The 72,089-nt window shown below is 38.0% G+C and overlaps 2 protein-coding genes across 2 annotated transcripts; both read right to left on the bottom strand.

The window, feature by feature from the left end:
• Window positions 1-41,682: 41,682 nt before the first annotated feature.
• LOC141648768 (uncharacterized) lies at window positions 41,683-42,150 on the bottom strand. The gene is made up of 2 exons (XM_074457484.1): window positions 42,025-42,150; window positions 41,683-41,928 (listed from the first exon to the last, which is right to left on the bottom strand). Exons 1-2 carry the CDS (start codon window positions 42,148-42,150, stop codon window positions 41,683-41,685), a joined length of 372 nt encoding a protein of 123 aa, XP_074313585.1.
• Window positions 42,151-55,836: 13,686 nt separating this feature from the next.
• Window positions 55,837-63,694, bottom strand: LOC141647331 (putative beta-glucosidase 41). Its single transcript, XM_074455469.1, has 13 exons — window positions 63,472-63,694; window positions 63,294-63,360; window positions 63,052-63,110; window positions 58,886-58,961; window positions 58,693-58,764; window positions 58,464-58,551; window positions 57,989-58,244; window positions 57,781-57,896; window positions 57,469-57,692; window positions 57,358-57,389; window positions 57,170-57,272; window positions 56,517-56,619; window positions 55,837-56,395 (listed from the first exon to the last, which is right to left on the bottom strand). The coding sequence occupies exons 1-13, from the start codon at window positions 63,613-63,615 to the stop codon at window positions 56,197-56,199; spliced, it is 1,539 nt and encodes a 512-aa protein (XP_074311570.1). The 5' UTR covers window positions 63,616-63,694; the 3' UTR covers window positions 55,837-56,196.
• Between the last annotated feature and the right edge of the window lie 8,395 nt (window positions 63,695-72,089).

The raw sequence follows: 72,089 nt of genomic DNA, 5'->3' as shown, positions 1-72,089 counted from the left end.
AGACCATTTTCAAAGAGAGAAGAAAAAAAGATGAAAAAAAAAATGAAAAGAAGAAAAAAGAAAAAAAACGACAAAGAAAAAAAGGAAAAAAGAAGAAGAAAAGAAAAAGAAATGTCTGAATGTTGATCGAATTTCAAAGGCGACGCCAAAATGGTCAGGTAGTGCCATCAGCAGTCATCTATACCCCTAAGTCCTTCCCGAGGCATTTATGAGGGAATAGTTAGGGATTCTGAGAATCAGTTAGCTTGTGTTAGTAAACCCAAGCCTTTAGGATCCAGACATGGAAATTTGAACCCACATCGAGTTCCAACCCATTTGTACTCGGGTTTCATCAAGCCTGAGACACCATTTCCAACCACGTTATAAGCCATAGCCCTTAGCCTTAGCACTACAAAACGAACCTTCAGAATGATAGTTTACCTTGCAAACTTATTTTTACCAAGCTCCACATCCCAAAGAACCACAACCTTTTGTACCAACCCTAGACACGGGATTTAACAGTACCTTACCGGCTAGAATGGGATACAGCAATGATACCTTAGGTGAAACCTTCGATTGTGTACACACGAAAAACAATGCCAGTTTTATGCACCTTGATCGAACTACGTCGGATTTGATTTCGCTCCACGCGAATACGTAGGCAGTCCTTCTGAACAAGGGATTCAATCCACTCATCAACCAAGTGGTCATCTTGTCGGTTTCTTACGGGTCTTAACCAAGTCCAAATGAAGCCACCTTTGTTTGAGTCGGTCTTAGCACTCGATGTAGGCTAGGATGAGGATATAGGTTCGGATGAATAGTATCGAGTCTCAGAATGAGCTTTATCTAACGGTTTAGGCAAAGATGCTGAGTCATATAGATGTGGGTTTGTGTTGGAAACAGAAAATATGAAAAACCCGCTGAAAAGAAAGAAGGCGTGGAAGAAAAAATAGTAAAAGCCCGCTGAAAAGAAAGAAGGCGGTGGCAAGAAATGATGAAACTCGCTGAAAAGAAAGGAGGCGAGGAGAAGAGTGACAGAATGTTCCCAACAAAAGTCATGTGTGATGTCTAAGTGTTCTCATAAAATCAGTCTGTGTTTAGTGTCTGGGCGAAGCCAACGTTGTTGCTCCGTGAGTTTAATCAACCTTGTCAATGCCAAGTGATATTGATTCCCGTGTGCCCTCGGGAGCACGCCCATGCCATACGATATCTCTGTCTCAAGTCCGATGGCCTTATGATTCCCATTTGCCATATTTTGGCGCCAGAATGGCCAATTTACCTTTCTACCCCCAACAAGTCAATAATTGAATTAAAACTCGTGCACACTTACGGTTTTATTTTCCTTTTTTGTTTTACGGTAGCGGGCTACGCCCACGTTATTTACGGGTCATACAGAGTGTCTGAGTCATATTTCATGCTCACCCATCAAGGTTCGATTTCAAAAAAAAATTTCAAAATTTCAAAATTCCAAAAACTTTTTGCGAATTGTGGATAGATTAAGTGGTGGACACTTTGTGGGTCGATGATCCAATCCTTCATTCAAAATTCAATTTTTGAAGGGCCGATGGCCCAACATTCCAAGTGATGTCAATTTCAAACTTCGGGTCGAGGGCCCAATTATTCAAAATTTTCAAATTCAATTTTCGGGTCGATGACCCAATCTTTTAAATGATCCAATTTCAAGGTCGATGATCCAAATATGCTTATGTGATAATTATTGCTCGTACATTTTTTGTGCTTCAAATATAGCAGGATATGCTTCAACTGGGGGCTCTAAAGTCTTCGACTTTAGAGCCATCACAAACTGGGGGCTCTGAAGCCGTTGGCTTCAGAGACCATTATCAAGATGTAAAGGATGACATCCACCAAGAATTCAATTCAATTACAAGAGTATGAAATGGAGGAATTTTGGACAAACGCCAGCAGATGATAAAGTTAGGGCAAGTGTCAGCAGTGGCCGAACTACGACGCGGGTTTGATTCCGTCAGAAACGGATACCTAGGCGCCTAAGGATAAGGCTCAATCCACCATATATGCAATTTATGGGTCGATGACCAACGATGATAATTCGACGCAACATGAAGCAAGAGTTAATCCCCAACGAAGTTTCAGGTATGATCTCTTATTATGGCTGGCGAGCTTATATACGCAAGTCTAATGGACTATAAACGACCCGCAGAATCCTCAGGTCGAAAGGGACCTGGGGTGTACTTTGACTTTCACCTTGTCCAAGCCTCAGTCAAAGTGGGGGCTCTGTAGATACCCGTATCCGTCGATATTGGAATCTATAGAGAACCCGACAAACACCCGATGATGATAGGACACATGTATTCTTTAGTTGTCATTGTCATTATTTGGAGCTCGTTTTACGATGTAGAATGGGCGTCGTCGATGAAGTATTTTATTAATTTAAATGATATTTAAATTAATGTTTTTTTAAGTGGATTCATTTATTAATTTAAATGATATTTAATTTAAAGCTTTTTTAGAATTTATTTTCTCAAGTTTATTTTATTGAAAATAAATAAATAATTGATTTGAAAAATCATTTTATAAGTATATTTGATTTGAAAAGTCATTTATTTTAATGTGTTAATCGATTTGAAAAATCGATTTAAAAATCGAAAAAACTCGTTTTAAACACGTGTTTTGGAGCTCGATTATAGCTCGGTTTTTGAGCCCGTTTTCTTTACGAGTTGGCACGAATCTCGAGTACACTAACCAACCTAAGCCTCTACCCATCCAAACTGATGCGTGTCTAAAATATGATGTTTCACACTCTTTTCTACACGCATTTCAGAGCTCAAATGTGCAATATATGCCTATATTTCCCTATTTTCCTCTACTTTCGTGTTTTTGTACTTTATTGCAGAAATGTGAAGAATTGAGCGGAAATCGAGCCAAATCCGCCCCCGAGTAATCTGCATTGCAAATGACGTAAAGGAATTACTTAAGAAACGAGCTTGGTGCGCAATCCAAGGCCCGAAAGACAAGTCCACGAGTTAAAAGAAGTCAAGTAATAGCTTAGCCAGTCGACCGACCAACCTAGTCAGTCGATCGACCAAGGCTCGGTTTCCAGAAGCTACTGTTGCTGAGGAGCAGTCGATCGACCAACATATTTAGTCGATCGACCAGATTTCGATTCCAGACGAGATTTAGAAAGCCCGTGAAGTTTAGGTTTTAGAAAGAAGTTGTTGCGTTGATTGCTATATAACGTAACACCAACATCTAGTTTTGGGATCGAATAATATATTAGAGAATACATTAAGTTTCACATCACAACAGTTTAGTTTATTTTTAGCGAGTTAGGGTTTTGGGTTATCGACTTTAACATTGGATTTCTGCCTTTGCTCTTAATCTTTCCTCCTTAATCTCGGTATTGACTCTGCCCTAATTTCAGTTTTATTGTTTTATTTCCATTGTTAGTATAGAATTGATAGTTAGTGTTCCCAAGCCAATTATCGTTTCATCATCATTGCTATTTATTTTAAGTATGAATTCCGTAATTGTCATGAGTTTGATTGTTGTTTTTACCTTCATCATGAGTAGCTAAACCTCTAGTGCTAGGATGTAGGCGATTTGTGGCATAGGCGGCATTAGATTAGACACGGCCTGAACCCGCGTGTCAGTCGATCGACTGACCTTGTTGGTCGATCGACTGACCTTATAAGGTTATCCCTCGTTTTAATTGTCTTTAATCTTGTATTTAACAAATCGAATGCATGCGACCAGTTAGATACCTATTTTATGACTGTCCCATTAGATCGAAAGATAGGGAAAGTTATTTGACCATCAATTAATTCGACTAAACTGTGCTAAGATCGAAAGATAGGTATAGTTTAGACCATTAGTCACTTTTCAGGACGAAAGTTAGCATTAGTGACATTAGGGACCTATAGCGAGATCGAGAGATGCTATTTGTTAGGAGTGGACCGAGAGGACCTCTTATTTCCCGCCTTACCTGTGTTTGATTCAGACCGACTTAGTTTGCTGCCGCCGAAGCTATAATGACCCGACCATCCTAGTACCCTTCTTTTATCTGTTTAAATCATATCTTTAGTTTATTTTCCTTTTATTGTTTTAGCTATAGAACAATTCAAATCAACCCCCATATTAGTTACCTCGGATCAACATTAATCAACTAGAATTTACAACTGCCTCCTTGTGGATCGACCCTGTTACCACTAGCCTAGGTTAGTCTTAATAGGAGTTTATAAATTTTATCTTTGGTACTCACAACGACGGGTATCAAATTTTGGCGCCGTTGCCGGGGAGGCAATAGTCCTAATTTTAGTTGTTTTATTTTCAGTCTTTCTTAGTTTAAGGGACTTTTGTTCCTTAAACTTTTCTTATATTCTTGTTGTAGTTTCATCTTATGCGCAGGTCACAGGGTGGAGAATTATTACCATTTGACTCTGAGATAGAGAAATCTTTGCGCGGGTTGAGACGAGCACGAAGGATATTGTCGACAGAGGAAGAGCTGAGTACTCTGTCAAGCTATCTCGAGCACGATCTGTTTGAGGAAGACCAACAGTCTTCACCCACCTCTTCAGCCGAAACAGTTATTTTCCCAGAAATTCCAGTCATGGCCGAGGAGGCAAGTATAGCTAGTTTTTCTGAGCCGACAGCCGACAACTTATACAAGGGGTTCGAATTACCGGGAGATGCCAGAAAATTCGAACCAAAGCCTGCCTACATCACTATGGTTGAGAGAAATCAGTTTGGGGGAGCTGCAAACGAAGATGCAGCTAAGCACATGGAGACCTTCATAGACTACTGCTGCTCCATTCCCCCACCAAATGGCGTGACCCAGGACCAGATCAAGGAGACAATGTTCATCTTCTCCCTTCGCGATGCTGCAAGGGAATGGTATAGAGATCTGGACCGAGCCGCTCAGGAGATCACTGATTGGAATACATTGGCATTGGCGTTCTACAAGAAGTACTTCTCTGCTTCAAGAACGATCGCTATTAGAGCCCAAATCACGGGTTTTAAACAAGGGCCAGATGAAAATTTCCATGAGGCATGGGTCCGATTCAAGAAGTTGGTACGAACCATACCGCACCATGGGTTTGCTAAGTGGAGTTTGTGCAATCATTTCTACAATGGGTTGTACGATGATCAGAGGGCCATTTTGGATGCTGCTGCCAATGGAAGATTCGCTGAAAATTTGGGAGCAACCAAAGGGTGGAAGATCATTGACGATCTAGCTACCCACAAGGCCGAGTATAGAAATTCGAGGGGAAACCAGAGGAGAGCTGCTGAATCCTCTTCTGTTGCTGCGCTTGAGGCTCTCACCGCAAGATTCGACAAGTATGAGCTAGGGGGAGCTTCTAAAGGTGGGATATACCAAGTTAATGCCGTGTCAGACGGTCCCTTCGTCTGTGAAAGGTGTGGAGTTGAGGGCCATGTCTCGAAAAATTGCCCTAGCCCCTTTGAATCTTGTGCTGCCTTTCAACACTATAGGCAGACAAACACCTACTACGAGCCACCGCATCCGAACTTGAGTTGGAGGAGCCAAAATGTTCAAAATCCAACCCAACACCCGCAGCAGCAACAACCATATGTGCCGCCTCATCAAAAGCAACTGCAATACCAAAAGCCTCCTTATGTGCCGCAGCAGCAACAAACGCAAAATTCTGAGTTTTCTGAGCTTAAGAATCTGTTGCTAAAGGAGTCCCAAGCAAGAGAAGCCGGGATGAAGCTACTTGAGAGCCAAATTGCTCAACTGGCTAGTAAAAGCAACACTCGAGCTCCCGGACACCTACCCACTCAACCCGAACAAAAGGAGACCTTAAATGCCATCACCTTGAGGAGCGGGTCCACCCTTGATGGTCCTGCCATGGTTGAGGATGCTGTCGAGAAAGATGAGCCAGAAACAAGCCAAGAGAAAGCTTCAACGAACAATTCAAAGAAAAAGACGTCTGCTAGGAAAATCAGTCGATCGACTGATATAACTAGTCGATCGACTGAATTACGGGTTCCGGAGCTTCGAATCAGGCATACCATACCGATCGATCGACTGAGGAGGTTGGTCGATCGACCAATATCGCTGCTGATATTGAGGAATCTCGTCCTTTAATGCCAAATAATCTACGAGACCACTTGTTCCGGGGTACCACGATCCCGAAAATTTTAGGGGCAGACCCGAGTGCTGATGGGTCAGTCCCGGCTCCGAAGTTCGATCCAATGACGGTCAATGGGTCTCATTTGAGACGGTCTGAGGAGGGATCTAGCTTCAACAAAGAGAAGGTGACGGACTTTCAGCCTAAGTCCAAGGATACCGGCACACGCGATTTAGAAGAGAGGGCTAAGGTGCTCCTTACAGCCCCATATCCGGAGAGACTCGTGCCGACCAAAGAACAGGTATCTTTCAATAAGTTTGAGAAAGTTATCCGTAGTTTGAATGTGCAAGTCCCCTTCCTTGAGTTAGTTAACCAAGTACCCGCATACACTAAATTTATGAAACAACTGTTGTCCAAAAAGCGGTCACTTGAAACAGTGCATACTGTCGCACTCACCAAGGAGTCTTGTTCTTATCTATCTCACACTGCGCCCCTTAAGTTAGAGGACCCGGGCAGCTTTTCTGTCCCTTGCAAAATAGGTACCTTCTCAATTGAGAAGGCATTGTGTGACTTAGGGGCCAGTATAAGTGTCATGCCCTTGAGTTTAGCTAGGAAACTCAAGTTGACCCGGTTTGCTATCACAGAGATGACAGTTCAGATGGCTGACCGATCTGCAGTCGAGCCCATAGGAGTCCTAGAGGACATACCCGTCCAGATAGGGAAGTTTTTCTTCCCTGTTGACTTTGTTGTCCTTGATATGCCTGAGGATGACCATATTCCCATCATCTTAGGTAGACCATTTCTGCACACTGCTGGTGCAGTTATTGACGTCGGTTTAGGAACCTTGACCTTCAAGGTTGGGAAACACTCTATCATTTTTGCCCAACCTGCTAAAAAGAAGGACGCCATGTGGCCGGTTACTTGTAATACGGTCTCTGAAAAGAGATCGTACTTTGTGCTTCCTGAATCGCCTGTCCCTATTACTATTGTTTGTATTAACCCCTCCGCCCCGCATTGGGAGCAAGAAGGAGGAAGAATTTTATTTTAGATAATGCGGAGCTGGTTTGGGGAAGGGAGAGCCGTTGGATATTCCATCTGCGACAAAGCCTATCGTTCAAAGAGGAGGTCTTGGATGCCTAAGCTATGGGACTGATGAGGAAGTGGAAGATGAGCCAGCCAAGGTGAGATGGGCTGATCTTGATTCCGACGATTCCGAGGGAGCCCTTGATTGGGGAGATGACGAAGCTGATCAGCTGAGTTCTCCGGCTGTCAAAGCTAAGAAGGGTGCAACTGATAATATGAGCACCATTGAGGCTACCTCTAGTAGCCAGAAGCCAACGAAGTGGGCCATACCGTGGTCCTTTTTGATCAACTATTAGTTGATCAAGTTCGTTATAAACTTCATTTTATTGCTTTCGAACTATTTTTATTGCTTTTGTGTGCGCGAAAACTTCGCTTTTATTTCGTTTGCTTAGGATTTTCAAGTGTTTTAGACTTCGTTCTGGGTTTTGCGCAATTTTGGCGCGTGCTATTGTGTATTTGCAGGTATTTAGAGCTTATTAGCTCAAATCATTGAGCAATTACGAAGAAATAAGACACTGCAGTAGTGTATTCAGTCGATCGACTGGCACCATTGGTCGATCGACTGAATGGCGGGTTACAGGAGCTACTGTTCACAACCACCTGGTCGATCGACTGCCTCTTTAGGTCGATCGACCACTGCTGCTGCTATATGCGTTCACGACCTCTCCCCTGCTGTGTTTGGTCGATATGCGGACCTAAGGGAGTTTTCTACTCCACTTTATTTTCCGTCGAACTATCTATTTCTTCTTTTGTCTCATTAGTGCGCAATTTCTACGCTTCAAAATTGTTTTCTTCGGTCTTATGCGTGGTTTTTTCTGTCTTTCAGGCACTCTTGTTGGTAGCACTGCTGGCTACCGAAACCTCCTAGCTCACGCTGGTTTGGGGAGGTTTCCCTTTTGCTGCGCTTAAAGTCTTGTGAGTTCCCAAGTCTTTACTTTCTGTCATTGTGTTTTTATTTCCCTTTTCTCGCAAATTCCCATTTCTCTTTGCTTTCATTATATGATTTTGCACAATGGGGACATTGTGCGATTTGGTTTGGGGAAGGGTTTTGCGTCGCACTTCATTCATTTGTTTGCATTCACGTTTAAATTTCAGTTTGCATCGTTTATTTCGTTTTCATCATATATAAAAAAAAAAAAAAATTCAAAAAAAAATTGAAAAATTTCCAAAAATTTCAAAAAAATGCATGTTTATTTTAGCATATAGGTCGAGTCGGAACGGTAGTATTTCAATGATGACATTGCATTTGCAGCTGTTTATGCCTAAGCCTTGCTAATTGACATGTTATTAGTAGAATCATAAATGCTTATCTACGAGTTTTCGTTAAATTATTTGCTGAACTTGAGACTTGACTTTGATTTTTGGCAAACTACATCATATTTCTGAGAATTAGAGCCTATAACTGGTGACATTCATGACCGGTTTATTTAGGAATGTGAGTAGTACTCCTTATGAGACATGTTTCCTTAATTTGCATGAATATGAATTTGATCTACTTAATACCTGTGTGCATTCGGTTTGTGGTTAGTTGACACATGTGGTAGAGGTTTCCTTTTCTCATTTTACCCATAAGCTTCACTATGCCAAAAAAATATCCTTTTTGTCCTATTTACTACATCCTACACATAGCCTGCCCCTGTCAAGCTAGTAGTCTGGTTTTTGGGATTGTTACTCGTTTTTGGTAGCATATGCTCTGTTGAGACGATAGTTGGGAAATGAAATGAAAGAAAAAGGAAAGAAAGAAACAAGAGAAAAACGAAATGAAAAAAAATGATGATTCAAAAAAGAAAAGAGGTTCTGTACTGTTCAAATGGGTCGATCGACTGCCCAATATAGTCGATCGACTGAAGTTCGAAGAGAAAAAAGGAAAAAAAAAGTCAATTCGCATAATTTAATCCTTATCTTTTGGCGATTTTTGCTCCCATGTTTCATTTATATCATATGGGGAGTTTATTGATTTAGTATTTTGGAAATTTGTGAGTTTTGTGCTTGCTATAGCACCGTTCATTCGTTTATGAGAAAGGAGTTGGATGTTGCCATTTGGTTCCGTTTTGGTACTAGCTTGATCACCTGTACCTCCACTTTACCATAAAATGTTTTGCCTCTTCTTACCCATACCTCACATATCCCATTTATACCTCGGCATGTGTCATCGGTCATCTGTTTGGTTGGAATGCATATGTACGGTCATAGAGGTCTTCTTCATATTTTATTGCTGGCATGTCCTCATAGGTCGTAGTTAGGTGAGAGTCTTTACAAAATTAATTCTTTCTATCTTACAAATATATCACCTGTGCTTAATTGAGTGATTTGAGCGACCCGCGAGAGTCCAATTTGATAAGTCTCTACAACAATTGCTTCAAAGACCTTTTAACGACTTTATAATTCGTTTGCATGATTCACATTACTAATTGATTGTTGGTTGTGCATTAAATTGGTTTGGGCCCTACAGTTTGCATTTCGCTCGCGAGATTGAACTCGTTCCATTAGGTCATTTGATCGAGTCTAGTTCTTGCTTGGGGACAAGCAAGGTTTGGTTTGGGGAGATTTGATGCGTGTCTAAAATATGATGTTTCACACTCTTTTCTACACGCATTTCGTAGCTCAAATGTGCAATATATGCCTATATTTGCCTATTTTCCTCTACTTTCGTGTTTTTGTACTTTATTGCAGAAATGTGAAGAATTGAGCGGAAATCGAGCCAAATCCGCCCCCGAGTAATCTGCATTGCAAATGACGTAAAGGAATTACTTAAGAAACGAGCTTGGTGCGCAATCCAAGGCCCGAAAGACAAGTCCACGAGTTAAAAGAAGTCAAGTAAAAGCTTAGCCAGTCGACCGACCAACCTAGTCAGTCGATCGACTAAGGCTCGGTTTCCAGAAGCTACTTGTTCTTTGAGGAGCGATCGATCGACCAAAGATATTTAGTCGATCGACCAGATTTCGATTCCAGACGAGATTTAGAAAGCCCGTGAAGTTTAGGTTTTAGAAAGAAGTTGTTGCGTTGATTGCTATATAACGTAACACCAACATCTAGTTTTGGGATCGAATAATATATTAGAGAATACATTAAGTTTCACATCACAACAGTTTAGTTTATTTTTAGCGAGTTAGGGTTTTGGGTTATCGACTTTAACATTGGATTTCTGCCTTTGCTCTTAATCTTTCCTCCTTAATCTCGGTATTGACTCTGCCCTAATTTCAGTTTTATTGTTTTATTTCCATTGTTAGTATAGAATTGATAGTTAGTGTTCCCAAGCCAATTATCGTTTCATCATCATTGCTATTTATTTTAAGTATGAATTCCGTAATTGTCATGAGTTTGATTGTTGTTTTTACCTTCATCATGAGTAGCTAAACCTCTAGTGCTAGGATGTAGGCGATTTGTGGCATAGGCGGCATTAGATTAGACACGGCCTGAACCAGCGTGTCGATCGATCGACCGACCTTGTTGGTCGATCGACCCGACCTTGTAAGGTTATCCCTCGTTTTAATTGTCTTTAATCTTGTATTTAACAAATCGAATGCATGCGACCAGTTAGATACCTATTTTATGACTGTCCCATTAGATCGAAAGATAGGGAAAGTTATTTGACCATCAATTAATTCGACTAAACTGTGCTAAGATCGAAAGATAGGTATAGTTTAGACCATTAGTCACTTTTCAGGACGAAAGTTAGCATTAGTGACATTAGGGACCTATAGCGAGATCGAGAGATGCTATTTGTTAGGAGTGGACCGAGAGGACCTCTTATTTCCCGCCTTACCTGTGTTTGATTCAGACCGACTTAGTTTCTTTGCCGAAGCTATAATGACCCGACCATCCTAGTACCCTTCTTTTATCTGTTTAAATCATATCTTTAGTTTATTTTCCTTTTATTGTTTTAGATATAGAACAATTCAAATCAACCCCCATATTAGTTACCTCAGACTGAACATTAATCAACTAGAATTTACAACTGCCTCCTTGTGGATCGACCCTGTTACCACTAGCCTAGGTTAGTCTTAATAGGAGTTTATAAATTTTATCTTTGGTACTCACAACGACGGGTATCACAAACCACGTCCAAACCCACCATGAAACCCCTCCACAAAACCCGTCTCCAACACTCCAAAACAGGCCCCAAACAACACGACACAAACATCCCCCTGTTTTCGTTCAGCTCAAACCCGCTCCAAACACCACCAAAACCCGTGCCCATTAACCCTAACCCATACCCTAGTATCCTACCCATATTACCTTACCTTACCCACCAAGAAAACCCGTCACAAAGCCTCTCAAACCCTCACAAAAGCTGCTGGACAGCAGCTATGCGTGAATGAGCCCGTCTGCCTCTCCCCCCTTTTACCCTACTTTAACTCCTTATAAATACCACCCCTTCACCATACATTCATTCCTCTAAGTTCTCCATACATACTACCGTCACTTACAAGCTTTAAACTCCAGAAACAAACCCTAATTGCCTCTCAAAAACCCTCGACAAAACCGACTTACAAACTGAGAATCAGTTTGTGTGTCTTCTGAAAAACCGTTCGTTTTCCCTTCAAACCTCCATAAAAATTCGAGTTTCTTGTTCCTAATTAACCACACAACATCCATCTACACATTAGACAAAGATTTACGAGCCAAATTTCCGTTGAGAGTACACGAATTCCCTCGAAAAACAGAGTGTTATACACTCTGTTTTCGCGGCTTTTTCCTGTCTGTCCAGTTCTGTTTGTGCTCGTTTTTCGTGCCCAATAACTCAAAACGAGCAGGGATTATTTTAATATATCTGTTCTCCTCTCTTTCTAGTTTTCAAAACATCTTTTAAATCGAATTTTCACCGTGAAACGAGAGAGAAATCGCAGTTTGAAAGTTGCTGTCCAGATTTACAAAAAACGTGTTGTTTGCTTTGTTCCTTCGTCGACGACGGCCTCTCAAGATAAAATCTACGATCGATTACAACCCAAGACGGTGTCAACGATACATGTAGGTTGAGGGTGCATCAAATCCTCCTCTTCTCCCTTTTATTTCGTTCTTTTTATGTTTGTTTTTTATCGTTTCGTTTTGTTTGTTTATCGTTTTTGTTTATCGATCGTTCTCATTAACTATGAAACTAGTTTAGTCCGAGTATGAGTTAAAGTACCACCATGAACACCCGCGTTGACTTGAGATGGGAAAGAAACCGCTACATCAGTCGGTCGTACACCCCCGTCTCATTTACATATCCTTGTGTTCAAGGTAGGGCATTAATAAAACGAATTCTAACTTCGCTCTTCGCTTTTGACCCCTCTTTTGTTTCGTGTGATTCGACCTACCCCTGGACCATTCACATGTTAGTTCGACCTCTGATTGTTAACATATAACTCGTTTAGATGACATTAGATCAATTTAATAACCTAATTAGACACTTTAGGGTACATCGGCATAGCTTTAAAAATCAACTGACGATTCTGTAACTTAATTGAATGCATCTCTCTCTTTCACCTAATTTCTCGTTAGTATAAGAGTGCGTGATTAGCACCTTCTTATTAACACTCGATGAGTTTAAATTAATTAGTAAACTTGACCTAATTTGACCCCTTTAGGCCGTGTAGAATGCGCGTCTGCAAGGTATCTTTCCAAATCGATCAACGTCGTTTCTAACTTGTTTTCTAGCCCGCTTTCGAACTTGTTTCGCAATCAATTGATCTAACTAATGAACCTGACCTAGGACCTAGGGTTGGACGTGGCTTTAGGCCGTGAGGCTTGGCCGTGTCCTTTGGTCTTTCTTGTTTCGTTTGTTTTACATCGTTCGTTCTTTATTTGCTTTGTCGCTTGTAATTTATCGTTTGTTATCGAGTTGTAATCTTCAAGTTAGCTTTCCTTTATCGAGTCAAAACTTCTTCCAAAAACCCTTAGTCTTGTTTGGTTAGATGGTTGTGCCCCAATGCATGTAAGAGCGTAGTAAATCGCATGTTGTTTAAAGCAACATGGCCCGATTTATGCTAATGCACTTTTGGTGCGTGGCCCAATGTCTAATTCGATAAGATTAAGTGAAAGCACACATTACGAGGAGTGACCCAAGGCCGTGAGTCATGTAAGCCGTGGGCCACCCCTTTGTGCACGTTTTCCTAGGCCGAATGGCCGTGTAATGTGTCGTGTACGGTTTTGTGTATAGCGTTGTATTTTAGATCGAGTTGTATCTTCAATTTATTGTTGTGTCGGCATGAAATGCCTGGGTTGTAATAGGATAGATCACAACGGCTCCCCCATTCCCCTTAAGCCTTGTTTGTTTCGTTTTATGTATTATTAGATCAATCAACCCACATGCTAAATTACAACTTTGACAAAGTTAGTTTAGTTGCATCTAAATCGACATAGAAACTTCACATGTTAGGGTTTTAAAAACGATGTTTGCATATCATATATCGTAGTAGCTATGACCTTGTTTGAAATCCGATATTTGACTTAGTAGAGGCCGTTATTGACGGGCGGGGTTAGGTGTCCTTATGGGCTTCCTAACACGTACCCTCACCCCTTACTCAAGATCTATGGTTTGTGGATCCGTCTAAATACCATTGGATTACGAGAGTCATTCAAATCGAGTGATATAGGGTACAAGTCTTTATCTTTAATCACTCGTAGTCGATTGGCTTTATGCTTTTCGATGAAAAGTGTAAAGTTGACTTGAACGGTTCCAAGTTCCCAAAAAACTTGGTGGCGACTCTAATTTGTCTTAATTCGATTCGAAAGAACCTCGAGTCGATTATGCCTAGTGTGGATCCCGAGGACGCAGTTCCCGAGGGCCTTGTCCACACTCCCGAATCAAACCGCTGAAATATTACTCGTCAGACCGGATACTCGGCTGAGTATCCTCTACTCGGTCGAGTATTCAGCATACTCGGCCGACTGTTCCTCGGCAGTAGGCAAACAGACTACACGACACACACTACTCGACCGAGTAGGCCATACTCGGTCGAGTACCAGGCTATAAAATCCGTAGTATTACAACTTTCGGGTCCATTTCTGCAATAAAGGCAAAACAAACCAAAGTAGCTAATTCGGGACATTTTGCAATACATAACAATACAAAAAGGGATAGAAATGCATGCAATAAAAGGCTAAAAAGACTATACAAATTGCACGTATCATTGGACTCTCTATAATCGCTCGAAAAAAATTTCTTTTATTAATATAGATAGATATTGATGGGATTGAGAGAAGGAAATAGAGAGGATCCTAATCTAGAAAATAGAACCATGTGTGTTATTTAGAGCTGATCATATGGCCCAAGCCTGCTAGCCCTACCCGGCCCAGCCTGCTTTTTTCCCAGGCTTGGGCCTCGATTTTAGGCCCGAATAGCCAATGGCTTGAAGCCCATGGCCCGATTCAATATAATATGGCCGGGTTTGGGCCGTCGTTATGCCCAAATTTTGGCCCGGCCCGACCCGAACATTGCAAAATTTACGAATATGTAAAATTTAAGAATGTTAATAAGCATTTAGTAAAATAATTAACCAATCAATTGTTGTATTGTAAATAAGCCGTAGTCACTTGTTTACATATATTAGTTTCATAAGGCTTAGTATTTTCCTTTACTAGTATTTAAATGATAAAAAATGAGCTAATGATTTTGTATCACACTATTGCCGATAAATTCTTTACCATTATCGGCATGCTAAGTCAATGTTTTTTAGCCTAAAGAACAACAAATATCAAATCAATTACAACACTACAACAACATACAGTAAGCACCGCACTAAAATATATTATTACACTACTAAAAATTCCGCATTTAGTTTGTATGAGTCACCTCTATCAGTAGGTTCATAAAAGGTACATTAGGTTACTACTTAATTGACAGTACTCGAAAAAATCACAGAATTCTATACGAAAATTTTGATAACAAATACACAAAGTATTTAACTTCATAATGGGGATTTCTAAACTTATTTCAAGAGAAAAAAATAAAATTTAGCCCGAATTGGCTCGAAAGCCCGCTTTAACCCCGGACGGGCCAGGTTTGGGTCGATGAAATAGGCCCGCATTTGTAGCCCGGCCCGCACATTTGGGCTTAGTTTGCCCGAACTCTGATTGCTTACGACTCATGCCCATTATTTTTTGCTTAAGGAGCCCATTATTTTTTTTTAAAAATATTAATTCTTTTATAAAATGTTTTTACAGAGTGTGAGGTTAAGACGGTGAAGGGCTAATTGTGTATTTTTAGGTTTTTTATTAGGCGGGTCAAATTAAATAGGTTTTTTAGATTGTAGTTGGTAAAGGTCTAGTATATTTGGGTCGTGCTAATTTTGCTCGAACTCTGATTGCTTACGACTTACGCCCATTAATTTTCGCTTAAGGAGCCCAGTTTTTTTAAAAATATTAATTCTTTTATAAAAACGTTTTTACATAGGCATTAATAAAAAACCATGTATGACTTTACATTATTAACCTCATAAAACTTCCATTACTTAACATGGTTAAGTGATAAGAACATCAATGTAGTTTGTGGTTAGTTTTACAATGACTTATTGTAAGATATTTTATAAGAAACTTACTCTTTTTTTATAAAAAAAAAAATAGAGTGGGCCTAAATACACTATCAAAATGTCATGGGACACTCTCTTTATGTTTCATATGACTGATTTTCCCTTTAACTTCCAACCTCTCGAATGCAGTTATTATAATAAAATCAGGGGTATTTTCGTCCATTACTTATAATTGGAGTATCCCAGGAGATTTTGTGAATGTTATTATTTGCACCCAAAATTTATTAGAATGTATATGTGTATCATATGAGCATAAGATTATCGCCTTAAATCGGGTTATACGGGATAAGCCATAATATAAGTAAGGTTATAAATGTTAGATAAAACTAATTTTTTAAGTGTATTTGTAATTTATAAGTACTACAATTAATTATTTTTTAGTTAGATTATATAAATATTGAAATGTATAAGTTTGGAATAAAATGTTAAATGAGGAGTGAAATGATTCCTCTAAAAAAAGAAAATGAAATGAGACGGGTAAGTGTGTTCGTTTAGCGAGAATATCAATTTTGTCTCGAAAAGCGTGCTCGAAAATTTAGGAAACATGAAATTTGGTAATTAGACGGAATTACCAAAATAAGAACCTATAGGAATAGGAAATTATGGCCAAAATAAATTAGGAAAGATTCAAAGCTGAAAATCACGGAACTTAGCCTGGGGAAGAGGCGCAGCAAGAGCTGCGACTCTTCGAAGAGGCGCAGCAGGTGCTGCGCCACTTCCCCAGATGGTCAGACCTGACGGAAATTAGGAAACAACTTTTAGTATAAATAGAGACGTCGGGGAAGCTTTTATTCTCATAATTCCTCCATCTTTCTCCCGTCTATCTTCTAAAAACTCCCATATATTCTAAAAAAATCAAAATTATGGATGCCTTCGAAAACCGTCTCAAGGAGTGGACAAATGAGTTCACAAGTGTGGAAAAATATGACATGGGTGCATTTAATTTGGTGAAATTGCGGTAGATCTCAACCTCCTTTATTGTTCAAAATAAGATTTCGGGATATATTTTGCCGAAAGATGAAAAGATTAAAATTTTGGAATAGAAATATCCGGAATATTCCAGAACATTCCGACTCGGCATTTTAAACGGTTTATTATAAAATGAAGACGGTTTTTGACCCGGACTCCAAATGAACTCTAATTAATGTCAAAACGACCGTAACGGCGCGCAGATGACGACCAAGGGGTAGACACAAGTATTTGAGCTATCACTTGATGATAAACTTACGAACTGTCATAAATCGTTCCGTGTACTAAACATGCGGCCCAATCATCACCGAGTGGTTTGTGGGAGGAGCAGAAATGAGGTATCCTCACCAACACAAAATCATCCTTGGTTCTACATACCATGTCGGATTTTAACCCGAGTACGATGATGAACGTTGACTAATTACAAACAAATGAACTTTAAACAATTAGTTCATAGTCAGTTTCAAAACTATTCATGTCAAGCTTGCAAAACCAAACCCGACATCGAATATTGTCAAAACAATGACGATTATTCAAGTCTCGTTCTTCAAATTAACACAAAAGTGGCCTAAACGGCCTTTTAAAATCAAGACGGGTTTAAACACCCACTTTTCAATACATTTTACGAATTTTTTCAATGGTCAGAAGACGTATTCCATCGTCTGTTGACCCGCGCCTAAACAGGCCACTTATTTTTCCATTTTCAAACCAGAGCAGACCCACTTGCATCGCCAACAGGCTCGCGCCTATACTGGCTGCCTGATGCGAGTTCTGTTCCCCTTCCAGTATTTGTCTAGGACGATCCCGACTTCGGTTAACCCGAATACAGGACGGATCAGATGACAAATCTGCCCATTTTACATTATATTTGCAAAACGCCTTACTGAGACAAATGGATCACGTTATGCGCCATAAACCTAACTCGGTAAATGGATGTTTAATTTCCGTCTTGCATGCAAACCAACATTAAATCCAACTCGACATCAAATACTTGATACTTGGATTAAAAAAACCGACATAGAAAGCTCACATGTTAGGTTTAAACAAGTGGATGCACATTCATGCATTTACCCGTTTTATCAACTTTTGCATTTAACCAACCAAGATCGATCAGTAGAGGTCGCTACCGTGGGCGGGATTGGGTGTCCGATTAAAGGGCTTCCCAATACGTACCTTCACCTCTTACTCAGAAACTTTGGATAGTGGACGACCTTATCCAGGGCGTACGAGAGTCATTCTAGAGATATGATGCTAAAGAGGGACGATTCCTTATCTTTAGTACTTATGTCAAACAACGCCTTTTGCCTTGGTTGACTTAGGTATAAAGTGGATTCGAACAGGTTCCAAGCATCCCACAAATTCTTGGTAGCGACTCCGAACATCTCTTGCATCGTTTCAAGCCCCTTGCCGAGACGACACCGACCGATCTAAAACGTTCCGGTCGAAAGCATCTTTACACCGCCGAGCATGGCTTTCAAAAAGACTGCTGCCGTGTCCATAGATCGGCTGGGCATTCGCAGGTGGGCCATGTCCACACTAGGTCATTATAATAATGACACATTTCGAATGGTTGGGCACCCTTCTTTGGCTTGGTAATGGTAGTCCCACTAGCCACTTCCTCTTCAATTATAAACTTGGGTTCCTTGCCCTTCCTTGCTCTCCTTTTAAACTCCCCATTACTCCTTTTAGTTTTAAGGATACTCTTCATTAAACTCCCACTCAACTCTTCATTACCCCTTGTTTCATTAAATAAGGAAGCTATAGAAGTAATGATGTCATCTTCATGAGATTCAGTATTTGAGGGCACAATTATTGGAGTGGGAGAAGTTGAAGTTGTGAGGTAGCAAAGATTCCCATCTTCACCAATGCTAAAGCGTAATTCTCTAGTAGAATTGTGATCGTTGATGGAGCATTTTTCATCAAATGATTTAAGTCAAGTACCAATGGTAATAGGTGAAGGAGAATTAGATGAATCCATTGCGATAAATAACTACAAAAGGAGATGAAGGAAATAATTAACATTTATCATTTTACTTGCAAACATTTTAACAAGGTTTAATATTATGCATTTATATAATGACCTCGCACCTAAATTATATAAATGATTCCGAGATCCATCTTTACACAGACATGGGCACGGGAAACCGATATATCCCATACTTGCATAAATTTGATGAATTAACTCTTTAATTGATTCTACCTTAGAACTCTCGGTCGATGAATTTCATAAATTCCATATCTAGCCCCGGAACATAAGACTAGTCTTTATATCCCGTTGAGTCCAACCAAATTTTGCGTGTTATAACGTTTTATTACCCCCACTTACCCAATGAAAAATGAAAGTTCCTTGGGAAACCGAATCTACCCCAAATGTTAAAGGGATTCGTGAGTCCTACTATTTGGTAAGGTTAATCTCAATTTTAAATATGTGAGAGGTCTTGTCGATTTATTATCTATCATCTTTAAGTGAACTAAGTCGATGAATACTAGATAATTATAATTGACAATAGTCGAAAAGACGATTAAATATGCATGTGAAGTTATGGCGATTTGGCAATGCATGCAAACATATAAAGCAAGCAAATAAAATAAAGAAAATTTTCTAGTATGACCTTTCCTAAAATAGAAAATCTTATATTCTATTACAAATTCGGAAACCAACTCCTTTGGTGCCTTAAATCTTCATGTGACACGCCTCCCAAGGACAAACACCGTCTTGATCGGAACTCCTTTCCGAATGGCACCGTCTTTTGGAACCACTGGAATAAAAAAAAAATTAAATAATAAAATACATAGCAAATCCTATTATAAATATGTAATAAAAGAATTACATCTATTAAATTACAAAAAGGTGATGCGAGATCACAATTAATTACAACCAAACCGATATTCCCTTATATTACGGGTAATATCGATTAAAACTAAGGCCATACTAAGATAAAATTACATAATTCAAAATTATATTTAAGAAATAAGACATTCATCAATGAAATATGCAGCATTATAATATGTATCTAACATGCCAAGTTATATGCCAAATCGCCCTATTTAAACTTATATCGTAAATATAATCCAGTTTTATGGATATTCACGATTTTTAACTTATTAAATTCGCAAAATAATACTAAAATAAAATTTTAGTCCAAGTTAATTACCCTAACCTTTTAGGACTCAAAAATTAATCATCACGCAACTTTCGACGATAATTCAACTCGATTTATCATTTATGCACATAATTGACCTTAAAATCATAACTTGTATGAAATAAATCCAAATTAAATTACAATAATTTCAAAATTTGAATTTTAAATTTTTGAACATTCTGGAATATTTCCATGACACTCATAATGTCAAAAAACAAGGTTAAAATTTTCGAATTTATTTTGAGAAAAATGTAGTTAGGATTTATTGGGTTTTTCAAATAAAACATCTAAAGTATATGAAAATTAATCTAATAAATGTTCTAACTTTAGCTATGATATGTGGGATATAAATGAAACCTAAAATAATTTTCTCAAGCCATGTAATTCGTTTTAGCTATTTTTGCTAAAATAGTCACTATTTATGTCATTTTTACACTAAAATTCATAAATCATGTAAAATGAATCGTGTTCATCTCAAATTTTACATACAGTAAGTAAAGAGTGCACATGACAACATATTAAAATTTCATGGCCTGTTTTGAAGTTAAACTATTTTTAAACATTTTACCTCCATTTAGTCCATTTTTATCATATAAAAATCATACATCATGCAAAATAAATCAAATTTATAAGAAATTTTACATACAATAAGTAAAATATGCATGGGAGGTCATATAAAAATTTCAAGGTCAGAAACTAAGTCTAACTAGTTTTAGCATTTTAAATACCATTTTACTCATTAAAATGTAATAAAATTACTAAAAATCATTAAAATGAGCAAAAATAACCATAAATCATCAAAATGACCTAAATATATTTTAGGAAAATAATATACAACATGCAAAAAATTTCGTGACTTTCTTTTATAAATCACAAAATATCTAGTTTTATATGTTTTACATTTAACTCGGAAAAACTATAAACCGATTATGCATGCATCGACCTATGCTCTAATACCACTTGAAAGGATTCTTAAAACCCTTTAATTAAACTTAATTAATTATATATCTTGTTGCATGCAAAACACAAGATGAAATAAGGAAGAATTAGGTTCCTTACATTGTAGGTAAGGCACGAAAAAAGGGCACAAGTGAGGACTCCTTCCTCCACTTGTTCCTGAGCTACAATGTATATGGATGATTGTCCAAAATCTCAAAGTAGAGATTCTCCTCTTAGTTGCACCAAGGTTATCCCTTAATACTAACTAAATTACTAACCAGGTAATATAATTAGTATCCTTATATTAAATCTAATAACAATGATATTACTACTATAGTAATGTAGAAAGATTTATTAAATATTTTACTTGAACAATTTATTTTAGATCTAAACCTATTTTAGAGAGAAAATAGAGAAGGAGAGAAAGTAGAGAAAAGATAAGATGAATGAGTGGAAAAATAAGAAAACCAATTTTCTCATTTTGTTAGGGTGTGCCAGTTTAGAGGGCCTTCCAAGACCCAATGCGTGTCCATTAATTTGTCTTATCAATGCCCCCTAGGTTAGTGGTCTAGGATTAGGGTATTATCATTATGTTTTAACAATTAAAATAATTAACCAATAACCCTAATCACCCTACCCCAAATCGGCACCCTTAAGGAAAAATATGTCCATTTTAACTTTGTATTTTGTCAAATGTGTCATGGTAGGTAATATGTCACATACCATGCCCTAGTGAAATATAATGCATATTTAACTAATTAAATATCATTTTGTATCAAATAATTACATTTAACAAATTAACTATTAATTCATAATTACAAGTGTATAAAATAGGTCATGCTAATATAATTCACAACATTTTGTAATTATATTTAACTAATTATTCTCATCTCTATTGTTTCATAAACATTAATGCATTTTAGTAATATAACATTTAATTACTAAAATTAAATCTTATTTAATCATATTACAGTAAGATATAAAACTCCTACTCAAAATATAAATTGTTCAACTATAAGGAATTAATTAATCTGTATCAATATACGATTAATTAAATTATCTATTAAGAGAGTCGTCCTTTAGGTGTAACCTTAAGGGATCAACTGATCACCACCGTCAAACGACGGTAATGTCAAACTTTAGTCAGCCAATCATTACCGATTAATATTGATCCGTTGACATATATAAATGAATCATCCCTATGCGTATTCTTATCATGAGTTTCAATAATGTGATCGCACTATTGTTGAGGACACATACTCCAACACTATAAGGGTGTATCCATGATAGTTGGGAAGGTTGATCTTCCAGTGGATTTGTTAGAATTTCCTATGGATGCTTTTGAGATGATAGTTGGTATGGATTGGTTGGGTAAGTACAAAGCTAGAATAGATTGTCACTAAAAGAAAGTCTCTTTGAGAGGTCCTAAGGGAGTTAGTGTGTCTTATCGTGGGTTTGTTGTCAAACCCAAAGTCACTGTGACTGTAGCGGTGGCGATGAACTCTTATTTGAGGAAGAGGTGTCCTTTGATTCTATGCCATGTAAAAGATCATAGTATGGTTGGGCCGACAGCTGATGAGATACCGGTGGTGGGGGAGTTTCCAGATGTTTTTCTAGAGGAGATACCAGGTTTGCCACTGAAGAGGAATATAAATTTCAGTGTGGAGTTGAAACCAGGGACGAGACCAATCTCTAAGGCTCCGTACCGCATGGGTCCTAAAGAGTTAGCCGAGCTGAAGAAGCAGTTGGATGTTTTGATAGGTAAGAGATACATTAGATCTAGTGTATCGTCGTGGGGAGCGCCAGTTCTGTTTGTGAAGAAGAAAGATGGGAGCTTGTGGTTGTATATAGACTACCGGGAGTTGAACAGTGTTACAGTGAAGAACAAGTATCCATTGTCAAGGATAGATGATCTGTTTGATCAGTTGAGTGGGGCAGGAGTCTTCTCGAAGATTGATTTGAGATCAGGTTACCATCAGGTGAGGATTTGGGATGAAGACATCTTTTCGATCGAGGTATGGTCACTATGAGTACGTGGTGATGCCGTTTGGTTTGTCTAATGCACCAACAGTGTTTATGGATTTGTTGAACTGGGTCTTCAGTCAGTTTTTGGATCAGTTTGTGGTGGTGTTCATAGACGATATCTTAGTCTACTCCAAGCCTAAGGAGGAGCATGAGGAGAACTTGAGATTGATGTTGCAAACTTTGTGCGACAATCAGCTTTATGCAAAATTGTCTAAGTGTGAGTTCTGGCTCGAGGAAGTTGTCTTTCTAGGGCATGTGATTTCTAAAGAGGGTGTACCTGTGGATCCTACAAAGATAGAGGCGGTGTCTAAGTGGGAAATACCGAAGAATGTGGCAGAGATCAAGAGTTTCTTGGGGTTGGCTGGGTACTATCGTCGGTTCGTGAAAGACTTTTCTAAGATCGCCAGACCTATGACAGGATTGATGAGAAAAGAGAACAGGTTTTGATGGGATGAAAGTTGTGAGACGTCGTTCCAAACATTAAAGGAGCGTTTGAACACAACTCCAGTCTTAGCTTTACCTGAAGGGTGTGAGAACTTTGAAGTGTATACAGATGCTTCAAAGAACGGGTTGGGTTGTGTGTTGATACAGAACGGGAAAATAATTGTCTATGCTTCTAGGCAATTGAAGCCTTATAAGGAGAACTATCCGACACAGGATCTAGAGTTGGGCAGTTATGTTTGCTCTCAAGATTTGGAAGCACTATCTTTATGGAGTGACCTTTAAGGTGTTCTCAAATCACAAGAGTCTAAAGTACATCTTTACTCAAAAGGAGCTGAATATGAGACAGAAGAGGTGGATGAAGCTTATAGGGGACTATGACATGGATATTATATACCATGAAGGGAAAGCAAACGTGGTTGCTGATGCGTTGAGCAGGAAGAGTGTGCATTTTCTATGCACAACTATGTCTTTAATGAGGTTGAGAGAAGAGGTGGGTAAGATGGGGATACATGTGATACAAAAAGGAGATGCTAGAGAAGACTTGACAGTGGAGCCGGATATTTATGATGATATTCGCAGGAAGCAGGCTCATGATTCTAAGATTCAAGAGTGGAGAGCTGGAGTAGAGAAAGGGACAGTGTCTCGGTTCTCTATTCATTCAGATGGGAGTGTTCGGTTTGATGGGAGATGGTGTGTGCCTAGAGATGAAGAGTTGAAAAATATAATCATGACAGAGGCTCATTGCATACCCTATTCAGTACATCGGGGTGGTGACAAGTTGTATAGAGATTTGAAGAAGACTTTCAGGTGGCCTGGGAAGAAAAGAGAAACAGCTGAGTTCGTGGCTCGATGTTTGACATGTCAGAGGATTAAGGGAGAGCAGTGACAACCACAAGGTAAGATTCAGTCTCTTGAGGTACCTGAGTGAAAAGGGGAGTCTACCTCCATGGATTTTATAGTGGGTTTACCGAGGAGCCAGCAAGGTAATAACATGATATGGGTGATCGTTGACCGTTTGCCTAAGTCAGCTCACTTTATTCCAATGAAAGATACATGGAGTAAGGTTCAGTTGGCTAATGGGTACTGGAAGCATGTGGTTAGGTTACATCGAGTTCCAAAGGACATTGTGTCAGATCGAGATGCGAGGTTTATTTGCTGGCTTTGGCAAGAGTTGTACATAATGATGGGAACTACCTTGAAATGAGTACGACATTTCATCTTGCAACAGATTGAAAGATGGAGAGAACTTTTAAGACTTTGGAGGATATGTTGAGAGCTTGTGTGATGGAGTTTGGTGGTAGTTGGGAAGATAGGTTGGATCTGATCGAGTTTTTCTTACAACAACGGCTACCATACGAGTATTGGGATGACACCGTTTGAGGCTTTGTATGGGAGGAGGTGTAGGAGTCCGATTTGATGGGATGATAGAGCTGAGGCAATGGTTTTAGGACCACAGATGGTACAAGAGATGATAGACAAAGTGAAAGTGATTAGGCAAAAGATGAAAGTGGCCCAGGATCGACAAAGGAGCTATGCAGACTTACATCGTCGTGACATTGAGTTTTAGGTAGGGGATAAGGTTCTTTTGAATGTGTCACCTATGCATAGGGTTATGCGGTTTGGTAATAAAGGGAAGTTGAGTCAAAAGTTCATCGGACCATATGAGATTTTGGATCGTGTGGGAGAGGTTGCTTACCGGTTAGCGTTACCGACAGCTTTGGATCATGAACTTAATGTGTTCCATGTGTCTCAGTTATGGAAGTATGTGGGTGATCCTTCCCATGTGTTACGGTGGATAACATCGAGTTGGATGAATCCTTGTCTTATCTTGAGGTGCCAAAACAGATTCTTGATCGCAAGGTTCGAAAAACTAGGTCCGGGGAAATGATGTTACTCAAGGTTCTATGGTCTAATCACGAGGCTGATGAAGCAACTTGGGAGGCGGAAGAGGCTATGAGGGAGTGGTATCCGTCTATTTTTATCAGGTATGTGTGGTTACGGGGACGTAACCGTGTTTTGTTAGGGGGGTAGGAGATGATCGCATAAGGTTTTGGCATGGTTTTATGTTGATTTTTGTACAGTTAGTGGATGTTTTGAGTTAGTATGAGTTGTGGTTGGGGTTTTGTTTTAAATTTTTGTTGCGTTATTGTGTCGTGGTTGAGTTAGTATGTTTTTTTTAGTATGGGTTTGAACTTCGGGGACGAAGTTTATTTTTAAGGAGGGAAGACTGTAATACTACAGTTTTCTGTACTGTTGGGTACTCTATCGAGTAAGGCTTACTCTGTCGAGTAAGTGAATTTTGGTTATGAAATAGTGTACTGTCTGATGGGTACTCAATCGAGTAGGGGTCACTCGATCGAGTAGGGGGCACTCGATCGAGTAAGTCATTGTGGATTTGGGGATTCAGATTATCCACGGGTTTGAAACTCGTTTGGAGTCGCCACCAAATTTATGGAAATTTGGGAACCATAAATGAGATTTTAGTTCGTTGTCGAAAGTACGTGATGGGAAGTTCGTTAATAAAACACCCACTCCCGCCTCCTGCAATAACGACCTCTACTAAGGACTACAATGGCTAATTGGACAAGACCATGGTTCGTTGTAAGAGAATGCAAACACCATTTTGAACCTAACATGTGAGCTTGGTTTCTAATCGTTTAATGCATCTAATCTACTTTGTCCAAGTGATTTAGCATGTGAGATTGATTTTAATTATACTGACAAGCATTCACAAACATGGCTTAGATGGGAATGGGGGAGCAGTTGGGGAACTAGCTATTACAACCCAGATGATTCTCGTCGACTCGATTTGCAAACAATTGAATTAAAGATACAACTCGATCTAAATACAATTGGTAGAACACGACATTTGACTCACGACTGACATGCCTATCTAGGCGCCTCGAAAACCGTGCCAATGATAAGGCCACGGCTCGCATAGGTCTTCGTCCTTAGCCTTATTATTGTTTGTTGCGCTCACTTCGATTTAATTGATTAAATACTTCAATTTAACCAATTAAAACAAAGGTTTTGTAAAATAATTTCGACTCAAAATAAAGGACTAACTAGACCCATATTTTAAAGTACAAATTAAAGTGCTTTGAATTAAATTACAATTATTACAACGATTAAATAACAATGACAATTTAAATAAAACCGCAATAATTAAAATGAGACGAAAAAATAAACCAACGATGGCACGAAGGCCGAGGCATCCACGACTTAGGAGGGATGGTCAAAGGGGTGGTCAACGTTGACTATTCTAGTCATCGAGTGCAATGAATCGGATGCTAAGCATGCGCAATTCAACTAGCGAGAAATCATCATAGAAAAGATGAATTCATTAAATTCTTTAAAGAAGTTCATTTTAAATCCTATGTCAGGTTTTGTATGACCTATGAATGTCTAATTCATTTAATATGCATTCTAAATATTAATTGGTCAAGTTTGAGATTTAACAATTAATAAACGATACAAATAAACATACATGCATCATAATCAATTAAACATGCGATTTGAATCTAATTATTTCATAATTAAAATTAAATATAAACATGTGAAACAAATCAATTACTTCGTAATTAAAACATTAAACATGTGAGATCGAATTAAACTAACTAAAATTTCATTTTAATTGATTTAAGACATGTTTCGTCGTACAATCAACAAACAATTCATTAAACATGTTAATTATTCTAACTAAATATGTTATCGTCATAAATTGAAAAACAAGCATGTGATTGATATACTATCTATTCTAAACAGCAATTAATCCTTCATAAACATCATAATTATGAAACATTAACTAATGAAACGATAATTAAATGACGATAAAAAAAACGAGATAAAAGGGCCACATGGCTGTGACATACACGAGCGCGTGAAAGAGAGAAAGAGAGACCAAATTTTGTGCACCCTCAACTTACATGTAGACTTGGACACTACTCGGGATCTCGTATGCAAGCTTTGCTATGAAGGCGCGTCTTCGACGATGGTAAAACAAATTGATTTGAAAACAATTTCGAAAAAAGAAAACAATTTCTTTTTAAAGATGCACTTGGTGCGACGATCTTTGACTGACGATTGTGACTTCGTTTCTTAACCAAAATTCGTTCCGAAAGATGTTATGGATGAAGGAAATGTAGATTCATATACATGTTAACATACTCTTATATGTCTAAATAATTTGTCATAAAATTAATTACGGATTTTATGCATGCAAACAAAATAACAAAGAGAAGAAATCATGTTCTTACAATGGGTATTTCGGTTTAATAGGGCACAAAAGAAATCTCCTTTTCTTTTGTTCTTGAGCTTTCCTTATGGATGAACAAGATCTAAGTATAAGATCTCTCCCTAAGCTTTATACCCAAGGCTTTCTCTTAATCTAATTAATATTATTTGATCTAGTATAATATTAATCTTATAGAAAAATTGAACCAAAATGCTTGTTTTGGGTTCTCAAAAACCGGTTGAGAGAGAGAGATTTTTAGAGGATTTTATCTTTCTAAAACTTAATACTTCTAGAAGTGTAATGTCTTGAATGAATAATGCACTCTTGCATGTAGTGTATGTTAAAAATTAAAAGACAAAAACACTTTGCCCTTTTTCTTTTTTCAACCGTGTAAGAGGAGAGGAGAGGGGAAGAGAAAGACCCAATGCATGCATTAGTTTGCCTTCACAAGGTAAATAGGGTTGCATGCCTACTCTCCTAATATAATCATTATGTTTACCACTAATTGTAAACACAATATTAATCCTAATCCTCCTCCAAATTTTCGGCACATTTGTATAATATGGATTCCATATTATTTTGTCAATTGTCAATATGTCACATGTTACATGTCACATAAATTTGTTATGTATTTTTAACATATTAAAAATCAACGTATTGTCAAAATACGTCACATACAAAAAATCGACTTAGTAATATCATAATTACTAGTACCAAAATTTTACCAACTTATAAATCGCATTTATAATGATTCATTCAAATCCAATCGTTTCTTTAAACAATAATTTCATCCGAGTAATGATACAATTCGATTACTCAGACCGTATCTCATTTAATCATATTTCAATTTGATACGTAAATTTTACTTCCAAAATCGTCCGTCAATTTTTCAAATAATTTAATTAACTCGTAACATTATACGATTAATTAAATGATCAATTAAGAGTATCGCCCTATAGGTATGACCTAGGGGGTCAACTGATCACCACCGTCACACGACAGTAATGTCAAACTCTAGTCAGCCAATCATTACCGATATATGTTGACCAGTTGACAGTAACACAATTACTTCCCAATTGTATTCTTCAAAATGAGATTTAATAATGATATTTAAATCATGTGATCGCACTATTGTTGAGGACACATTTCCCAACAATCTCCCACTTGTCCTCGACAAGTGTGCGTCACCAATTCTCTTGTCCTATTACTATCTCCCACTCAATGCAAGGTGTCTTTCAGGTCGTACTTGCAAGTGATCATATCGAGAGTAGTTTCCTCGATCTGGAGAATAACTGATTGACCGGATTTATCCACTCTGGATACCTTCCGAGCGTGGCCACGCATTTCCAGTTCATTACTCCTCGAGTGGCCCTGAGATATTGTTATAACCCTGACTAGGGGTGGACAATTCCTATCGCACTCATTCCCTTCGACTAGCCACAGCCATCATAACCCAAAATATGCCCATTTGACCCCATTTACGAAGGTCGTAGTAACACAAATCAAAGTTAATCTGAAACTGTGCCATCTTAGGCGAATAGTCTTTAGTCAAAAGAATCGACTCATTTGAATACTATAGTAGCTCTCGCCACGACCAGGCTATATAAATTTGCCAGAACTCTATAAGCGGTCATTAGGCCCGACAAAATGTTCTTAACAGTCTGCCTATGTGATCGACTAGTCATCTCACATGACTCTATGGCACTTGAACTTGCCATCAATCGCCTCACACTCTAGTCACTTCGAGACGTCACCCCATACAAGTGACTATGGGCAAATACTATGTTAATCCGTGTTCACTTTAACGGGGTTCAATTGTCTCTACAACCCGTATGGATGTAACAAAGTATAAATTAAAGATAAAAGACAAATGTGATTATGAACATGAACAAAAACAACACTTTTATTTCATTTCAAAATCTAACAAAATTTGGTACACGTTTAAGTCCCATGGACGTAACATGCCCATCATGCTTAGCTGCGATAAAGGCTTGGTGAGCGGATCGGCTATGTTGTCATCCGTCCCAACCTTACAAATCGCAATTTCCTTTCTTTCAATGAAATCTCTTATTACATGATATTTTCTAAGTACATGTCTAGATCTATTACTAGACTTCGGCTCCTTAGCTTGGAAGATCGTCCCACTATTATCACAATAGAGAGTGATGGGATCATCGGCGGTAGGTACTACTTTTAGACCTTCCGTGAATTGCTTGATCCACATAGCTTCCTTGGCGCCTCGATCTTTGCTATGTACTCACCTCCGTTGTTGAATCCGCGATTCTGACTTCCTTGAAGCTTCTCCAGCTTACGGCACCACCATTGAGCATGAAAACAAAACCAACTTGTGATTTCATGTCATCTCTATCTGTTTGAAAACTTGAGTCCGTGTATCCTGTAACACGCAACTCGGTGTCTCCTCCAAACACAAGGATAGAGTCCTTAGTTCTTCTCAAGTACTTAAGGATGTTCTTGACAGAATCCAGTGACTCTCACCTGGATTTCCTTGATATCTACTCGTCATGCTCAAGGCATACGAGACATCAGGACGTGTGCATATCATGGCATACATGATTGATCCAACAGCGGAAGCGTAAGGGATCAACTTCATGCGTTCAACATCATGGGGTTCGGAGGGACATTGAGTCTGGCTCAATATCGTTCCGGTTACCATAGGTACCAAACCCCTTTTGGATTTGTCCATGCTGAATCGTCGAAGAATCTTATCAACATAAGACTCTTGACTTAGTGCCAATATCCTCTTGGTTCTATCTCTATAGATCCGGATACCTAATATGCGTTGTGCCTCTCCTAAATCCTTCATTTGGAAGTGATTACCTAACCACTTCTTAACAGAAGACAACATTGGAATATCATTTCCAATGAGTAGTATGTCATCGACATACAAGATTAGGAACACAACATTGCTCCCACTGAATTTCATGTATAAACATGGTTCCTCAACATTTCGAGTGAAACCATTTTCTTTTATAACATGATTGAATCGATGATTCCAACTTCTAGATGCTTGCTTAAGACCATAAATGGATCTCTTAAGCTTGCACACTTTGTTAGGATTTTTAGAATCAACAAAACCTTCGGGTTGTATCATGTACACCTCCTCTTCTAAATGCCCATTTAGAAAAGCGGTTTTGACATCCATTTGCCAAATTTCATAATCATGAAATGCGGCGATCGCTAACAAAATCCGTATGGATCTTAGCATGGATACGGGGGCGAAGGTCTCATCATAATGGAGACCTTGGACTTGGGTAAATCCTTTTGCCACTAGCCTAGCTTTGTAGACATCGTCATGTCCTTCTATGCCATTTTTGACCTTGAATATCCATTTGCATTGGAGGGGTCTTGCCCCTTTAGGCAAATCTACCAAGTCCCAAACTTGGTTTTCAAGCATAGAATCCATTTCGGACTTCATGGCTTCAAGCCATAAGGTGGAATTAGGACTAGAGATTGCGGCCTTGTAGGTGGCGGGCTCGTCACTTTCCATAAGCAACACATCGAGCGTTCCATCTTCTTCGATAAGTCCCACATATCGATCGGGATGGCGAATAACTCGGCCCGTCCTTCTTAGTGGAGGAGGTACAACCGCGTTAGACGACGAAGGAATATCTTCTTGCGTCTCTACCTCGGTTTGTGGTTCTTGAACTTCGTCAAGTTCAAAATTTCTCCCACTCTGTCTCTTAGAAATAAATTGACTTTCTAAGAAGACAGCCTCACATGACACAAACACCTTGTTTTCATGAGGTTTGTAGAAGTAGTAACCTCGAGAGGTCAAAGGATAACCTACAAAGATGCATTTTTCGGATCTTGGGGCAAGCTTATTGTCGGGTTTAGTCTTGACGTAAGCATCACATCCCCAAATCTTCATATAGGATATATTTGGGATCTTACCCGTCCACATCTCACATGGAGTCTTTTCAGTGGACTTTGTGGGACTATTGTTCAAAGATCGAATTGCGGTTTGTATCGCAAATCCCCAAAACGAGTTTGGTAACTCGGTTTGACTCATCATGGATCGAACCATATCTAGTAGGGTTCGATTCCTCCTTTCGGCAACACCATTGAGTTGTGGTGTTCCAGGTGGAGTAAGTTGTGATATAATACCACAACCTTTCAAGTGTGAATCAAATTCATGGCTAAGGTATTCTCCACCACGATCGGATCGTAGTGCCTTAATCCTTTTGTTCAATTGGTTCTCTACTTCGTTTTGAAATTCCTTGAATTTCTCAAACGCTTCACTCTTATGTTTCATCAAATAGATATACCCATATCTACTTAAATCATCGGTGAAGGTTATGAAGTAGTCATAATTACCACGAGCGGTGATAGTCATTGGTCCACATACATCGGTGTGTATGAGTCCCAATAGCTCACTAGCTCGTGTCCCTTTACCACTAAAAGGATTACGAGTCATTTTGCCAAGTAGGCAATATTCGCATGTACCATATGATTGATAATCAAATGGTGTAATCACATTAGTTGAAATTAACCTTTTGATGCGATTCTCGTTTATGTGACCGAATCGACAATGCCAAATGAACGCTTCACTTGGGTCACTTGTTTTGAGTTTCTTTGAATGTATGTTATAAATATCTCTTGTCGGATTTGAGGTCTCTAAAATGTAAATGCCATTGATGGAAGTAGCTTGGCCAATAACCAAATCATTCCTAGAAATAGTACAACAATTGTTCTTAATGGCAAAACAAAAACCGTCCATGTCTAGCATGGCGATTGAAATAATGTTTTTAGAGAGTGTAGATACATAAAAACAATTATGCAAATACAACTCAAATCCATTTGGCAAAGCTAAAACATAAGTTCCCTTGGATTCGGCCGCTACCCGAGCTCCATTTCCAAGGCGTAGATCCACATCTCCCTTGCTAAGCCTCTTCACATCTCTTAAACCCTGTAAATGATTACAAAGGTGAGAACCACAACCGGTATCTAGTACCCATGTCGTAGTGGAAGTATAATTTATATCAATAACATAAATTTCTTTAGGAATTGTACCTTTTGGAGTAATGAGTCCTTCCCTTATATTTCGCAAATACATAGGGCAATTCCTAAGCCAATGTCCCATGACATAGCAATAATGGCACTCATCATTAACTTGCTTGAAGTTTTTGATTTTCTTTCCTTTCTTCTTGAACCTCTTGCCCTTTGTAGCAAGAACTTGATTGCTAGAGCTCCCACTAGCTTTGGCATCTTTATCTTCCAGAGACAAAGACCCTATAGCTTGCATGAGGTAGTCTCCCTGAGACGGACTCACACGAGGTCTAGTAGTAGTGGGTGGTTTAGAAGAGGTGATGAAATTAAGGTTTCCATCCGAACCTATCCCGAAATGAAGTTCTCTAGTTGTATCGAAATTATTGTTGGAGCATACGTCGTCAAGAACATGGTGATATGACTCAATAGTAATTGGTGTGGTAGCATTTGTTGGATTCATTGTAATGCACTACAAATATGGAGGAAAGGAAATATTAACATTTGTCTTTTTAAATCATACTTGCAAAATTAACAAGATATGAACATTTATATAGTGACCTCTACCCAACCATAATAAATGATTCCAAGACCCAAATTCATATTAACTTGGGCACGGTGTGGCCGATGAAACCCTTATCAATATAACTCGGTGGATTAACGCTTTAATCGATTCTACTTCTAGAACTCTTGGTCGATAATATTACATTAACATTTATCTATAGCCCAAAACACATTCAACAAGGGGACGGTGTGGCCGATGAAACCCTTATCGAAAAACTTTTGTTGAGTTCAATCCAAATTTCGAATAAATGTGTCCATGATCCAAACCCACATTAACTTGGGCACGGTGTGGCCGATGAAACCCTCATCAACATGAATTCGGTGGATAGACATTTATCACCCACTTCCCCTACGTAACAAGGTTTGTACCCCGGTGTGGCCGAGTGCACTCCCTCACGAAATAGGTTTTCATGGTTTCTACTCTTTGGTAAGGCTATGTCTCAATTAATTGTTTTAGCGAGAGGTCATGTCAATTCATTATCTATCACGTTTTAAGTGAACTAAAGCGGTGAACTACGATAATTCGAATTGACACGGTCGATAAACTCGATAAAATAAGGATGCATGTTTAGTTATGGCGATTTAGCGATGCATGTGACATAAAATAAAATGCAAGCATAAAAGTAAATAAATCCTAGTATGGCCTTTCCTAAAATAGAAAAACTATTAATCTATTACATATTCGGAAACCAACTCCATTGGTCCCTTGAACTTCGGTTGTGTCACACATCTCGAGGTAACACCGTCTTTATGTATCGCCATTCTTGAAGTAATCCGTCTTTTGGAACTCCGGAATGAATAAAATTACATAATAAATTACATAATTACCTATTATACATTTGTAACTAAAATAAAATAAATCTATTAAATTACAAAACGGTGATACGAGATCACAATAAAAATTACAACCGAATCGATATTCCCATACATTTCGGGAAATACCAATTAAAAACTAAGGCCATACTAAGTAAAATTACATAATTCAAAAATTACATAAATTAAAATTATGACAATCATAAAGAAAATGCAGCATTATAATATGTATAAACATGCTCAATTTTTATGCTAAATCGCCTTTTAATTAGCCAATATCGTATATTACTCGGTTTTTACGGATTTGCGTGATTTCAACATTTTATAATCACAAAAATACATAAACTCATATTTATGCATAAGTTAATTACCCTAACCTCTTAGGACTCAAAATATAGTCTTCACTAATAATTTGACCATAATTAACCCTTATTTATAAAATTGTTCATAATGGGACCAAAAATACAAAATTAAGCCATTAAACTTCAAATAAATCGAAAAATTTCAAATAAATTCAAAATTTGAAATTTAAATTCATGAACATTCTGGAAAAATCCATGACACTCATAATGTTCAAAATCTTAGGTTAAAAATTTCGAAATTTTTCCGGAAAAACAATGTTGCGGTTTATCGATTTTTAATAAAATAATCATAAAAACATGGAAAAATTATTTTCATTAACTTTTCAATTTTAGATCTGAAAAATATGATAAGATGCAACATTACACGTTTTTCTTAAGTCATAGATTATGTTTTATTAATTTTCAACTAATAATGTCACTATTTATGCCATTTTTCTTCAAAAATTCATAAATCATGCTAAAAGACTTCTTTATAGCCAATTATTTTACACACATCTTGTAAAATTCCATGTGACAACATATAAATTTTCTATGACCAGATTCGAAATTTAACTCATATTAACCTATTTTTCTCTTAAATCCGAATTTAATAATGAAAAATTCATTTTTTGAGCATAACAAGTCCAAAAATTATGAAAATTTTCAGGTTATCTCAAAATAATATATGTGACAACATATCCAAAAACCAAGTTAAAATTCGAAGTATAGCTATTTTTAGACCAAAAATGACATTTTTACTCATAAAATCACATTTAAATGCCATTATTGTAAATTATGAACAATAAAAATCCGAAAAATTAACCAAAATATCCTAAAACACTTTAGGACCAGAAATATTAACATGCATGTGATAATTTCGTGATATATCATAATAACACAAATTTTACAAGTTTTATTTTGTTATTCAAATAACTCGGAAAAACTTTTAACCAATTTGCATGCAAACAACCGTGGCTCTTGATACCGATTGAAGGAAATGTAGATTCATATACATGTTAACATACTCTTATATGTCTAAATAATTTGTCATAAAATTAATTACGGATTTTATGCATGCAAACAAAATAACAAAGAGAAGAAATCATGTTCTTACAATGGGTATTTCGGTTTAATAGGGCACAAAAGAAATCTCCTTTTCTTTTGTTCTTGAGCTTTCCTTATGGATGAACAAGATCTAAGTATAAGATCTCTCCCTAAGCTTTATACCCAAGGCTTTCTCTTAATCTAATTAATATTATTTGATCTAGTATAATATTAATCTTATAGAAAAATTGAACCAAAATGCTTGTTTTGGGTTCTCAAAAACCGGTTGAGAGAGAGAGATTTTTAGAGGATTTTATCTTTCTAAAACTTAATACTTTTAGAAGTGTAATGTCTTGAATGAATAATGCACTCTTGCATGTAGTGTATGTTAAAAATTAAAAGACAAAAACACTTTGCCCTTTTTCTTTTTTCAACCGTGTAAGAGGAGAGGAGAGGGGAAGAGAAAGACCCAATGCATGCATTAGTTTGCCTTCACAAGGTAAATAGGGTTGCATGCCTACTCTCCTAATATAATCATTATGTTTACCACTAATTGTAAACACAATATTAATCCTAATCCTCCTCCAAATTTTCGGCACATTTGTATAATATGGATTCCATATTATTTTGTCAATTGTCAATATGTCACATGTTACATGTCACATAAATTTGTTATGTATTTTTAACATATTAAAAATCAACGTATTGTCAAAATACGTCACATACAAAAATCGACTTAGTAATATCATAATTACTAGTACCAAAATTTTACCAACTTATAAATCGCATTTATAATGATTCATTCAAATCCAATCGTTTCTTTAAACAATAATTTCATCCGAGTAATGATACAATTCGATTACTCAGACCGTATCTCATTTAATCATATTTCAATTTGATACGTAAATTTTACTTCCAAAATCGTCCGTCAATTTTTCAAATAATTTAATTAACTCGTAACATTATACAATTAATTAAATGATCAATTAAGAGTATCGCCCTATAGGTATGACCTAGGGGGTCAACTGATCACCACCGTCACACGACAGTAATGTCAAACTCTAGTCAGCCAATCATTACCGATATATGTTGACCAGTTGACAGTAACACAATTACTTCCCAATTGTATTCTTCAAAATGAGATTTAATAATGATATTTAAATCATGTGATCGCACTATTGTTGAGGACACATTTCCCAACAATGGAATCCTTGCATTCCAAAGATTCAAACTTTAGCAAAAAAAAAAAAAGAAGTAAAAAGCATTTTGAATTGATTAAAAACGAACAAAAACAGTTGTTGTCCACACGAGTTTGCAAAACGCGATTTTGTTGTACTTCATACAACGATTTTCAAACAAAGATTGTGACTTCGTTTCTTGCTCAAATATAAATCCAAAAGATGTTCTGGAATCCTTTAAGAACAAAGATTAAAACTTTAGCAAGAAACAGAAGCAAAAATGGTTTTAAAACAAAGAAAAATGGACGAGAACAGATGCTGTCCAAAATGCGAGAAGACACGAATAAGAGAGCAAATCGATGCTCTAATGTTCGTCTAATCTCTTGTATGAACCTTATGCTTTGTTTCTGGGTATGAAAGGAGTTTTAGGATGCTTTTTACGTGAGGTTTGATGGTGATATGCTTAGGGTTTCGAGCTCTCAAAACCGTGTGCCCTTCTCTCTCTCTTTCGTCCTCTTTTTTTGTGTGTTTTTGAGGTTTTTCTTATGTATGAAGAGGAATGAATGCTAGGGTTTGGTTTGTTGGCTGGTAGGGGGTTTTTATATGGATTGATTTGATAATTTTAAAGAGATATGGAGATTGGAAGTGAATAATGTGGTTATGGAAAGGATAGAGTTTGAGAGATTATTTCGGTTGTTATGGGGATTGTGTGAGCTGTTATGGGAGGTGGAAAATATATCCTTTGATTGGTGAATAAGTAAGGAAATCGAGGGAAGGGAGTAGGGCTTGGATAGAGCTCAAAAGGAGCTCGGGGAAGGCCTTTGTTTTGCCGCTGAGGTGCAAAACAAGGTGTGGTTTTGGGTTGGTGGGTGCGGGTTTGGTTGGGTCTGGGCATGGGTATGGGTCAGATTGATGGCTTGGGTCATGGTTTGGATGATGGATGTTGGGTTGGCTGGGTTGGGTTAGTGTATGGGTGGTGTTTGGTTGGTGTTGTGCTCGGGTAAAACAAGGGAGAAGAGTGTGGGTTGTCGCGGGTTTGGGGTGAAAAAAGGGAAGGGAAAGGGAGGTGTTGGTGGGGTTTGAATCTGGGATGTGTGGGGGAATGAGACGAGTTAAAGCAAGCCTCGAAACTCGTGCAAAAGTCCATCCAACAAACAAGCTAAAATCGTCTTAAAAATCGAGTTAAAAACCGCTTGAAAAATCTAAATTTTCAAATTAAATAAAGGGATAAAAACACGAAAAACCGTCACAATCTCATTTCAAATAAATTTAAATAAAAACTTTGAATGATAATTTATTTTTCAAATAAATTATAAAAGCTTAAATTTTAAATAAACTTGAAAAATATGAAAACCGATGAAATAAATTTCATTTATTTAGAAATAATTTAAATTTCATTTAAATTATAAAACCGTCAAATAACACTTGTCCCGCATCACTAAACGAAATCTGCTAAAGAGCGGTGTAAGTAAACATGTGTCCTATCATCATCGGGTGTTTTGTCGGGATTTCTGCAAATTCCAATATCGACGGATACGGTTATCTACAGAGCCTCCACCTTGACTGAGGTTTGGACAAGGTGAACGTCAAAGTATACCCCAGGTCCCTCTCGACCCGAGGATTCCGCGAGTCATTTAGAGTCCATTAGACTTGCATATGTAAGCTCGCCAGCCATAAGAAGAGATCATACCTGAAACTTTGCATGGAGATTGCTTCTTGCTTCTGTTGCATTGAATCATCACCATTGGTCGTCGACCCATAAACTTGCATATATTGCAGATTGAGCCTTATCCTTAGGCGCCTACGTATCCGTTGTGACGGAATCGAAATCCACATCGTAGTTCGGCAAACATTAGTCTTGTCATTTTGCTGTCTCGACTCAAATATTGCTAGTATGCATTCTGCTAACTATACCCAAATGGTGTTGGTATGCGTTCTGCTAACTTTACCCAAAATACTGCTGGTATGCGTTCCGCTAACTATACCCAAATGTTGTTGGTATGCGTTCCGCTAACTATACCCGAAACAAAGCTTTTTGAAAGGAGGTTGCCGTCATACTTTGGAGATACTTCTCCCACACTGTCACCCACTAAAGTTAACAGTTAATAGCTTGCTTGAGCTGTAATTCGTGGTGCCCAACTTTGAGCAGTACTGTTGTAATATTGCTAGTTGCATTCCACTGGGAAATATTTTCGTCTTAGTAACCCGACACGGATCACTTTTACTTGGTACAGACTTCTCCGTACATCATTGTGATGGTCTCTTGAGCTCAGAGAGCGGACAGAGCCCCCAGTTGTATTGGGTCTAAAGTTTCTGACTTTAGGGGTGCTTAACTGAAGCGTACCTATTTAAACTTGGACATATATCATAACTTAAAGCACATAATGCTATCATAGTTCAAACATGGAGGGGCTCAAGGCCCAAACTAAAATATTGGGTTTATGACCCGGTTTGCTCGTGGAAAGGGACGTCGCCCGTAATCATTACTTCGTTTTGAAAATGGGCTTCGCCCGGACCATATATTTGAAAATGGGCTTCACCAAAGACATACATTTGAAAATGGGCTTCACCCGGAACATACATTTGAAAATGGGCTTCACCCGAGACATACATTTGAAAATGGGCTTCACCCGGGACATACATTTGAAAATGGGCTTCACCCGAGACATACATTTGAAAATGGGCTTCACCTGGAACATACATTTGAAAATGGGCTTCACCCAAGTTCATTTGCTCTCCTCTCGCGCCAAGTGTCGTCTGATACCAATTTGGACTGTAATTTATAATGCCAGTCTGGAAAAGAGGCAGTAGCTGCTACGCCTACACGCAACACTCGCTCCAGCGGATGAATTCGAAGAAGAAGCTAGTCCGCTTTGTTTTGGAGCATTTTTGGTTGAACAGAACATACATTTGAAAATGGACTTCGCCCGAGACATACATCTGAAAATTGGCTTCACCCGGAACATTTCATTTCGAAATTTCATAGGAAGGCGATGAGTAAATATGTTTCGAGATTCTGACTCAGGAGATCGATCCGTAAAACATAAAAAACTGTAAGTGTATAGGTGTTTTTAATTTGAGTATGGACTCGCGCGGGATAAAAAATGTAGATTGGCCATTCTGGCCCGTGAAACATAAGTAAAGCCCGTGACAACGAACTTTGGTGTTAAAATCAACACAAGTTGATGGGACAAGTGTAGAGGCACGCGCCCCGAGGCCCACGTCCGGTTGCTTGGACGGCAAGTAGGAGCTTTCCTAAAAGCTCTGGAATTCTTCCCTTGCCTTTTCCTATATAAGGAGATCATAATAGGAGACAAATTATAACTTCTTCTTCTTCTTTTTTTCTCACAAAAATTTTGCTAAGCATTAATTCTCTTCGAGAAACCATGTCATCTTGGGCTTCTGATTTCAAAGGATTGGATTCCCAAATACTTGTTGATACGGGATTGAAACAACTAGTCCCGTTAAGGCAGGTCTTGCCCGAAACTGTCTTTCTTGATGAATGCCTAAAATTCTGGGACCCTTCCTATCATATTTCTGCCTTCCCAGAAGGATTTGTCCCTTTCCAGAAGAAATTGCCATTCTAAGAGGTTAGAAGATTGAGTTAACTCCCGTTATTCCCGACTTTTAGAGGGGATGGGCTAACAAGTACCGTGATTTCCTTGGTTTGTCACGGGATGAGGCCCATGCCTTTGTTGATGGGGAACGAGTAAACTTACTCGCTACAGAAATTTGGTTGTGCTGACGACCCATTCATTCCCGTGGCTTTCCGTCGTAGGGCTTTTGGATTTATCATGCTTCATCTTTATGCTTTTGAAGGACATATTGAGGTGCCAACTTGTTACGGTAAAGCGAAATTCATTTGGATTGTTGAACAAATGGAACAAAGTAGGAACCCGGCTTGGCTCATCCTTGCTGAAATCATTGCTGGGTTAGATGCTCGAAAAGCTAACCCGAACCTTGCTTATATTGGATCAACCCGTCTTTTACAGGTATGTCTTTTTGCTCTTTTTTTCTTTTTCGTTTTTTTTCTCTTCTTTTTTTTCTTCGTTTTTTTTTCTTCGTTTTTTTTTTCTTTTTTTTTCTCTTTTTTTTTTGCCTACCTCCTTTTCTTTTCAGTGGGTTTTGACATCATTTTCTGTAGTCTGATTCGCTTTCGGTCTTCTTCACAGATCTGGCTATGTGAGAGACTCGAGTTGGTTGATCCACCAAGAGTTCCGGGTGCATATGACGTGAGAAGTTTCACTTCTCGTCATCGTCAATTTCCAACTAGAAAGAGAGAGCCTTTCTGGCGACGATGGCTTTCTGCCAATGCTGGGTTACATGTTAGATGGGTTTTGCCCTGGCTTCGTCTTACTGCAGTTACTGGTTTATCTGAAACTGATAGAACCAGACATCTCACTCTTTTGGGCTTGGAGTGGTCCACCCATATCTATCCGAACCGTGTTCTTCGACAGGTCGGTCGTTGGCAACGGATTCCCACTGTTGAGCCTGTTCGCGGCCAAGTTCAAGGAGTGACTCTCGCGAGGTGCAATGCGAGGACTATCTGGCATATTTCTGAACCATTTGTTTCTACTTGGGTGTCACCCTCTTATTTGCAGTGGACTATTGAACGTTCTTTCAAGGCCCAAAGAAAACTTTACGAGGATGAAGTTGTTGATTACAAATACCACAAGAGAAGGGAGAAGAATCGAGAATTCTTTATTAGGATGACCCCGATTTCATCTAGGCCCGAAACAGAGACTGAATCGACTCTTAGGACTGACACTTTGGTTTCAGATATGTGGAAGAGGTTAGGTCCGAGAAGCGAAAGTGGGTTGACACTTGCATAAAGACTCGGTCATAGACCTAGTGTGAAAGACATACTGGGCCCTCAGGAAGAGTTGATGATTCTTCCGAAGAAAAGAGCCCGAGTGATGATGGGTGAGACTTCGTCTCATCATGATGGGGGCGTGCGGCCTCACTGAGGGTAGCAAAGAGTAGTCTTCGACATTACTATCTACTATTACTATTACTGTTTGTGTGCTTTCCTTTTTAGTTGTGTGTGATGGGATTCGCCCGGAATAAAATATTGTAACGGGCTTCGCCCGGAATTTAGAATAAATAAAAACTTATTATTTATTATAAATCCCCAGTTTCTGCATCAAAAATTTCATTTTTGTTTTACATGTTTCAGTTGTACTCTTAACTAAGAGTTGCCTACGTATCTGCTTTGCAACAGAATCAAATCCAGTCCGTAGTTCTCACTTAAAGTATTTCATGCAGTGTTAATAAACAACTCACAACTTATTCTAGAAACATTTGCAATTAAAATATTATTTCATAACATTTGAGAACGAGGCCGTCAAGGATAATATTTCTTCAGCTGGTCCAAATTCGTAGGATTTGTGAAGTCATTCCCATCCAAATCTGTTAATCGAACAGCGCATCCCGATAAAATCTTCTTTAACAAATAAGGGCCTTCCCAATTTGGTTTAAACTTACCCCTCGGGTCAATTGGCAAAAAAGCTTTAACTGATTTGAGAACCAGATCTCCTTCAATGATTCCCCTCGCTTTCACCTTTTTGTTGAAAGCTCTCTCTATCCTTTTCTGGTAGAGTTGAACATGGTACAATGCGTTCAAACGTCACTCATCGAGCATGACTAGTGAATCATATCTTGCTTGAACCCAATCTGCTTCAGGAACCTGACTTTCTAGTAGGATCCTTAGAGACAGTATTTCCAGCTCAACTGGTTGAACCGATTCCATTCCATATACCAAGTAATACAGGGTTGCTCCCGTGGCTGTTCTAATTGAAGTTCTATACCCCATAATGCAAAGGGTATGTTTTATGGCCATTCTCTATAGTTGTCAGACATCTTCCTTAAAATGGATGTAATTATCTTATTAGTAGCCTCTACCACGCCATTCATCTGTGGTCGGTATGGTGATGACTTGTGATGTTTGATTTTATACTTTCCAAGTATAACCTCGGTCTCAGCTTGGAAATAAGTTCCATGATCACTGATGAACTCATGCGGTACTCCATACCGACAAATGATGTCATTCTGAATGAACTGTGCTACTTGCTTTGCTTTCAACACTTTGTAAGACTTAGCCTCTACCCACTTCGTGAAGTAGTCAATTGCAACAAGGATAAAACAATGCCCTCCAGTTCTTGATGGGTGTACTTTTCCAATGATGTCAATTCCCCAAGTTGAAAATGGCCAAGGTGATGTCATGGTGTATTACATGGAAGGTGCCACATGCTATACATTTGCGAATATCTGACAATTGTGACAGTGCCTGACATATTTGCAACAATCTGTTTCCATCATTTTCCAATAATAACCTAGTCTTATGATCTTACAGACTAACATATGGGCATTCATGTGTGGCCCACACTCACCGTCATGGACTTCTTCCATAACCTTTTCAGTTGTTGTTTTATCAATGCATCGCAACAAAACACCTTAAGCCGTCTTCTTGTACAATTGCCCATCGTTGGTCTTAATGATTTAGGCGGATAACATTCGTAGGGCACGTTTTCCACGCGTGTCAAGGTCGGGAGGGTACTCTCGTGTTTCCTTGAATTTCAAAATGGTTGTGTACCAGGGTTCGGTTTCACCTTCCTAGATATCATTGATTACGTTCACATAGGCAGGTGATGATCTTCGTTCGACACATATTGGCATACTGTTTACGTGGTCAGGAATGTTGATCAAAGCAGCTAACTTGGATAAGGCATCTGTAATTTGTTTCCTCTCTCGGGAGGTGGACATATCGAATATCTTCGAAGTATTTTTCCAATTCTTCGATTCTAGTTTGATACGGGGCTAAACTTTTGCTCTTAATTTTCCATGACCCACCCACTTGATTGATTACAAGGGATGAATCTCCATTAACTAACAACTTCTTCACACCCAAGTCTAGAGCACTGCATAAGCCGAGCAAACATGCTTCATATTCCGCGGCGTTGTTTGTGACATTGAAATCTAGTTTGATGGACACGGGCACGTGTTCACCTGTTGGTGAGATGAGAAGTATACCTACTCTATACCCCATGTAGTTTGATGCTCTATCTAAATACAAATCCCATATATCATTCTCGATGTGTACCACATTTTCGTCGGGAAATGACCAAGTGTCGATGACTTCTATTTCTTTGATTGGATTGTCGGCGAGGAAATTGGCAACCGCCCTTCCCTTGATCACTTTTAAGGGTACATATTTGAGATTGAACTCTAATAACATGAGGGTCCATCTCGACATTCTTCCATTTAGCACTTGTTTTTCAAACAAGTACGTGATCGGATCTATTTTTGAGTAGACACTCACACTGTAGCTGAGCATGTAATGTCTTAATTTCGTCGTTGCCCAGACTAGGGCCAAACATGTCTTTTCAAGAGGTGTGTACTTTAATTCATAGTCTAAAATTTTTTCACTGATGTAGTAAATAACTCTTTCTTCTTTGTCAACTGTTTGGGCTAACATATCCCTCATTGCTGTATATGTAACAGTTAGATATAGCGATAATGGCAGCCCGACTACTGGTGGGCTCAAAACTGGTGGAGAAGACAGTACTTCCTTTACTTTATCGAATGCGGCATGACACTGTTCATCCCACATGACATGTTCTCCGACCTTCAGTTTCTTAAAGATCGGCTCACAAATCATCGTCAACTTCGCAACGAAACGGCTTATGTATTGAACTCTTCCAAAGAAACCTCGAATTTCTTTCTCGGTCTCGGGATAGGGCATTTCCGTAATGTCTTTGATCTTTGATGGGTCTACTTCGATGCTACGGTGGCTAAAGATATGACCCAACAATTTGCCAGAGGTGACCCCGAAAGCACACTTTTGTGGATTCAGTCTCATGTTGTACTTTCTCAATCTTTGAACGAATTTTCGTAGTGCTCCGAGATGGCCACTACGTTCTTTTGACTTGACTATCATGTCGTCGACATAAACTTTGACTTCTTTGTGCATCATATCATGTAGCAACGTCATTGCTATTCTCTGGTATGTTGCCCCGACATTTATCAAACCGAAAGGCATTATTGTATAACAATAGGATCCCCATTGTGAACTGAATGTTGCCTTACTCATGTTTTCCTCGACCATATTAATCTGATTGTAACCGGCATATCCATCCATGAAAGGTAGCAATGCATGATTCGCGGTATTGTCAACCAAGATATCGATGTGAGGTAACGGAAAGTCGTCCTTCGGACTAGCTTTGTTTAAGTCTCAAAAGTCCACGCACACGCGAACTTTTCCATCTTTTTTCGGTACTGGCACTACATTGGCGACCCAATTCGAACATTCCGACACTTTGATAAACCCAGCTCTAAGTTGTTTATCAATTTCTTCCTTAACTTTTAAAGACCATTCCGAACGCGTTCTGTGTAGCTTCTGCTTCACTGATTTGTACCCTGGTTTGTGTAGATACCTCATTTTTGCACCTCCCGCCAAACACCCAGTGATGATTGAGCCGCATGTATAGCATATGTCGCGATTTTATGATGTTTCGTAAATCGGTTAATAAAATGTAACTCATACACTTGTTTCTACCTCATGGTTGTCATCTAGGTGTCATTACGGTCGTTTTGACAGTAATTAGAGTACATTTGGAGTCCAGGTCAAAAACCGTCTTCATTTCCTAAAACCGTTAAATTCCGAGTCAAAAAGCAATGTGCTTGTCTACCTAAGGTTAGGATGTCATAAAATGTTATGGGTATATCTCATTTTGAGTCCCATGTCACTTCTTTGGGCTAAACTTAAAGTTTACATTACAAAATGTGCATTTCATTTAGCTAAAATGACAACCCGACCTTTAGGCCCGTTTTACGAGGTAATAACGACTTTTTTGGATCAGGCCTATTTCACAGAAAGTTCTAGATCTTTGTTTTAGCTTTCCAACGCCACCGAAATCACCTTAATCCGAGTCTTGTAGAGAAAGTTATGCCTAAAATACGACAGACTGTCAAACGCGTTTTCTCGCGCATAAGAACCCTACTCGAGAAAGGACGCAGTAAGTGCTGCGCCTCTTCTAAGGGATGCAGCACCTGCCGCGCCTTTTCTCCAGGCTTTCTTTTTGTCCAAGTTTCCGTGTTTCACCTAAGTCGGTTATTTCCGGATCTTTCTTTCCTATTCCTTTCCAAATTCTACCTTTACCATAATTCCTCCATATGTTTAGTATAAATAGATGCTTTTGTTCCACATATTTTTCATGCGAGTGTTCGCCCTTCTCTTCTCCCTTTGCATTCTAAGTCCTTGCTCTAAACTTTCGACGCCTACGTGCTTGATCAATCGACCACAGATCATTCTGAGTACCAGTCACGTTTGCATGGCCGGCCAATTTGACCACTACACCATAATTAATCAATAATTCAATCAGTCTTTTAATTCCTTTTTCAAGGGCACTTTCATATTTGTATAGATCGAGTCGACTTACCATTAAAAACCGATTTAGTTAAATCTCGCGATGCTAACATCTAAGTCTGAGGGTGTAAATCCCATCTTTTTATTGTATTTTATTTTTGTACTAATTATTGTAAGATTTACGTCAAAAGTATGTTTAAAATCGACTTTTAAAACCCTTTTACCAAACTGTTTTTACGGATTGGCAGTAACCAGACGTCGACAAGAAACGCAGCAACAGCTGCGCCTCTTCGAAGAGTCGCAGCATATGCTGCGCCTCTTCCAGGGGCTGCCGCGGTTCCTGCTCTTCTTCTTCTTCCTCGGTTTTCTGCTATTTCGTTCCTTTTGTTTTTGCTTTCTTATTTTCTTCTCTTTTTCTTCGTACATAATAATTTTAATACGCTCTTAATAATTATCATGTTTTATTCGCGGCTTAAATCCCTTATAATCCATATCTGCGGGTTTTCGTCATTACATCAAACCCGGATTTTAGAAACTCGATTCGTTCATATCAAGTTTCTGGGATTCGTCTTTGTACATATGTTAACCGTTTATTTCCAGTTTATTACGTCTTTCAAATTCGTTTCCGTCTTCATAGTTTAACCTACAAGTCCTAAATCGTTTTAATTCGTCTTTAATTTGTTATAATACATTTCAATTCGTTTTTATCGTTTTTATGACGGCTTTGTATGTAATTAACATGTTAAATCACTTTCACCTGAGTCAAATATCGATAATCAATCCTTAAATACACCAACGAACGGAAACAATTCGCAGTTCTGACTTCACAACCAGAACTCACCTCAGGAACAGACACAGTGATAGTTGCGCCTCTTCCAAGGGACGCAACAATGCTGCGCCTGTTCCGGGATGAGTTCTGTCTCTGAATTTCCGTTCTTGCTTTGACATAATCCTTTAATTACGTAATTAATTGACTATTAGCCCTAATATCACCCTTAATCTGTCCATATTTTCTAACCTTATTTATTTTCTTTTCTGTTCCCAAAATTGTTCGTCTTAAGTATATTTTTTACATAAATCAATTAAATCATTGTAATTTATTGTAATTTCCATTATCGTTATTTATTTATTGTATTTATTGTGGATGGTTCATTTGTTTGTTTTTCGCATGTAATTAATTCTAAACCCTACTTCGACATTAATAAGTGTTAATTACTTGTTCACCGACTTAGTTAATCTTCACATGTCAGGATCAAAACGATGAATGTTGCATTGCATGCATATAATCGACAACATATCAAATACGAACGATTTCCCTAATCATTAGTAGAGGCTCTATCGAGGCGGGCGGGATTAGGTGTTCAGTAAAAGGACTTCCTAATACGTACCCTCACCCCTTACTCCAGATCTCTGTGAATATCCGTGTTCATTGGCATCCACGAGAGTTATTCTAGACATAGAATGCTAAGGGAACGAGTTCTTAGTGTTCATGTCACTACTTTATGTCTTGACATGACACGAGGTATTCGAACGGTTCCAATTTCCCATAAAAATTGGTGGCGACTCCACAAATGCAAACGCTTGTCCCAAGCGCCCCCGTGGCCCATGTCCACAGTTTGGCGACTCCGCTGGGGATCATACACTTATGTGTTACCCAAGGTAAAACTTGAACGAGGTTAGGGAATAGTTTATATGAGACAGTTGTCGGTTTTCATTACTCGACCTTCTTAGGTCGTTTTATTCGGCCTTCCTAGGCCCAACCCAACCCTTTTGACCAATCGTCCCGTCTGGACGGTCCAAATTCTTATCTGGACCTAAAGATAGATAGCGATTAACGTCAACCATACCGTGATGCATACTCATGTTTGTATCAAGGGCTTTCACTACTCGAGGAAATGGACTAGGAACCAGCGTTACTCATGTTTGGCACGGGCCTCTCCACGGACCAGGGTTTGATTGCTTGGTATGGCAACCCAACTTTTAAGCCAAAACCCTTATAAATGCATTCAGCATACCGTTATAATGCCTGTATGAATGCTTGTGTCATACGTGATCACCATTTTGTAAACAAAACCATGACGAAATTTTGTAAAATAAAATCCTTTTCAAAATGTAAACATTTTCAAAGATGGTCTAAATTGGCGCAAAATGAGTCGAAACTCTGTCCAAATGTCAAGTCAAACTTCGGGCCTCAAACCCATTTCAAAACCCATGCAAAAAAAAATCAAAAAAAAAAAAACGTAAAAAAAAAAATCCAAAAAAAACCAAAAATGTTTTAAACCAAAATATTTTCCAGCCATGTAAATGTAAATATGTAAATTCAATTGGGCTAAGTTAGAGTCAAAATCCAAAACCGACTATGTCCTAGTCGGAACTCTGTCGAGTCATAAACCTGTCTTCCTTTACATTTTGGGTCTTTTCAAATTCAAGTCAAGTCCTAAGGCATCACGCCGTCATTTTGGACCCCCATACCCCAATTCAGTTAGGATCTAAACATGTTCGACACCTCGAGTCACACATTCCGAGGCTCAACACACGAGTCTCAATGGGCCTCATATTTGAGTCTAAACCGCATCAGTCTTCTTAACACCTATAAACAGACCTCGAGTCTAGAATCAACATGTGTCATCAATCCCGTCAATAAGGTCAACCATATAAGGGTCACTCCGTCAAAGTTAATACTCGAGTCTAAAATTAAAGTCAAGCACCGTAAATTCAAACACGAGAAGTCACTCACGATATTTCACGAATTCACAAGTCAATTCAAGATTTGTCGTCTTATCCTCATGATTACTTGTCCCTTCCTGTGCTCCTTGTTTGTTGCCTTAGTATGAGTGATCCCTTGTCGAATCGAGTTATAATGCGCGTCATTTCTGTCGAGTAGGAATCCATCAAGTTCCGTCAGTCAGCAAAGTCACGAAGCAGTTCAAGCCACAATCACCATATCTCTCCAAGACGTTTATGCCATGGTCCTACGAGTTCAAGCTACAGTGGAGAATTTGAGCATTCGCGTCCTCACCCTTGAGAATGGAATGGTGGAAAAGAAAACGCCACCTAGGGAAACCTCTAGTCTAGGTCGCCCAAAGCTTGCATCTTACAATAACTGTCACCCTAGAAAGCCGAAAACAGCCGAAAGGAAACCTGGGAGGCATCAAAGGGTGTTTTCTGATTTAGGCACGTCTTATGCCGATGCTTTGAAGAGACTCTCTGCCCAAGGCAAGCTACATCCAATAGGGCCAACTCCGGATACACCTTTAGAGAAGCAGGTGAACCTCTGGAAGGGCAACAAATACTGCCTATATTACCAAGGTAGAGGCCACGATATTGAAGAGTGTTTTCTCTTAAAACACACCATTCAGGATATGATCGAAGAGGGCAAGCTTCCAGTGCCACCTTATGTCGAGAAATCCAAGAAAATCGACCCTCTTAGGTCTAATATCATTAAACATGATGAAGAATTATTCCTAGACTGTTCTCATCTCCTCGATCCTCATGACGATAAAAAGATCAATGTCCTCGAAGATGACGATATCCAAAGTGGAATGCTCATGCTTTCCATTGCCTTCAACAATAAATTTTCCAAAATAGAAGAATCTATTGATAGCCTAAACTATCGACTTTCCAACACGGAGAACCAATTTGCTGAAATGGGTAAAAAGCTTGATGCCCAACCTCTCAAGATGAAAAGTGTCCAGACAAACCTTCAACTTGACAGTCCTAAGGAGAAAGCAATAAGCGAGCAATCTATTCCTAGTTATTCTCATCCAGGAATCAAAATCAACAAAGGCAACCTCATGAAGCCTTCGTCAAAGAAACCTAACAACCCTCCCAGGTCATTCACAAGTCTAGGCATACCTTATGCCCAAGCCTTAAACAAATTATCCTCTCTAGGTCTTCTTCAACCTATAGGACCTACGCCTGACCCAGAGAAGAAGTCTAAGTTCTGGGATGAGAATGCCTACTGCAAGTACCATAGAGGCAAAGGGCATGATACAGAGAAATGTTTTAAATTAAAACATGTCATTCAGGATATGATTGAAATCGGGAAGTTGTCCCTCTCAACCTTTAGCCCACAAGGCAGCTTAGGCAATCCTCATGGATATACCACTTATCAAGAAACTCTTCTTGATTGTTATCCTTCTAGTGTTCCCAATGATGAGGATGAGGTGCTCAAATGGGTGAATGCTCAAAATCAGATGCCAAAACCAGTTGCTGGAAAAGAAAATGTTCAAACGTGGGCCGATGATTACGAGTCTGGATCTAAGATCGCGTCAAAGCCCGAGTCCGAGTCTTAGGCTTTCTTTCCCATAGTTTGTCATAGTGTCTTTCTTCGTGTCCATTTCCATTTCTAGTGACAACCTGGGGGCTGTCCCACGAGTCACGTGTCTTCTCGAGTCTATGTTAAATACATTCATTACTCATTTTAATAAAAGCACACTTTTCAATCCACATATTCTATCATATCTCTTCCTTTAGCATTTTTCTGTGACAACAAGAATTGATTTGAGACATTTTAAAACAAACGAACAACAACACCTGACAGTCAATGTGAGTACGCTTAAATGATGTTCCATTCCGAGTTGTAGAGGGCCCGAAACTCCGTGTCCATTTTCTTACTTATTCCATGTCTGGCAATAGAGACTCCTTACTATACCCCAGTTTAGGACGAGCCTATCTCTAGAGATTCTAGGACAAATCCAAACCATCTCCCTTGTTAACGATCTATGACGAAAGGCAAGCCCATTCCCCACAATAAACAACCTTTTACTAAAGACCAAGCTGTTTCACACCAAAGGTGCTAGTCTGACCCAAATCCATGGTACCAATCAAATCCAAGATGATACGAGCCATGGTAAAAAAAAAAACAACAACAAAGGCTCAATCAAGAGAAATGACCAAGATCAATATCCAAGACAAAAGAGTCAAAAGAAGAAGGCTCAATCAAACAAGTCAATGTCAATATCCAAAGTCAAAGTTATCTTCAAAAACCTCAATCAAAAATCTGAGCAAAAGCCGTGATATGTTCTAGACCAAGAATCCGAGCCTGAATCAAGAACCAGTATGAAATCAAATACTAAACGGAATACTGCTGAAGTCTATATAGAATCGAAGACATCGATGAAGATGGTCAGCTAGCACCCTCACTTAGCCTTTCACACACCCTAAGTTCTTCTCGAGACCATTACAGGGAGATAGTTAGGAATTCTGAGAATCCTCTCAAGCTCGTCAAGTATACCCATCCTTTAGGGCCAAGACATGGAAATTTGAATCCATATCATTTTAACCTACCTTTAAGTGCTCAGGCTACATCAAGCCAAGAGACTCCATTTCCAAGCCATATTACAAGCCATAACCCCATCGAGCCTTAACTCCACGAAATCAGAGCTTCAGAGATTTGCTCATCAAAGCCTCTTTATTTCCGAGCCCCACATTCCAAATATCCAATCCAGTTTCACCTTGACCCAGACACGGAGTCTTCAAATACTTTTCTTCCTAGGGCGGGACAAACCCATATCCATCCTTAGGGTCCACTTTCGAGTGTGCTCATATGACAAGGAAATTTTTACAAAATTAGTTATACCTCTTTGGTCTATAATCAGAGGGAGTTATCTCAAATCGATTTTTCGAGCCACCAAAGGAATATACTCTGCTGACCCATGCACTTTAAGGCCCTAACAACATAATGTTAGGTTCATATACCTATTATTAGACTCTTCTAATAGTGAACTAATTAACTTTTTAATATGAGTTCTTTAGATCTAGTGCATGCATAACTAAGTAAGAGATGAAGTGAGAAAACAATGATTCTTACATTGTTATTTTCGGATTTTTGGGCACAAGTAAGGTCTCATACCCTCACTTGTTCTTGAGCTATGATGAATATTAGGATGATCCTCCAAGACTCTATATTAGGAGCCCTCCTTTTGATTGCACCCAAGATTAGCCCTTATCACCACTAAGAAATATTTGCTAGATATTTATCTAGTAGTCTACCTTAAAAATGACTAATAATACTCATATATTACATTAATAATATTAGTGATGTTCTTGAACAATTTAGATTGAAACTTCACAAGTTTTAGAGAAAGAAAACTATGAATGTGTTTAGAGGATTGCATGTGAATGAATGTTGTGTAAATAAGAGAACAAATTCTCTTTTTTTTTAAAGAGGAAAACCGGTGGGGGTAGTAAGAGCCAAACCAATGCATGGTCTTTTCTTTTTCTTTTGTTCTTCAATAGTAAATAGGTGTAAGACTACCTACATAATAGGTAATCATAATGTTTTATTTAACCATTAAACAAAACACTCACTCACCCACACTTCCTCCAACATTTCGGTCCATTTGTATAAAATGGACTTCCATTTTATTTTGTCAATTTGTCATTTGTCACACAATATGTTACATGTAGTACGTAATATGTTATTAATTAATTTAATGCATATTTATCAAATAAATATCATTTTATACATTAATTAAATTACATATAACAAATTGTCTAGTGATTCTTGATCACATAAATAAAATGGGTCATATAATTATAATTCACAACATATTGTAATTATAATTAACCATTCATTCTTATCTCAATTGTTTCATAAACAATAATCAATTTTAGTAATAAAATCTTTTAATTACTAAAATAAATCTTATTTAATCAAATTACAATAAGATATAAATATTCTCTCTCACAAATGAATTGTTCAATTTTAAGGAATTGATCAACTTGTATCGTCATACAATTAATCAACTTTACTGATTAGGGCATCATCCTATAGGTGTGACCTTAAGGGATCAACTGACCACCACCGTCCTATGACAGTAACGTCAAACTCTAGCAAGCCAATCGTTACCGATTAATGTTGATCAGTTGACTATTTAATTTATCATCCCTTTCATATTCTTATTATGAGATTTAATTATAATTTTTAAATCATGTGATCGCACTATTGTTGAGGACACATACTCCAACAATCTCCCACTTGTTTGAGACAAGTGTGCGTCACCAATTCTCTTGTCCTATTACAATCTTCCACTCAATGCAAGGTGTCTTGCAGGTCGTACATGAATTTGATCATATCTTGAGTGGTTTCCTCGATCTGGAGAGTAACTGTCTGACCGGAAATTATCTACCGTAGATACCTTTTGAGCGTGGCCCTGCATTTTCAATTCACTACTCCTCGAGTGACCCTGAGATTTCAAGCAACCCTGAAAAGGGGGTGGACAACTCCTATCGCACTATTCCCTTCGTTTAGCCACAGATCATCATGACCCAAAATATACTCATTTGACTTCAGTTACGATAGTCGTAGAGTATAAATCAAAGCTAATCAGAAACTTGTGCCAACTTGGGCGAATAGTCTCTAGTCAAAAGAATCGACTCATAAGAATACTATAGTAGCTCTCGCCACGACCAGGCTTTATGAATTTCCAGAACTCTATAAGCGGTCACTGCCCGACAGAGTGTCTCATACCGTCTGTCTATGTGATCGACTAGTCATCTCATATGACCCTATGGCACTTGAACTTGCCATCAATCGCATCACACTCTAGTCACTTCGAGACGTCACCTCCTATAAGTAACCAGGGGCGAATACCCAACGAACAAGAACACTTTTAGACTAAACTCTATAATACTCGACTCTCATTATCATAATCTCCATTATGATGTCAAGTATATCAGTTTAATCAAGGATTTATCATCGTATTAACACCTTAATAAGATAATAAGAAAATGCCATCTAATTATTAATCTCCATCAATAATTACACCGTATGAAATTTGTTCAAAACATTTCATAACGATTGCTCTGGGGCATAGTTCCAACAATCTCCCACTTGACCTAGAGGCAATCGGTCATGAACCTTGAACCTAGATCCCACTTGCGCTTGTCTAACTCCTTTGATCTACGCGCCTTAGTGAAAGGATATGCATTGTTTCTTTCCCTTACACCTGATGAATTTGAACATCTCCATGTTCAAACATTTCTCTAATCAGGTGAAATTTCCGAAGAGCATGTTTAGATCATTGGCAGGCCCTTGGCTTTTTAGCCTGTGCAATAACTCCTTATTGACACACAATAGAGGAACACCTTCCTCCATTGAAGGAACAACACCAAGCTCAGTTAAGAACTTTCTTATCCAAACGGCTTCCTTAACAGCATCACATGCAGCTAAGTACTCTCCTTCGGTCACTGAGTCAGCTACTATAGCTTGTTTGGAACTCTTCCAACTCACTACTCCACCTTTTAGGGTGAAAACATAACCAGAGATAGACTTGCTATCATTATTTTATCCAATGCGAAACTTGCATCAGTACCGCTAAACACTTTTAGCTCACCATCTTCAAAAAATGAGGAATTGGTCCTTAGTCCTTCTCAAGTACTCAAGGATGGTTTTCACCACTTTCTAATGTTCCTCACCCGGATTGCTTGATGCCTACTCGCTACTCCTAGCGGGTAAGCCACACCAGGCCTTGTACAACATGACATCTCAGTGTACAAAGATTGGGAGAGCCCTAGCAGCTTCCTGAATCTATCTCCATAGATTCTTATTCCAAGAATATAAGCCGCTTCTCCCATATCCTTTATGGAGAACTGTTCAGATAGCCAAATCTTTGTCTCTTGCATGGCTAGCACACCATTTTTTATCACCAATATGTCATCCACATATAGCACTAGGAAAATGACTGTACTCCCACTAGGCTTCTTTGAGAAATCTTAGTCGGAAAGAAAACAATCCAATAAGAACATAATCATACATCATCATGATATGGACTTCTTCATAATGATATATAAGAATTTTAAAACATGCATGAGCCTTGTCAGGTCGCTTCTCATCATAATTAAAATTCATCTGATTTTATCTTATAAAATCATTTCAGGCTCAACACTACATAGTCCCCTGGTTGTCAGGTCGTTCCTATTAGTGTAGTTGAGTTTATCCACTCTAGTGACATAAAATTAATAAATGTCATACCCTCTGGGTTGTCCAGACTAAAAGTACAAGATTAGTTAACTTTTCTTCACCCCTGTATTACATACAATAGACAATATTATTATATTTCCGAACTACAAGCCCCTTGGTTGTCAGGTCGCTTCTTGTAAACGGTAAAAGAAAGCCTACGACTTTCGAATTACCAAGAGAGACGAGACAACAAAGGGCAAAGAAATGACTTTCTCGAAGAAAGTCTGGAAACAAGAAACTGCCCAAAAAAAGAGGAAGAACAAAAGCAAAGATCCAGGCCTCAAAGAAAGCAAATTAGGTACAGTAACTAAAATTTGTCAAAAAGACAAGGAACTAACAAGTAACAACATTAGAGATCCAAAGAAAGGAAATTAATTCCAGATCTCAAATTTGAAAACTTCAAGAAAATAACATTTTTAATCTCAAAACTTCCGTCTTGGCCATTATTAGTAACAAAAAGTTGAAACCAATCAAGCAAATCAACACCGTGGTTTGCATTATTTTGCTACAATTCGTACATGAGATTAAATCTCAAAAAAAATCTCTTACAAATCTTCATACATCAACAATGCTTTGGTCAATTTATGAGGTTCATTGTTGAATATTGCTAATAATTCCTTGATTTAAACCTCCCTTAACTAAGACATTAGACTAAAAAAGCTCTCCTATGCTAAAATGGAGAGCAATTTAAAGTCGAATCATTAGGAAGGAGAAAATCAAGAAACAAGACTGAAAATTTTTCTATTAAAGAACTAAAGATCTACCTAATCATGAAAAATCTAGAAAAATATGGTCATGATAAATGATAGTTGAAGAAAAAGACGGAGAAGAGAGCCTGGGAAGGAGAAAAGAAAAAAATGCAGATCCCCTAATTTTCTGATTTTTGAGAGAAAAGTTTCTCTCTCAAGCCTCTCGTGAATATAGGATTTCCAACTTCTTGTTGTGCTGTATAGTTTGTGTCTGGAAACATCACAATAAAAAATTGTGGTTATGAAAACTTTGTTAACTCCTGCGGCCTGGTAGTCCATCTGCAAATTGTAGAATATGTGATCCGTCATCTGCTCCCAAGGTTCCCGAGTCCCGACTATACAACTGTGTAGTATTTGCGAAGATAGGCCACAAACCAGAGCCCATCTCCTCCAGTGGATTAACTCGAAAAGGTACATAACTTTTTGAAAAGCCGATAAGACACTCATTACAGCATGAAGAAATCACAAGTCCAAAAGATGGTAGCCCGCTACAAAATTTCAACGTAGAGAAACCTGGTATTGGTGACTCAATTTCACAGTAAGCAGAATGGGAGTGCCTCCTCCCAGATCTCTGTGTTATTGTGTATAGTTAGTTACAATTTACAAATGTACATTTGTTACAATTACTTGCCACTTCCGGGTCTACATTCGGTCATCATGACGGTATATCACTGCCTGATGCATCATCTTAATATTGATGCCCATGACAGTATCTCTATCCTCACCATTTTTACAGTCATACACGGCCGACAGAAAAGAGAAAAAGAAGGGGAATGTAGATCATGATTCTTTATGAAGACTATCATCATCGAACCTAAGAAATCTTGTGAACCACTTAGCTGAGCTCTTGGGAATTCGGGTAAGATTGTTATTGTAATCTACATAATAGAGTCCAAATCTGACAGAATAACCGGAATTCCACTCCCAGTTATCTAGCAATGACCATGCGAAGTATCCACGCACATCACACCCGTCTTGCCTGTATATTGAACTCAAATTAGCCCATCTTTTAGTAAAACTTATATGGAGTAATTTACAGCCCTGTTCCTGATTTCAGAAGTTACAAGTGACCTATAATCTTCAAACATGATAGGTTTTACCTTATGGCAGCCGACAAGTTGGATAGGTAGTCCCTATGAAACTCAATCCTCCTATCATCTTGCAATGCTTCCTTCAAAGCTATACTTGACTTTTCGTCCATGCCTGCAAACAAGTAATTCTTTTGTTAGTTTAAACTTTTGATGGTCGGCAAATGTTGAGCGACACAGCCCTACAATAATGACAAACATTACCACCGTCCCTCAAACGGTGAGGTAAAAGGAGATGGATGTAAACAACTAAAGGTCAGCTTTCAGATTAACCATACTGCAAATTGCATCAACGGTTACCCTTGTTAACATCTAGATGTCGCTTTCAGATTAACGATACTGAAAATTGCATCGAGACTTGCACCTACTGACTACCAATGTACAAAAAAAAATTAAAAAGAGCCCGGCCACTTTGAAGAGCATTTTACTTTAATTCCATCATTACTCGGAACCAAAAGGTACCGAATCTTTAGCTCCACAAAGAATGGAGTGAGACGAGATTCAATTTTAATGGTTTTGCCTTTTAGCCTTGAATATTAAAGACCTCAATTCCATACATCATACAATTTTATAATAGGACAGAAGACCATCATGACCAAAATTTAATATTACAGGCAAACAACGAAATATAAATCAAATAATCATATAAGCTTATTCTAAGTTACCATTTTCAGTAATGAAGACCGGTGGGTTGCCATATGTTTCGCGAATATAATTTGATAAAGACCGGATCCCCCAAGGCACGATGTGTAACCAGCTCGAACCAGCCTAGTGAAACAAAGATTACAAGTTCAGCAACTAATCTCGTGATGAATTCAAACAAAAAATGACAATAAAAGTGGTCGGAATTTACCTTTTCCCCAATTGCTTTTCCAAACCTATAAGCTGTATTAATAAAAAGGTTAATATTAAATACGTGCTAGGAACATAAAACATGAGATGGAAGTTTGATAGGATCTCTTACGGGAAGTAATGATAGCAGCATCAGTTGATGCATCCTGGAGTATAAATTTTCTGAAGCGAGTTCTGTCATTTCGAGTATATACTGTTGTGTAATGGTTAACACCAACAAAATCCAGTGAGCCTGTTAGCAGCTTTGCTATTTTAGGTGTGATATCAGGAAGCCTGCTTCCCACGAGTTCTTGCATTGATTTAGGGTATTTTCCAAGGAAGAGTGGATCAAGGAACCTGGTTAATTTACTTCATATTGTCAAATGACATCCGAAACACAATTGCTGAAATTTTTTTTTTTTTTTTTTCTTAAGCAGGTAATTACCATCCAAGAGAGAAATCAATTGCTCTTTGGGCTGCATCTAGATCCTCTTGTTTATCGGTAATTGGTTTAAACCATTTTGAATCTACTGCAATCCCAATAAATCCCCCTTGTTCTTCCTAAATGATTGAACAAAACATTCCAGTGGGTTATTTCATGAATCCTAGTGAAAAATAATACTCCGTATATCTTATTAAAGAAAGAAATCTACCTTGTAGTTTTTCTGGTAAATATGGTACACAGCAGCATGAGACTGTAGGATATTATGAGCTACTATGTAAGGTTCAGTAGAGGATTTTCCTTTTTTACAGATTAAATGACCGACAATTGAGCATCTCCCTGGAGCCTGGACACCTAAATCATAGCCTTGGATACAATAACCACGAGGCTCGTTGAAAGTGATCCAGTATTTCACTCTATCTCCAAAAGCTTTAAAGCAGGTTGATGCATAGTTCTCGAAGTCTTCTCTGTAAATACATGACGTTTGTAATTCAATCAAGGACATTTAGCTTGTCCCAGTTTTACTTGTACTTGTAAGGCTTACAGAGCGCAACGACGACGACAATATTACTGATAGTAAATAATAACAACTAAAATGATGATGATCATGACTTCTGATGATAGAAATTTCATGTCCTATATATGATGCTCGTATGTTTAATTTTCAAGTATTTTATGATACTTACATAACTTGACTGCTCAACCATCCTTCATAGCGGTCTTCGAGAGCCTGTGGAAGATCCCAATGATATAAGGTCACATAGGGCTGAATTCCTGATTTGAAAAAAAAATAGTTAATACCTTTGATTCTTCTCTTTAACTCATCACTATATAGACTGAGATGTTTTCTACTAGTGCGGAGTATAATTCGTACAATGTATGCATATGAACGTAAAGTCTAACACTCAAACTCACCTTTCTCAAGTAAAGCATCAATGAGATTATTGTAGTAACTTATTCCTTCTGGATTTGGTTCTCCTCTACCATCTGTGATGTAAAACCACAATACGAAACAACTATCAGCTCATTTTTTCCGTTTGAGAGTACGAAGGAACATCAATTAATTCGAAAAAAGAAAACATTTTTTAGGAAGAAAATGAAGTCTTACTTGGAAAAATTCTTGGCCAAGATATTGAGAATCTGTAAGCATCCATTCCCATATCCTTCATCAATTGTATGTCACTCTGATTTTCCAGTCATTAAAAGGAGGTAAAAATTACAAGTAAATTAGTCACACTTTCTAGAGGTCACAAAACATTGTGGGTGCTAAAACCTTTTTTAATGAACTGATCTTTCTTTTTTATATCGTATCACGACAATCCACATTCTTTTTTGTTACTCCGACTAACCATACACATGCGGCCTGATTTCCTCTTACATACTAAGTAAAGGAAAACACTCAAAACGGCAATACATGTTTAATTCTCTCAGTTATAAATTGTCACGTCAAACAATCAAATTAAAAGGGGAAAAAAACACACATGAACTTTGGGGAATGGATCCTCTCCATTTCCTCTCACAATCTCTTTAAATAATAATTTACTCTTACATCCTCATTTTCCATTATTTTTATGCGTAAATTTAGAACCGTTAGATGTTATTAATATGCGATCCGGGCCATTAGTAGGTAATTGCCTCTCCATTTCTTTTGAGAAAATGGGCTCTGAACTTTGGCGGTGTCACAGTCTCAACACAAATTCTCATTGAAGACGGACATATCCGTCACAAGCTGAAGACGGGTCATGTAATACTCAAGTGGATAGATAAGACAAAAGCAAAATGCTAGGCATTTTGCTTTTGTCTTATCTACCCACTTGGGTATTACTTGGCCCGTCTTCAGCTTGTGACGGATATATCCGTCTTCAATGAGACTTGCTGCAGTCTCAATAGAATGGAATACAAAATGTAACATCAAATATGACGGATGTTCCTTCGGTTAAGCAAATAGACTACTACTCCCTCCGTCCCGATCAATTGTTGTCCTTTGGTTTTGGCACAAAGAACAAGGAAAAAGGAGGGGGTCAATAACTAAATGACAAGTGGAACAAATTGAGTGTAAAATGGGCAAATTACTCATCAAGTTCATTCTTAAAATAGAAAGGATAACAATTGACTGAGACACCCAAAAATAAAGAAAGGACAACAAATAACCAGGACAGTCGGACAGAGAGAGTAATATTATTACTTGGTACTTATAGCAACCACTTGTAATAGTAATTTATTAGCAACTAGTAGTTCATTTCAAGTCACAATCTGGCAACTAGTCACGCTTACACGTTCAGTACTTTAAATAAATATCTGACACTAGTTCCTTGTCATGAAAGAGATATCTCAAACTAATAGTATAACAATTGGTCTCCCTTGTAACGGGTTACCATTTGTGGCGGATATTTTGTGAGTTAAAATGGTAACAAAATGGGTTACTGGAGAAAGGGGACCACATGAATAGTGTTGCAGAGAGAAAAAAAGTGGGTACTTTGTGAGGTAAAATGATATCCGTCACTCAAGAGTGACGGATATGTGCCGTCACAAACAAGAATTTGTGATAGTATAAACAACAACAATAATCTAATAGTGGCGGAATAACGGGTTAGCAACGCGACTATCTCACCTATGACCTATCTAATACAATAATGTAAACTGAAAAAATATCCAAAAAATTTAACTAAAAGTTTAAAAAATATCATTGCTTAGGGGAGGACCGTGACCGTCCTACTGGTCCCCTTTGTTCCGCCAATGATTATAAACCCGGCTTAACTTCGAATCAACTCCGTCACTAGTTTAGTTGATAAGATCATTATATATTGATTAATAGGCTTATCCAACTAGCTTAACAATCATAATTTAATATTCGTTTGATAATACTAGACTATTTTTATTGGGACTTCTAAATCCCGCACAACAATTTATTTAGTCTCGCACATTTTTACCCTTTATTCCGAATGTGCCCCTCTCATTTCTCAACTTACCAACCGAGAAACAAGGAGGAGAAATAAGAGAATGAAAAAAAAAGCAATAAACGTACAAAACCCCCATCCCCAACCCCTGACAACCTTTCCCCACCACCATCCCAGCGCCGCCGACCACCGCTCCTCACCGCCTAGCGCCGACCAGCCATCCCTGCTTCTCTCCCCGCGCCGACGACCCCCTTCCCGCACCTACAACCTCCAGCAACCACAGCAACACTAGTACACTACCACTGCAACCATCACTCAACGCTCTCCCTCCGACCACCCTAGTCCAGACCGACGACCCCACAAACCATCCCTTCAACAACCCAACTCAATCAAAACCCTAATTGTAAAAATCCCCATTTTTAATCAAAAAACATCAACTAAATTGATTAAAAGATGGGGCATAATAAAATTGTTGGTAAAACGGCGAGATTACGTGTTAATAATGTGCGAATTACATTCCATGTCGAACGATTAACTGCTAATTAGGTTTAGAGAGAAGGAAGAACAGTTTTTTTAATTTTTTTTAAGATGAAGGACAATTATGGAAGATTATGGCAATATGTGCGGGATTGAGTAAAATGATGTACGAGATTTAGCAATTGCGTTTTTATTCTTAGACTCAATTTAAACTCTCATATTTTTCCATTTTATAAAAAGGGTAATTTGATAATTTATACCTTGAATAAGTCAGTTTTTCAAATCTTATACCTAAGATAACTTTCTTTAAAATCTTATACCTAAAATAATATTTTCTTCCAAACTTGATATCCAATCTGAAAAAAAGCTTTGAATTGACAATTTTACCCTCACTAATTAAACATTGTCATCATTTGCCTTACCTATTAACACACATATCCACGATTACCACCACTAAAAACTATCAAATTAGCAAGGGCAGAATCGTTAATTTAGGGATTTTTATAAGATTTGATATCAAGTTTGTAAAAAAATATTATTTTAGGCATAAGATTTTAAAGAAAATTATCTTAGATATAAGATTTGAAAAAGTAAGCTATTTAAGGTATAAGCTATCAAATTAGCTTTATAAAAATTCACTAATCACGACTCTCTCTCGCGGTCAGACTCACAATTCCATGTCCCAACATCAAAATCGCTCTGGTAGCTCCTTTACAACAAAACAACAAAACCTCTTCTATTTTATCAAGTCCGATGTTTAGACTCGACTTGAGGCTTGGGATAAAGTCAGCCTAATATTTAATTTGATCGCGTAGATAAACCGAACATATCAAAGGCGGAAATAGAAGTTACAAGGATAAAAAAAAAATTTCTATATGGTAACCCTAAACTTTTTCAGATCCCACATGGTAACCCTACATTTCAGAAAACAAAAATGGTAACCCTGTGGTGCATTAATATGTATTACCGTAACCTTTAATTATAATTCCGTCAATTTGCACCGTTAAGTGGGTGATGTGGCGTGTGACTTGGCTGAGTAAGCAAATGACATGGAAAATGCCCAAAAATAAAAAAATAAAATAATAAAAAAAAACCTTAACTTATCATCACCAATTCACACCCCATCGTCCCATCATCACCAAACACCAACCCCCACTACAACCACCATCACCGGCCCCTTTTCTCGGCTCCCCACGGCAAAAGCACCACCATCCCCAACCGGCACCCCACTCGACCCTATTTCCCTAACCACTCTATCCCCCACCCAACAGTTTTTGAAGGTAGGGCTGGTGTTTCCCCAGTCGGACAATCCCGGCGACCTCACTTAATCACTTAAACAATCCCGACGAACTCTCCCGACCACATTGACGTGGTAGATCTGGAACGCAGGGTCGGAAGTGAGGCTTCGCACGAAAAGATAATAGACTCGCTGGTGGTTCTGGTCGTCCAGTGACGAAGGTTGGACGGTTGGATCTATGGCGGCTGAACCACCATAAGAGGAAACATGCTATAATTGGGATTCGATTGAGAGTGTAGGTGGTTGGCCATGGCGATTAGGTTGCTCGCCGGAGACGGGTTATTGCTGTTAGTGTTTGCCGATGGTGGTGAGGTGTTCATTGGAGTTCAAGAGGGAAGAGAAGTACGCGGGGTATGACTTGTAATAGTAAGGGAAGGGGTTAAAATCCTAATTGCCCAAATTAGCCATGTCATATGCCACATAGGATAGTTAACGGCGCATTTTGACGGAATTAAAGTTAAAGGTCACGTTAATCAGAGTTATTATACTTCAGGGTTACCAATTTCTTTTTTTTAATTTGCAAGGTTACCACGTGTGATCTGAAAAAGTTCAGGATTACCATATAGAAAACCCAAAAAAAATTCGAAAAGAGGCCAAAATTACCTCAAACCTATGGTATTGATCAACAGCTACATCCGCATTGCTAAAATCCAATATTCTTCCTACAAATTAGTCAATAAAGTGTGACTGAAATATTCAGTAATTACTAAAAAAAAGGGAAAAAAATGGTTAAATCTTCAATAACATGCATGTCATAAACTGAAATTAGTTACTCCCTTCTCATTCCCGGTATTTTATTCAAAAGTAAACAAATGACGGGACGGGGAAAGTAGAAAAAAAAAAACCTGGTAATCTTGAGAAACGGTCCCATATGCTTTCTCCTCTATTCCCTTCATTTACAGCTCCTTCAAACTGATTATCATCCTTACCATTAATTAGATGGAGAGAAAATACCGTCTCATGCTATGAGACCGTCTTATTCTAGAAATTGTGATAATTAAAAATGGAGAGAAAAGAAAGAACCTGGAAAGCAGAGGAAGCAGTGCCAAAGACAAAGGCATCTGGGAAATTACTTCTGCTAATCTCAGCTGATGATTTAGTTGCTGCCCAGATTAAGAAAATTAAGTTTATGAGCAGAAAAGTATATACATTTCTTACAGATTTCATTTTTTCAATTTTATTTGGGTTTGAAATATATAAATAAATATGAATGTGTTAGTTTGGTGGTGGGTTTATATATGTAATGGTAGATACAAGTAAGATGTTTTTTAACGTTTGTGTTTGCTTTGCTTTCAAGATGAAGTTTTCCAAATAAAGAAAAAGAAAAGGATGGAAACATAAAGGTGTTTGGGAGTATATCTTAATTAATTAATTAAAGGGTGTTTGTGTTGTATGAAAAAGGGGCGAGAGGTTTGATTCCTAGTAAATTCAGAAACACAAATTCTACCGATAATATTTCTCACAAGTTATTTATAATTCTCTAGACATTTTAATTTTTGTCATATATATATTAGTAGGTCTTCCTTGTGACGGGTCGGATCTTGCGACGGTTATTTTGTGAGTGGAAATGGGTAGAGGGGACAAGGTGGGCACCCACCCCATATGCTCCTTCTCTCACCCCTATGGGTTTTTTGTGAGACAATATGGTACCCGTCACAAATTTGTGACGGATACCCTCCGTCATAAGGGAGAATTTGGGTATATATATATATGGGATAATACTTCATTCGTCTTGGGAGAGACTTATTAATTCAGAAATTAGGTCGACCGACGAGGGGTGATTTGTATTAACTGTGTGCCACCGAGTGTGTTTCAGACTTTCAGTGGTGCACGTTATGTATATTGTAGCAGTAGGTCTCCCTTGTGACGAGTCGGATATTGCGACGGGTATTATGTGAGTGGAAATTGGTAGAGGGGACAAGGTGGGCACCCACCCCATGTGCTCCTTCTCTCACCCTTATGGGTTTTTTGTGAGACGATATGGTACCCGTCACAAATTTGTGACGGATACCCTCCGTCATAAGGGAGAATTTGTGATATTGTAGAGTATGGTCTACGGGGTGCTCTATACGCTACTAGATAGAGACGGGGTGCTCTATACTCTATTAGATAGAGATTAGATGGTGAGTACATTCATTTGGTCTTACTTGTGACGGGCACTATCTGTCATAAGCTGAAAATAAATAGTGTCCCTCTTACAATAAGGCAAGTGGGAGGAAATTGAGCATCCTATAGATAGTGTCACTTGTATATTGTGAGAGAGGCACTATCCGTCTTCAGCTTATGACGAATAGTGCTCGTCTTCAATGAGATTTTGTGGAGTACATGAGGGAGAGATTGAGATCGTCAAACTTCAATTCTAGTAGAACAAGTAAGATTCATACTACTTTCTGGCTTTCTAGTGTGCTTAATGTTCTTTCTTTCCTTATTCTTTCCTTATTCATGCTACTCGGGTTTTGTTCTTTTTTTTTTATTTAAAAATTTTTGTGGGTCTAAATTCAATTTTATGTAGGATAGGGTATTTTGTGTGATTTTATAATTTATTTCCTTATTTTTATGCCAAAAACAAAGGAAAACATTAAACAGACTAGGATGGAGTATAAGTTAAATTGAACGGATTTAATTTAAAAGAACACAGTATACTCCCTCCTATTCATTTTAACCTTCCCCTTTCAAAAGGGCACGCAAATTAAGGGTAGGAATATTTTATTGTAAAGTATTGTGGTGGTGTAAGGTAATTGGAGAGAGGGAAGGTATTATTGTGGGGTAAAATGATTAAAATAAGTATTGTTGTGGGGTAAGGTGATTAAAATAAGATAAAGTATGAGTATTGTGGGGTATTGTTGTGGAGTAAAGTGATTAAAATAAGTATAAAACTTTACTAAATAAGGAAAGGGGGAGAGTTATATGAATAGATGAAAAAGGAAAGGGGGAAGGTTAAAATGAATAGGAGGGAGTATAAAAGATGCTCTTTTCTTATTTTATTCTTGTTGTCGTGACATTGTATTTCTTAATCTCAGGGGATGAATAGATTGAATTAATATACTCAATATTTCGGGACGTAGAACCTCAACCGAGTTATCTTGTTTTCGTGGTCGTACCGTTTTAGGAGTGGTATATATACCCCATGTGATACCCCGCGATAAAGCGGAAAATATAACTAATAAATTAAAGCGGAAATTTATGAGATTTTAAAAACTTTTTATTACTAGTTAAATAATAACACGCGGGTGCCAAAAACGAAAAGAAACAAATACAACAATGGACAACTTAAGTTATTACAACCCAAGTCTAGAAAGCGGCCCGGGAAAAGATATCCCACGAATAAACAGATAAAAGGGTTTCTAATCTAGCAACTAAGGTCCAAGGGTTTAGTTCTCGCAAGCCCGCACGTCTTCCCCACCTAAGCATCTTCACCACCTGTCATTCATGTAAACATGAACGCCACAGTCAGTGGGGAGTAACTCAAGATTCTCCCAACCACAATATGTCGAAATGCAAGTAAACAATCACTTAATTAAACATATTGATCATGCAACATATATAGACAATAAAGAACAAGAGAATATAATTGATAATCATGATGAGATAGACATAATACTTTCTTAATGGAATAGGCATGATATATGAGGATAATTATGCAATCAAGGAAATAGAATAATCAAGTCAACCAACTCATATTGACACGACTCAACAAGTGTAAGACCGACACAAAGTGGAGACGGAGTATCCGGCTTAGAGGCTACCTTTAAAGCATGTCCGAGATACCACACACAAGACTACATCCTAGACTCCACTCCTCCTGGTAGGACGACGATCATAATACGGTCCTATCTAAACCTGGATCCAGACTCTCGGGATGGACGTCACCCGATTCGACATGCGGTGACCTATCCGCATCCAAGACTCGAAACATGGCACACAGTCCGTAACCAAAGGTCGAGTAACCCCAAATCGGAAACATGACACACAGTCCGTAACCAAAGGTCCGAAGAGGCGGAAGGATAACCCATTCCGGAAACATGGCACACATATCCGTAACCAAAGGTCCGAAAGGGTAAATAAGGAATGTCAAGTCGTCACACAATGTAAAACGTCACACTTGAGTCACAATAAGAGTAGGAATGATTAAGCAAGCATAAACATGATATAATGTCATATGACACGGGATCACTAATGTCACATTCATACTTATGGCTTGCATCTCACCATAAGTACAGATGGGAACATTAATCCCAACGATCATATCGCAACTAGAGGGCTTATAGCTCACCCCTAGTATCCGATAGGACCAAGACTCTCACAACAGAACAATACAAGACATTATCAAGAATATGACTCTTCACAAATAACTATTTAATAATAATAACTCATACTTGTCTTATATTAACAGATATTCCATTTTCTAATTTAACATGTCGGTTAAATAAAATATAACAAGTGATAATGAATAATCTACATTATGTGAAATTACGGAATAAAATGTGACCAAGTCCAAGTGACCCATTTATGAGCCCAATAAATAAATCATGTGAAATCCAATGAATGGACTAGGATAAGCCCAATAAATTAATCATGTGACAAGCCCAACAGAACAAATAAGTAAATAAACGATCTTAACTAATTACGTTATATAAAATGTGAGACGGTTATTTAATCATATTTTAAATAAACTAATTTAGCGCCAAAAGGTTTATAAACATGACTAGCCCTATTAAAATGCCATACCACACCTATATGGCCCAATGAAATATAATATAAAATAAGCCCAATTTGACACGTTACTAAATAATGAGACGAGTACATGAGCATATTTGAGACGGTCATTTAAATAATTAAATAATGGGATTTTATAAGTATAAACCATAAAAGGAAAGTATTTAAATGAACGAATTTAACGAATTGCGTTTTATAAAGACACGAGACGGAAATTCAAATAATTTAAATAAACCCAAGTTTGTGCCAAGGACAACGATACCCACGACTCAAGGAGTAATCCTTCCACGCCACAACTATCATGTAACAACAACTCAAACGAGACAAACTCAAGACGGATATTATACGAATACATACACCCTTTCCCAGCCACTGTCCAGGCCACCCGACCCGCCTAAAAGTGTGCCATGTGCAGCTCGACACAACCACTACTCGACTACCTACCACCACCCTTCACCCTCTCCAAAACCCGACTAAAAAACGGTCCAAAAGCAGAGCCAAGACACATTAACGCCGAGCCTAAACACCTGCCCCGAACGACCACCCCTTTCGACAGTCCCGAAACAGAGGAGAAAACCAGTCCAACTCGGTTGCAACCCAGAATTTCGAGCAACTAAATTTCGTTCCATCAAGGGGAGTATAAATCCGGGTTGAGACGGAATGAACCAGCTACACAGAGAGTGACGACCACCCGTTTAACCGTGAATAAAACCAGTAAAAGGAAATCAACAAGGACACAAACCTGTACTCGAAAGAAAACCAAGCACCCATCTAGTTCGAAACTCGCGACAACCATGGAAATTAACTACAAACCTGAAAACTCGACTTCTTACACGAGAAACTCAGAAAAGACTCAAACTTTGCAATGAATAAGGAAAGATCGAGTAAGAAGGACGAAAATATCGACTCATTGTCGAGTAACCTATCACCGTTACCTTAGCTCTCGAATTCCCGAGTAAAAACGTCCAAAGCACGAGCCTTTCTTCAGTCTTCACGGTCTTCAACTAAAAAGGAGGGAAAACTAGTTGTTTGAGTCATAAAACCGAGTTTGTCATAAGATGCCATTTTCAAAACTTAACCAAAATCAAAACTTTCCTACCTTAAAAGAATGAGGAAGGAACGAGGAAGCTAATGGTACAAAAATAATGGAGTTTGGTTGAGAAATAAGGGAGAGATCTTGGGTTGAAGGAGGCGGTTTCAATGGAGTACGGAGCTCTGTTGCGTTTTGCTGATGTTGTTGTTTTTCGCAGGAAAAGGAAGAAGAAAGGAGTAAGGAATGAGGGGGGTGGGTCACGGTTTCATGACCACAACAACAATAAATAATAATAATAATAATAATAATAATAATAATAATAATAATAATAATAATAATAATAATAATAATAATAATAATAATAATAATAATAATAATAATAATAATAATAATAATAATAATAATAATAATAATAATAATAATAATAATAATTGTCTCTCGGCTCCCCACCAATTTCATGTAAATTTTAATTTTCATTTTTATGAAAGCTGCGCGCATCCCTTATAATAATAATAATAATAATAATAATAATAATAATAATAATAATAATAATAATAATAATAATAATAATAATAATAATAATAATAATAATAATAATAATAATAATAATATAAATATAAATGTAGTTTGTAGGGTGAGTGTATGAGTGGATAATTATTAGACTAGTTAGGTGAAAAAGGTAAGTGGTGTGTTGTCGATATAGGATAGGTCGAGAAAAGATTAGTCCCACAAGTGGAAATGTGACGGTCTATAGCTAGACGGAAATTAAGACGGAAATTATTATTATTACAGTCATTATTATTGTCACTATTATTGTCCGACCACTATTCATAAATTCTTATATAAATTATGCCTCAAAAATATAATTTAATAATACGTATTTTATAAAAATGAGCTTTTATATAATACGTTTATAAAAATCATGTTTGACATAAAATTAATTAAATTGAATAATTCAAAAATATAAAATAAAGTAATCAAACGGTTTAATAAATTTTAAATGTCAAAATGGGAAATTCGCGGGTGTTACACCCCATTTAGGCACTCGTAAATATAAGAAGCAAATCAATTATATTACCAATCATTCTATTTTTTTACACGTGCTTCATTTGGAGTATGGATTCTATCCATTTATTTTTCTTTTCATTTCCTTCAATTTCCTCTAATACAAGAATATTAAATCGTTATTCGGTATCTAAATCACCAAATAATTGACCGTTAGATTGGACGAGGGGATTTAATAGCATTCTTTGCATCTTTATGGAAGCATATTGGTTGCAAGATCGGAGGCCGGCTTTTGGATAAGTGGTTGTTTAGCCGGATGGCGAAGTTCTCTACGAGTATGGTGCCAAGACGTGAGGTAAATCTTTTAGCTAACTGTGTCTAAAGCGCTTTATTAGATTGCTAATACGGGTCTTTTTCATGTTGTCATCTTCTTCAATCGAAAATTGAAGCTACTCATCACTCCACCAAGGGAATTTTTTTATGAATTTAGAATCCCTCAACCTTTTCTTTAGTGTCTTTCAATTAGTTTCATTCCTCATACACCTAATAGTGTAGATACCTCATTTCTGCACCTCCCGCAAACCACCCGGTGATGATTGAGCCGCATGTTTGGTACGCGGAATGATTTGTGACAGTTCGTAAGTTTATCGTCAAGTGATCGCTCAAACACCTATGTCTACATCTTAATTTTCATCTACGTGCCGATACGGTCGTTTTGGCAGTAATTAGAGTACATTTGGAGTCCGGGTCAAAAAACCGTCTTCATTTTCTAAAACCGAGTCAGAATGTTCTGGAATGTTCCGGATATTTCTATTCCATATTTTACAATCTTTTAATCTTTGGCAAATAATTTCCCGTAATATTCACACAAAATATTAAGGAAAACAAGATTAATCCGTTATTCCATAACCAAAACACGGAAATCTTTCTTCCGCAGGAGGAAACCACTTGAGAAAGGACGCAAAGCGGTCTTTGCGCCTCTTCCAAGAGACGCAGTGCCTGCTGCGCCTCTTCCCAAGTCCTTTTCTGCGTATTTTTCGTATCTTTTTATATCTTTTCGAGATTCACTTCCAAAGTTTCTCCGAAAACCCTAATTTCCTCCACGTGATTAGTATAAATAGAGACCTTCGGTCTCACATATTTCTCACGCGAGTGTCCGCCCTTCTCTTCTCCCTTTGCATTCTAGACCACGTTCTTACTTTTTGGCGTCTACGTTCTTGAACTTTCATAATCCATTGTTAATTAATATATTATTCATAATAGCATAATAATTCTAACATGTAATATATTATTCATAATCCATTGTTAATTAATTCGACTTAAATCCCTTATAACCAATATTTGCGTGTTTTCGTCATTAAAGTCAATCCGGGTTTTAGAGATTCGATTCGTTAATATTGAGTCTCTGGAATTTGATCTTTGACATAGTCGCATCCGTTATTCATCGTCACCATCGTTAATTCATCACTAATAATCTGTTTAACCTAAATGATTTAGTTTGTTTAATTTGTTAATAATCCATTAATCTTGTATATAATTCGTTCTATTCGGTTTCATCCATGTTTATCACTTTTATGACCATTAATCGCATGTAAATAATCTGATAATCACTTTCATCCGAGTCAAATAAATATTAATTGATCATTAAATCACCAACGAACATTAACGATTTGCAATTCCAGCTTCACAGCCAGAACTGAGCCAAGGAACGGACGCAGCAAGTGCTGCGCCTCTTCCAAGGGACGCAGCTCTGCTGCGCCTATTCCTGGTTGATTTCTGTCTCTGAACTCCGTTGTTGCTTTGATCTAGTTTATTAATTACGTATTAATTAACTATTATTTGTATTATCACCCTAATTCCTGTTCGTTAATTTATTTATTTATTCTTTCTTAAATTATCCGTTTTAAATGTACTTTCGACATAAATCATTAATCCAATGTAATTATTGTAATTTTCTTTATTGTAATTTCATTATTGGATTTCTTGTATCACTTGTATGTTTTCACATGTAACCGACTTAAATCTCTACTTTGACCCAATTGTATGATTAAATTACGTGTTCACCGACTTAGTCTAATTTTTCACATGTTAGGATTAATCTAATGGATGTTGCATTGCATGCCTATAAATCGACAATATATCGAGTATAGACAATTCCCTAATCATTAGTAGAGGCCGCTATCGAGGCGGGCGGGATTAGGTGTTCGATCAAAAGAGCTTCCTAATACGTACCCTCACCCCTTACTCCAGATCTCTGTGAACATCCGTGTTCATTGGCATCCACGAGAGTCATTCTAGACATAGAATGCTAAGGGTAACGAGTTCTTGGTGTTCATGTCACTACTTTGTGTCTTGACATGGCACGAGGTATTCGAACGGTTTCCAATTTTCCACAATAAATTGGTGGCGACTCCACAAATGCAAACGCTTGTTTCCCAAGCGCCTCTGTGGGCCCGCGTCCACAGTTTGACGACTCCGCTGAGGATAATACTCTTACGTGTAGCCAAAAGGGTGAAACTTGAACAAGGTTAGGGAATAGTTTGTACAAGACAATTGTCGGTTTTCATAACTCGGTCTTCCTAGACCGTTTATTCGGCCTTCCTAGGCCCAACCCAACCCATTCGACCAATCGTCCCATTTAAACGGTCCTAATTCTTATTTGGGCCTAAGGATGGATAGCGATTGACGTCATCCATACCATGGTACTTACTCTTGTTTGTATCAAGGACTTTCACTACTTGAGGAAATGGACTAGGAATCGGCCTTACTCCTGTTTTGTACGAGCCTCTCCACAGACTTTGGGTTTGATTGTTCGGTATGGCAACCCACCCTTTAAACCAAAACCCTTTTAAAAGTACTCAGCATCCTGTTATAATGCTTGTATATT

Source organism: Silene latifolia, chromosome 3 (assembly GCF_048544455.1).
Source record: "Silene latifolia isolate original U9 population chromosome 3, ASM4854445v1, whole genome shotgun sequence".
Classification (NCBI taxonomy): domain Eukaryota; kingdom Viridiplantae; phylum Streptophyta; class Magnoliopsida; order Caryophyllales; family Caryophyllaceae; genus Silene; species Silene latifolia.
The sequence above is the reverse complement of the archived record's forward strand: the minus strand, read 5'-3'. Positions and strand labels throughout refer to the sequence as shown.

Bases quoted from the DNA above. Each gene is read 5' to 3' on its own strand.
- LOC141648768 (XM_074457484.1), bottom strand. From the start codon at position 42,150: ATGGGGTATAGAACTTCAATTAGAACAGCCACGGGAGCAACCCTGTAT. The intron at 41,929-42,024 runs GTTCCTGAAGCA...CAACTCTACCAG, and splicing joins GGATCCTACTAGAAAGTCAG to AAAAGGATAGAGAGAGCTTT.
- LOC141647331 (XM_074455469.1), bottom strand. From the start codon at position 63,615: ATGAAATCTGTAAGAAATGTATATACTTTTCTGCTCATAAACTTAATT. The intron at 58,765-58,885 runs GTAAGACTTCAT...TTTACATCACAG, and splicing joins TTGGCCAAGAATTTTTCCAA to ATGGTAGAGGAGAACCAAAT. The intron at 58,552-58,692 runs GTGAGTTTGAGT...TTTTCAAATCAG, and splicing joins TGATGCTTTACTTGAGAAAG to GAATTCAGCCCTATGTGACC.